Source organism: Macaca nemestrina, chromosome 20 (assembly GCF_043159975.1).
Source record: "Macaca nemestrina isolate mMacNem1 chromosome 20, mMacNem.hap1, whole genome shotgun sequence".
Lineage (NCBI taxonomy): Eukaryota > Metazoa > Chordata > Mammalia > Primates > Cercopithecidae > Macaca > Macaca nemestrina.
In genome coordinates, this window is record NC_092144.1 from 25,075,502 (window position 1) to 25,147,590 (window position 72,089).

The following is a 72,089-nucleotide window of genomic DNA, read 5'->3' on the forward strand; positions in this document are numbered from 1 at the left end:
ACATCTGTATTTCGAGGATCTCTTTGCTAGCCTTATTTCTGTGGAATCTGAGAACAGATATTTCCGATCCCTTAGAAGACTATAGGGCCAAAGAAAATATCCCCCGATAACAAAGAGAAAGAAGCTTTCTGAGAAACTTCTTTGTGTTCTGTGAAATCATCTCACAGAGTTACAGGTTTCCCCTCAAGAAGCCTTTCGCTAAGACAGTTCTTGTGAAATTGGCAAAGTGATATTTGGAAGCCCTTAGAGGACTATGGTGAAAAAGGAAATATCCTCAGATGAAATCTGGAAAGAAGCTTTCTGAGAAACTGCTTAGTGTTCTGTTAATTCATCTCACAGAGTTACATCTGTATTTCGTGGATCTCTTTGCTAGCCTTATTTCTTTGGAATCTGAGAACAGATATTTCGGATCCCATTGAAGACTATAGGGCCAAAGGATATATCCTCCGATAACAAAGAGAAAGAAGCTTTCTGAGAAACTTCTTTGTGTTCTGTGAAATCATCTCACAGAGTTACAGCTTTCCCCTCAAGAAGCCTTTCTCTAAGACAGTTCTTGTGGAATTGGCAAAGTGATATTTGGAAGCCCATAGAGGGCTATGGTGAAAAAGGAAATATCCTCAGATGAAATCTGGAAAGAAGCTTTCTGAGAAACTGCTGAGTGTTCAGTTAATTCATCTCACAGAGTTACATCTGTATTACGTGGATCTCTTTGCTAGCCTTATTTCTGTGGAATCTGAGAACAGATATTTCGGATCCCATTGAAGACTATAGGGCCAAAGGAAATATCCTCCTATAACAAAGAGAAAGAAGCTTTCTGAGAAACTTCTTTGTGTTCTGTGAAATCATCTCACAGAGTTACAGCTTTCCCCTCAAGAAGCCTTTCGCTAAGACAGTTCTTGTGGAATTGGCAAAGTGATATTTGGAAGCCCATAGAGGGCTATGGTGAAAAAGGAAATATCCTCAGATGAAATCTGGAAAGAAGCTTTCTGAGAAACTGCTTAGTGTTCTGTTAATTCATCTCACAGAGTTACATCTGTATTTCGTGGATCTCTTTGCTAGCCTTATTTCTGTGGAATCTGAGAACAGATATTTCGGATCCCATTGAAAACTATAGGGCCAAAGGAAATATCCTCCGATAACAAAGAGAAAGAAGCTTTCTGAGAAACTTCTTTGTGTTCTGTGAAATCATCTCACAGAGTTACAGCTTTCCCCTAAAGAAGCCTTTCGCTAAGACAATTCTTGAGGAATTGGCAAAGTGATATTTGGAAGCCCATAGAGGGCTATGGTGAAAAAGGAAATATCCTCAGATGAAATCTGGAAAGAAGCTTTCTGAGAAACTGCTGTGTGTTCTGTTAATTCACCTCACAGAGTTACATCTGTATTTCGTGGATCTCTTTGCTAGACTTATTTCTGTGGAATCTGAGAACAGATATTTCGGATCCCTTTGAAGTCTAGAGGGCCAAAGGAAATATCCTCCGATAACAAAGAGAAAGAAGCTTTCTGAGAAACTACTTTGTGTTCTGTGAAATCATCTCACAGAGTTACAGCTTTCCCCTCAAGAAGCCTTTCGCTAAGACAGTTCTTGTGGAATTGGCAAAGTGATATTTGGAAGCCCATAGAGGGCTATGGTGAAAAAGGAAATATCCTCAGATGCAATCGGGAAAGAAGCTTTCTGAGAAACTGCTTAGTGTTCTGTTAATTCATCTCACAGAGTTACATCTGTATTTCGTGGATCTCTTTGCTAGCCTTATTTCTTTGGAATCTGAGAACAGATATTTCGGATCCCATTGAAGACTATAGGGCCAAAGAAAATATCCTCCGATAACAAAGAGAAAGAAGCTTTCTGAGAAACTTCTTTGTGTTCTGTGAAATCATCTCACAGAGTTACAGCTTTCCCCTCAAGAAGCCTTTCGCTAAGACAGTTCTTGTGGAATTGGCAAAGTGGTATTTGGAAGCCCTTAGAGGGCTATGGTGAAAAAGGAAATATCCTCAGATGAAATCTGGAAAGAAGCTTTCTGAGAAACTGCTTAGTGTTCTGTTAATTCATCTCACAGAGTTACATCTGTATTTCGTGGATCTCTTTGCTAGCCTTATTTCTTTGGAATCTGAGAACAGATATTTCGGATCCCATTGAAGACTATAGGGCCAAAGAAAATATACTCCGATAACAAAGTGAAAGAAGCTTTCTGAGAAACTTCTTTGTGTTCTGTGAAATCATCTCACAGAGTTACAGCTTTCCCCTCAAGAAGCCTTTCGCTAAGACAGTTCTTGTGGAATTGGCAAAGTGATATTTGGAAGCCCTTAGAGGGCTATGGTGAAAAAGGAAATATCCTCAGATGAAATCTGGAAAGAAGCTTTCTGAGAAACTGCTTAGTGTTCTGTTAATTCATATCACAGAGTTACATCTGTATTTCGAGGATCTCTTTGCTAGCCTTATTTCTGTGGAATCTGAGAACAGATATTTCCGATTCCTTAGAAGACTATAGGGCCAAAGGAAATATCCTCCGATAACAAAGAGAAAGAAGCTTTCTGAGAAACTTCTTTGTGTTCTGTGAAATCATCTCACAGAGTTAGAGCTTTCCACTCAAGAAGCCTTTCGCTAAGACAGTTCTTGTGGAATTGGCAAAGTGATATTTGGAAGCCCTTAGAGGGCTATGGTGAAAAAGGAAATATCCTCAGATGAAATCTGGAAAGAAGCTTTCTGAGAAACTGCTTAGTGTTCTGTTAATTCATCTCAGAGAGTTACATCTGTATTTCGTGGATCTCTTTGCTAGCCTTATTTCTTTGGAATCTGAGAACAGATATTTCGGATCCCATTGAAGACTATAGGGCCAAAGGAAATATCCTCCGATAACAAAGAGAAAGAAGCTTTCTGAGAAACTTCTTTGTGTTCTGTGAAATCATCTCACAGAGTTACAGCTTTCCCCTCAAGAAGCCTTTCGCTAAGACAGTTCTCGTGGAATTGGCAAAGTGATATTTGGAAGCCCATAGAGGGCTATGGTGAAAAAGGAAATATGCTCACATGAAATCTGGAAAGAAGCTTTCTGAGAAACTGCTTAGTGTTCTGTTAATTCATCTCACAGAGTTACATCTGTATTTCGTGGATCTCTTTGCTAGCCTTATTTCTGTGGAATCTGAGAACAGATATTTCGGATCCCATTGAAGACTATAGGGCCAAAGAAAATATCCTGCGATAACAAAGAGAAAGAAGCTTTCTGAGAAACTTCTTTGTATTCTGTGAAATCATCTCACAGAGTTACAGCTTTCCCCTCAAGAAGCCTTTCGCTAAGACAGTTCTTGTGGAATTGGCAAAGTGATATTTGGAAGCCCATAGAGGGCTATGGTGAAAAAGGAAATATCCTCAGATGAAATCTGGAAAGAAGCTTTCTGAGAAACTGCTGAGTGTTCTGTTAATTCATCTCACAGAGTTACATCTGTATTTCGAGGATCTCTTTGCTAGCCTTATTTCTGTGGAATCTGAGAACAGATATTTCCAATCCCTTTGAAGACTATATTGCCAAAGGAAATATCCTCCGATAACAAAGAGAAAGAAGCTTTCTGAGAAACTTCTTTGTGTTCTGTGAAATCCTCTCACAGAGTTACAGCTTTCCCCTCAAGTAGCCTTTCGCTAAGACAGTGCTTGTGGAATTGGCAAAGTGATATTTGGAAGCCCATAGAGGGCTATGGTGAAAAAGGAAATATCCTCAGATGAAATCTGGAAAGAAGCTTTCTGAGAAACTGCTGAGTGTTCTGTTAATTCATCTCACAGAGTTACATCTGTATTTCTTGGATCTCTTGCTAGCCTTATTTCTGTGGAATCTGAGAACAGATATTTCGGATCCCATTGAAGACTATAGGGCCAAAGGAAATATCCTCTGATAACAAAGAGAAAGAAGCTTTCTGAGAAACTGCTTTGTGTTCTGTGAAATCATCTCACAGAGTTACAGCTTTCCACTCAAGAAGCCTTCCGCTAAGACAGTTCTTGTGGAATTGGCAAAGTGATATTTGGAAGCCCATAGAGGGCTATGGTGAAAAAGGAAATATCCTCAGATGAAATCTGGAAAGAAGCTTTCTGAGAAACTGCTTAGTGTTCTGTTAATTCATCTCACAGAGTTACATCTGTATTTCGTGGATCTCTTTGCTAGCCTTATTTCTTTGGAATCTGAGAACAGATATTTCGGATCCCATTGAAGACTATAGGGCCAAAGGAAATATCCTCCGATAACAAAGAGAAAGAAGCTTTCTGAGAAACTTCTTTGTGTTCTGTGAAATCATCTCACAGAGTTACAGCTTTCCCCTCAAGAAGCCTTTCGCTAAGACAGTTCTTGTGGAATTGGCAAAGTGATATTTGGAAGCCCATAGAGGGCTATGGTGAAAAAGGAAATATCCTCAGATGAAATCTGGAAAGAAGCTTTCTGAGAAACTGCTGAGTGTTCAGTTAATTCTTCTCACAGAGTTACATCTGTATTACGTGGATCTCTTTGCTAGCCTTATTTCTGTGGAATCCGAGAACAGATATTTCGGATCCCATTGAAGACTATAGGGCCAAAGGAAATATCCTCCGATAACAAAGAGAAAGAAGCTTTCTGAGAAACTTCTCTGTGTTCTGTGAAATCGTCTCACAGAGTTACAGCTTTCCCCTCAAGAGGCCTTTCGCTAAGACAGTTCTCGTGGAATTGGCAAAGTGATATTTGGAAGCCCATAGAGGGCTATGGTGAAAAAGGAAATATCCTCACATGAAATCTGGAAAGAAGCTTTCTGAGAAACTGCTTAGTGTTCTGTTAATTCATCTCACAGAGTTACATCTGTATTTCGTGGATCTCTTTGCTAGCCTTATTTCTGTGGAATCTGAGAACAGATATTTCGGATCCCATTGAAGACTATAGGGCCAAAGAAAATATCCTGCGATAACAAAGAGAAAGAAGCTTTCTGAGAAATTTCTTTGTATTCTGTGAAATCATCTCACAGAGTTACAGCTTTCCCCTCAAGAAGCCTTTCGCTAAGACAGTTCTTGTGGAATTGGCAAAGTGATATTTGGAAGCCCAAAGAGGGCTATGGTGAAAAAGGAAATATCCTCAGATGAAATCTGGAAAGAAGCTTTCTGAGAAACTGCTGAGTGTTCTGTTAATTCATCTCACAGAGTTACGTCTGTATTTCGAGGATCTCTTTGCTAGCCTTATTTCTGTGGAATCTGAGAACAGATATTTCCAATCCCTTTGAAGACTATATTGCCAAAGGAAATATCCTCCGATAACAAAGAGAAAGAAGCTTTCTGAGAAACTTCTTTGTGTTCTGTGAAATCCTCTCACAGAGTTACAGCTTTCCCCTCAAGTAGCCTTTCGCTAACACAGTTCTTGTGGAATTGGCAAAGTGATATTTGGAAGCCCTTAGAGGGCTATGGTGAAAAAGGAAATATCCTCAGATGAAATCTGGAAAGAAGCTTTCTGAGAAACTGCTGAGTGTTCTCTTAATTCATCTCACAGAGTTACATCTGTATTTCTTGGATCTCTTGCTAGCCTTATTTCTGTGGAATCTGAGAACAGATATTTTGGATCCCATTAAAGACTATAGGGCCAAAGGAAATATCCTCCGATAACAAAGAGAAAGAAGCTTTCTGAGAAACTTCTTTGTGTTCTGTGAAATCATCTCACAGAGTTACAGCTTTCCACTCAAGAAGCCTTCCACTAAGACAGTTCTTGTGGAATTGGCAAAGTGATATTTGGAAGCCCATAGAGGGCTATGGTGAAAAAGGAAATATCCTCAGATGAAATCTGGAAAGAAGCTTTCTGAGAAACTGCTTAGTGTTCTGTTAATTCATCTCACAGAGTTACATCTGTATTTCGTGGATCTCTTTGCTAGCCTTATTTCTGTGGAATCTGAGAACAGATATTTCGGATCCCTTTGAAGACTATAGGGCCAAAGAAAATATCCTCCGATAACAAAGAGAAAAAAGCTTTCTGAGAAAGTTCTTTGTGTTCTGTGAAATCATCTCACAGAGTTACAGCTTTCCCCTCAAGAAGCCTTTCGCTAAGACAGTTCTTGTGGAATTGGCAAAGTGATATTTGGAAGCCCATAGAGGGCTATGGTGAAAAAGGAAATATCCTCAGATGAAATCTGGAAAGAAGCTTTCTGAGAAACTGCTGAGTGTTCTGTTAATTCATCTCACAGAGTTACATCTGTATTTCGAGGATCTCTTTGCTAGCCTTATTTCTGTGGAATCTGAGAACAGATATTTCCGATCCCTTAGAAGACTATAGGGCCAAAGGAAATATCCTCCAATAACAAAGAGAAAGAAGCTTTCTGAGAAACTTCTTTGTGTTCTGTGAAATCATCTCACAGAGTTACAGGTTTCCCCTCAAGAAGCCTTTCGCTAAGACAGTTCTTGTGAAATTGGCAAAGTGATATTTGGAAGCCCTTAGAGGGCTATGGTGAAAAAGGAAATATCCTCAGATGAAATCTGGAAAGAAGCTTTCTGAGAAACTGCTTAGTGTTCTGTTAATTCATCTCACAGAGTTACATCTGTATTTCGTGGATCTCTTTGCTAGCCTTATTTCTGTGGAATCTGAGAACAGATATTTCGGATCCCATTGAAGACTATAGGGCCAAAGGATATATCCTCCGATAACAAAGAGAAAGAAGCTTTCTGAGAACTTCTTTGTGTTCTGTGAAATCATCTCACAGAGTTACAGCTTTCCCCTCAAGAAGCCTTTCTCTAAGACAGTTCTTGTGGAATTGGCAAAGTGATATTTGGAAGCCCATAGAGGGCTATGGTGAAAAAGGAAATATCCTCAGATGAAATCTGGAAAGAAGCTTTCTGAGAAACTGCTGAGTGTTCTGTTAATTCATCTCACAGAGTTACATCTGTATTTCGTGGATCTCTTTGCTAGCCTTATTTCTGTGGAATCTGAGAACAGATATTTCGGATCCCTTTGAAGACTATAGGGCCAAAGAAATATCCTCCGATAACAAAGAGAAAGAAGCTTTCTGAGAAACTTCTTTGTGTTCTGTGAAATCATCTCACAGAGTTACAGCTTTCCCCTCAAGAAGCCTTTCGCTAAGACAGTTCTTGTGGAATTGGCAAAGTGATATTTGGAAGCCCATAGAGGGCTATGGTGAAAAAGGAAATATCCTCAGATGAAATCTGGAAAGAAGCTTTCTGAGAAACTGCTTAGTGTTCTGTTAATTCATCTCACAGAGTTACATCTGTATTTCGTGGATCTCTTTGCTAGCCTTATTTCTGTGGAATCTGAGAACAGATATTTCGGATCCCATTGAAAAGTATAGGGCCAAAGGAAATATCCTCTGATAACAAAGAGAAAGAAGCTTTCTGAGAAACTTCTTTGTGTTCTGTGAAATCATCTCACAGAGTTTCAGCTTTCCCCTCAAGAAGCCTTTCGCTAAGACAATTCTTGTGGAATTGGCAAAGTGATATTTGGAGGCCCATAGAGGGCTATGGTGAAAAAGGAAATATCCTCAGATGAAATCTGGAAAGAAGCTTTCTGAGAAACTGCTGTGTGTTCTGTTAATTCAGCTCACAGTGTTACATCTGTATTTCGTGGATCTCTTTGCTAGACTTATTTCTGTGGAATCTGAGAACAGATATTTCGGATCCCTTTGAACACTAGAGGGCCAAAGAAAATATCCTCCGATAACAAAGAGAAAGAAGCTTTCTGAGAAACTACTTTTTGTTCTGTGAAATCATCTCACAGAGTTACAGCTTTCCCCTCAAGAAGCCTTTCGCTAAGACAGTTCTTGTGGAATTGGCAAAGTGATATTTGGAAGCCCATAGAGGGGTATGGTGAAAAAGGAAATATCCTCAGATGAAATCTGGAAAGAAGCTTTCTGAGAAACTGCTTAGTGTTCTGTTAATTCATCTCACAGAGTTACATCTGTATTTCGTGGATCTCTTTGCTAGCCTTATTTCTGTGGAATCTGAGAACAGATATTACGGATCCCATTGAAGACTATAGGGCCAAAGAAAATTCCTCCGATAACAAAGAGAAAGAAGCTTTCTGAGAAACTTCTTTGTATTCTGTGAAATCATCTCACAGAGTTACAGCTTTCCCCTCAAGAAGCCTTTCGCTAAGACAGTTCTTGTGGAATTGGCAAAGTGATATTTGGAAGCCCATAGAGGGCTATGGTGAAAAAGGAAATATCTTCAGATGAAATCTGGAAAGAAGCTTTCTGAGAAACTGCTTAGTGTTCTGTTAATTCATCTCACAGAGTTACATCTGTATTTCTTGGATCTCTTTGCTAGCCTTATTTCTTTGGAATCTGAGAACAGATATTTCGGATCCCATTGAAGACTATAGGGCCAAAGAAAATATCCTCCGATAACAAAGAGAAAGAAGCTTTCTGAGAAACTTCTTTGTGTTCTGTGAAATCATCTCACAGAGTTACAGCTTTCCCCTCAAGAAGCCTTTCGCTACGACAGTTCTTGTGGAATTGGCAAAGTGATATTTGGAAGCCCTTAGAGGGCTATGGTGAAAAAGGAAATATCCTCACATGAAATCTGGAAAGAAGCTTTCTGAGAAACTGCTGAGTGTTCTGTTAATTCATCTCACAGAGTTACATCTGTATTTCGAGGATCTCTTTGCTAGCCTTATTTCTGTGGAATCTGAGAACAGATATTTCGGATCCCATTGAAGACTATAGGGCCAAAGGAAATATCCTCCGATAACAAAGAGAAAGAAGGTTTCTGAGAAACTTCTTTGTGTTCTGTGAAATCATCTCACAGAGTTACAGCTTTCCACTCAAGAAGCCTTTCGCTAAGACAGTTCTTGTGGAATTGGCAAAGTGATATTTGGAAGCCCATAGAGGGCTATGGTGAATAAGGAAATATCCTCAGATGAAATCTGGAAAGAAGCTTTCTGAGAAACTGCTTAGTGTTCTGTTAATTCATCTCACAGAGTTACATCTGTATTTCGTGGATCTCTTTGCTAGCCTTATTTCTGTGGAATCTGAGAACAGATATTTCGGATCCCTTTGAAGACTATAGGGTCAAAGAAAATATCCTCCGATAACAAAGAGAAAGAAGCTTTCTGAGAAACTTCTTTGTGTTCTGTGAAATCATCTCACAGAGTTACAGGTTTCCCCTCAAGAAGCCTTTCGCTAAGACAGTTCTTGTGAAATTGGCAAAGTGATATTTGGAAGCCCTTAGAGGGCTATGGTGAAAAAGGAAATATCCTCAGATGAAATCTGGAAAGAAGCTTTCTGAGAAACTGCTTAGTGTTCTGTTAATTCATCTCACAGAGTTACATCTGTATTTCGTGGATCTCTTTGCTAGCCTTATTTCTGTGGAATCTGAGAACAGATATTTCGGATCCCATTGAAGACTATAGGGCCAAAGGATATATCCTCCGATAACAAAGAGAAAGAAGCTTTCTGAGAAACTTCTTTGTGTTCTGTGAAATCATCTCACAGAGTTACAGCTTTCCCCTCAAGAAGCCTTTCTCTAAGACAGTTCTTGTGGAATTGGCAAAGTGATATTTGGAAGCCCATAGAGGGCTATGGTGAAAAAGGAAATATCCTCAGATGAAATCTGGAAAGAAGCTTTCTGAGAAACTGCTGAGTGTTCTGTTAATTCATCTCACAGAGTTACATCTGTATTTCGTGGATCTCTTTGCTAGCCTTATTTCTGTGGAATCTGAGAACAGATATTTCGGATCCCTTTGAAGACTATAGGGCCAAAGAAAATATCCTCCGATAACAAAGAGAAAGAAGCTTTCTGAGAAACTTCTTTGTGTTCTGTGAAATCATCTCACAGAGTTACAGCTTTCCCCTCAAGAAGCCTTTCGCTAAGACAGTTCTTGTGGAATTGGCAAAGTGATATTTGGAAGCCCATAGAGGGCTATGGTGAAAAAGGAAATATCCTCAGATGAAATCTGGAAAGAAGCTTTCTGAGAAACTGCTTAGTGTTCTGTTAATTCATCTCACAGAGTTACATCTGTATTTCGAGGATCTCTTTGCTAGCCTTATTTCTGTGGAATCTGAGAACAGATATTTCGGATCCCATTGAAAACTATAGGGCCAAAGGAAATATCCTCCGATAACAAAGAGAAAGAAGCTTTCTGAGAAACTTCTTTGTGTTCTGTGAAATCATCTCACAGAGTTACAGCTTTCCCCTCAAGAAGCCTTTCGCTAAGACAGTTCTTGTGGAATTGGCAAAGTGATATTTGGAAGCCCATAGAGGGCTATGGTGAAAAAGGAAATATCCTCAGATGAAATCTGGAAAGAAGCTTTCTGAGAAACTGCTTAGTGTTCTGTTAATTCATCTCACAGAGTTACATCTGTATTTCGTGGATCTCTTTGCTAGCCTTATTTCTGTGGAATCTGAGAACAGATATTTCGGATCCCATTGAAGACTATAGGGCCAAAGGAAATATCCTCCGATAAAAAAGAGAAAGAAGCTTTCTGAGAAACTTCTTTGTGTTCTGTGAAATCATCTCACAGAGTTACAGCTTTCCCCTCAAGAAGCCTTTCGCTAAGACAGTTCTTGTGGAATTGGCAAAGTGATATTTGGAAGCCCTTAGAGGGCTATGGTGAAAAAGGAAATATCCTCACATGAAATCTGGAAATAAGCTTTCTGAGAAACTGCTGAGTGTTCTGTTAATTCATCTCACAGAGTTACATCTGTATTTCTTGGATCTCTTTGCTAGCCTTATTTCTGTGGAATCTGAGAACAGATATTTCGGATCCCATTGAAGACTATAGGGCCAAAGGAAATATCCTCCGATAACAAAGAGAAAGAAGGTTTCTGAGAAACTTCTTTGTGTTCTGTGAAATCATCTCACAGAGTTACAGCTTTCCACTCAAGAAGCCTTTCGCTAAGACAGTTCTTGTGGAATTGGCAAAGTGATATTTGGAAGCCCATAGAGGGCTATGGTGAATAAGGAAATATCCTCAGATGAAATCTGGAAAGAAGCTTTCTGAGAAACTGCTTAGTGTTCTGTTAATTCATCTCACAGAGTTACATCTGTATTTCGTGGATCTCTTTGCTAGCCTTATTTCTGTGGAATCTGAGAACAGATATTTCGGATCCCTTTGAAGACTATAGGGTCAAAGAAAATATCCTCCGATAACAAAGAGAAAGAAGCTTTCTGAGAAACTTCTTTGTGTTCTGTGAAATCATCTCACAGAGTTACAGCTTTCCCCTCAAGAAGCCTTTCGCTAAGACAGTTCTTGTGGAATTGGCAAAGTGATATTTGGAAGCCCTTAGAGGGCTATGGTGAAAAAGGAAATATCCTCACATGAAATCTGGAAAGAAGCTTTCTGAGAAACTGCTGAGTGTTCTGTTAATTCATCTCACAGAGTTACATCTGTATTTCTTGGATCTCTTTGCTAGCCTTATTTCTGTGGAATCTGAGAACAGATATTTCGGATCCCATTGAAGACTATAGGGCCAAAGGAAATATCCTCCGATAACAAAGAGAAAGAAGCTTTCTGAGAAACTTCTTTGTGTCCTGTGAAATCATCTCACAGAGTTACAGCTTTCCACTGAAGAAGCCTTTCGCTAAGACAGTTCTTGTGGAATTGGCAAAGTGATATTTGGAAGCCCATAGAGGGCTATGGTGAAAAAGGAAATATCCTCAGATGAAATCTGGAAAGAAGCTTTCTGAGAAACTGCTTAGTGTTCTGTTAATTCATCTCACAGAGTTACATCTGTATTTCGTGGATCTCTTTGCTAGCCTTATTTCTGTGGAATCTGAGAACAGATATTTCGGATCCCTTTGAAGACTATAGGGTCAAAGAAAATATCCTCCGATAACAAAGAGAAAGAAGCTTTCTGAGAAACTTCTTTGTGTTCTGTGAAATCATCTCACAGAGTTACAGCTTTCCCCTCAAGAAGCCTTTCGCTAAGACAGCTCTTGTGGAATTGGCAAAGTGATATTTGGAAGCCCATAGAGGGCTATGGTGAAAAAGGAAATATCCTCAGATGAAATCTGGAAAGAAGCTTTCTGAGAAACTGCTTAGTGTTCTGTTAATTCATCTCACAGAGTTACATCTGTATTTCGAGGATCTCTTTGCTAGCCTTATTTCTGTGGAATCTGAGAACAGATATTTCCAATCCCTTTGAAGACTATAGGGCCAAAGGAAATATCCTCCGATAACAAAGAGAAAGAAGCTTTCTGAGAAACTTCTTTGTGTTCTGTGAAATCATCTCACAGAGTTACAGCTTTCCCCTCAAGAAGCCTTTCGCTAAGACAGTTCTTGTGGAATTGGCAAAGTGATATTTGGAAGCCCTTAGAGGGCTATGGTGAAAAAGGAAATATCCTCAGATGAAATCTGGAAAGAAGCTTTCTGAGAAACTGCTTAGTGTTCTGTTAATTCATCTCACAGAGTTACATCTGTATTTCGTGGATCTCTTTGCTAGCCTTATTTCTGTGGAATCTGAGAACAGATATTTCGGATCCCATTGAAGACTATAGGGCCAAAGGTAATATCCTCCGATAAAAAAGAGAAAGAAGCTTTCTGAGAAACTTCTTTGTGTTCTGTGAAATCATCTCACAGAGTTACAGCTTTCCCCTCAAGAAGCCCTTCGCTAAGACAGTTCTCGTGGAATTGGCAAAGTGATATTTGGAAGCCCATAGAGGGCTATGGTGAAAAAGGAAATATCCTCAGATGAAATCTGGAAAGAAGCTTTCTGAGAAACTGCTTAGTGTTCTGTTAATTCATCTCACAGAGTTACATCTGTATTTCGTGGATCTCTTTGCTAGCCTTATTTCTGTGGAATCTGAGAACAGATATTTCGGATCCCATTGAAGACTATAGGGCCAAAGAAAATTCCTCCGATAACAAAGAGAAAGAAGCTTTCTGAGAAACTTCTTTGTATTCTGTGAAATCATCTCACAGAGTTACAGCTTTCCCCTCAAAAAGCCTTTCGCTAAGACAGTTCTTGTGGAATTGGCAAAGTGATATTTGGAAGCCCATAGAGGGCTTTGGTGAAAAAGTAAATATCCTCAGATGAAATCTGGAAAGAAGCTTTCTGAGAAACTGCTTAGTGTTCTGTTAATTCATCTCACAGAGTTACATCTGTATTTCGAGGATCTCTTTGCTAGCCTTATTTCTGTGGAATCTGAAAACAGATATTTCCAATCCCTTTGAAGACTATAGGGCCAAAGGAAATATCCTCCGATAACAAAGAGAAAGAAGCTTTCTGAGAAACTTCTTTGTGTTCTGTGAAATCATCTCACAGAGTTACAGCTTTTCCCTCAAGAAGCCTTTCGCTAAGACAGTTCTTGTGGAATTGGCAAAGTGATATTTGGAAGCCCATAGAGGGCTATGGTGAAAAAGGAAATATCCTCAGATGAAATCTGGAAAGAAGCTTTCTGAGAAACTGCTTAGTGTTCTGTTAATTCATCTCACAGAGTTACATCTGTATTTCATGGATCTCTTTGCTAGCCTTATTTCTGTGGAATCTGAGAACAGATATTTCGGATCCCATTGAAGACTATAGGGCCAAAGAAAATTCCTCCGATAACAAAGAGAAAGAAGCTTTCTGAGAAACTTCTTTGTATTCTGTGAAATCATCTCACAGAGTTACAGCTTTCCCCTCAAGAAGCCTTTCGCTAAGACAGTTCTTGTGGAATTGGCAAAGTGATATTTGGAAGCCCATAGAGGGCTATGGTGAAAAAGGAAATATCCTCACATGAAATCTGGAAAGAAGCTTTCTGAGAAACTGCTGAGTGTTCAGTTAATTCATCTCACAGAGTTACATCTGTATTACGTGGATCTCTTTGCTAGCCTTATTTCTGTGGAATCTGAGAACAGATATTTCGGATCCCATTTTAGACTATAGGGCCAAAGGAAATATCCTCCGATAACAAAGAGAAAGAAGCTTTCTGAGAAACTTCTTTGTGTTCTGTGAAATCATCTCACAGACTTACAGCTTTCCCCTCAAGAAGCCTTTCGCTAAGACAGTTCTTGTGGAATTGGCAAAGTGATATTTGGAAGCCCTTAGAGGGCTATGGTGAAAAAGGAAATATCCTCAGATGAAATCTGGAAAGAAGCTTTCTGAGAAACTGCTTAGTGTTCTGTTAATTCATCTCACAGAGTTACATCTGTATTTCGAGGATCTCTTTGCTAGCCTTATTTCTGTGGAATCTGAGAACAGATATTTCCAATCCCTTTGAAGACTATATTGCCAAAGGAAATATCCTCCGATAACAAAGAGAAAGAAGCTTTCTGAGAAACTTCTTTGTGTTCTGTGAAATCCTCTCACAGAGTTACAGCTTTCCCCTCAAGTAGCCTTTCGCTAAGACAGTTCTTGTGGAGTTGGCAAAGTGATATTTGGAAGCCCATAGAGGGCTATGGTGAAAAAGGAAATATCCTCAGATGAAATCTGGAAAGAAGCTTTCTGAGAAACTGCTGAGTGTTCTGTTAATTCATCTCACAGAGTTACATCTGTATTTCTTGGATCTCTTGCTAGCCTTATTTCTGTGGAATCTGAGAACAGATATTTCGGATCCCATTGAAGACTATAGGGCCAAAGGAAATATCCTCCGATAACAAAGAGAAAGAAGCTTTCTGAGAAACTTCTTTGTGTTCTGTGAAATCATCTCACAGAGTTACAGCTTTCCACTCAAGAAGCCTTCCGCTAAGACAGTTCTTGTGGAATTGGCAAAGTGATATTTGGAAGCCCATAGAGGGCTATGGTGAAAAAGGAAATATCCTCAGATGAAATCTGGAAAGAAGCTTTCTGAGAAACTGCTTAGTGTTCTGTTAATTCATCTCACAGAGTTACATCTGTATTTCGTGGATCTCTTTGCTAGCCTTATTTCTGTGGAATCTGAGAACAGATATTTCGGATCCCTTTGAAGACTATAGGGCCAAAGAAAATATCCTCCGATAACAAAGAGAAAGAAGCTTTCTGAGAAACTTCTTTGTGTTCTGTGAAATCATCTCACAGAGTTACAGCTTTCCCCTCAAGAAGCCTTTCGCTAAGACAGTTCTTGTGGAATTGGCAAAGTGATATTTGGAAGCCCATAGAGGGCTATGGTGAAAAAGGAAATATCCTCAGATGAAATCTGGAAAGAAGCTTTCTGAGAAACTGCTTAGTGTTCTGTTAATTCATCTCACAGAGTTACATCTGTATTTCGAGGATCTCTTTGCTAGCCTTATTTCTGTGGAATCTGAGAACAGATATTTCCGATCCCTTAGAAGACTATAGGGCCAAAGGAAATATCCTCCGATAACAAAGAGAAAGAAGCTTTCTGAGAAACTTCTTTGTGTTCTGTGAAATCATCTCACAGAGTTACAGGTTTCCCCTCAAGAAGCCTTTCGCTAAGACAGTTCTTGTGAAATTGGCAAAGTGATATTTGGAAGCCCATAGAGGGCTATGGTGAAAAAGGAAATATCCTCAGATGAAATCTGGAAAGAAGCTTTCTGAGAAACTGCTTAGTGTTCTGTTAATTCATCTCACAGAGTTACATCTGTATTTCGTGGATCTCTTTGCTAGCCTTATTTCTTTGGAATCTGAGAACAGATATTTCGGATCCCATTGAAGACTATAGGGGCAAAGGAAATATCCTCCGATAACAAAGAGAAAGAAGCTTTCTGAGAAACTTCTTTGTGTTCTGTGAAATCATCTCACAGAGTTACAGCTTTCCCCTCAAGAAGCCTTTCGCTAAGACAGTTCTTGTGGAATTGGCAAAGTGATATTTGGAAGCCCATAGAGGGCTATGGTGAAAAAGGAAATATCCTCAGATGAAATCTGGAAAGAAGCTTTCTGAGAAACTGCTGAGTGTTCAGTTAATTCATCTCACAGAGTTACATCTGTATTACGTGGATCTCTTTGCTAGCCTTATTTCTGTGGAATCTGAGAACAGATATTTCGGATCCCATTGAAGACTATAGGGCCAAAGGAAATATCCTCCGATAACAAAGAGAAAGAAGCTTTCTGAGAAACTTCTTTGTGTTCTGTGAAATCATCTCACAGAGTTACAGCTTTCCCCTCAAGAAGCCTTTCGCTAAGACAGTTCTTGTGGAATTGGCAAAGTGATATTTGGAAGCCCATAGAGGGCTATGGTGAAAAAGGAAATATCCTCAGATGAAATCTGGAAAGAAGCTTTCTGAGAAACTGCTTAGTGTTCTGTTAATTCATCTCACAGAGTTACATCTGTATTTCGTGGATCTCTTTGCTAGCCTTATTTCTGTGGAATCTGAGAACAGATATTTCGGATCCCATTGAAAACTATAGGGCCAAAGGAAATATCCTCCGATAACAAAGAGAAAGAAGCTTTCTGAGAAACTTCTTTGTGTTCTGTGAAATCATCTCACAGAGTTACAGCTTTCCCCTCAAGAAGCCTTTCGCTAAGACAATTCTTGTGGAATTGGCAAAGTGATATTTGGAAGCCCATAGAGGGCTATGGTGAAAAAGGAAATATCCTCAGATGAAATCTGGAAAGAAGCTTTCTGAGAAACTGCTGTGTGTTCTGTTAATTCAGCTCACAGAGTTACATCTGTATTTCGTGGATCTCTTTGCTAGACTTATTTCTGTGGAATCTGAGAACAGATATTTCGGATCCCTTTGAAGACTATAGGGCCAAAGGAAATATCCTCCGATAACAAAGAGAAAGAAGCTTTCTGAGAAACTTCTTTGTGTTCTGTGAAATCTCACAGAGTTACAGCTTTCCCCTCAAGAAGCCTTTCGCTAAGACAGTTCTTGTGGAATTGGCAAAGTGATATTTGGAAGCCCATAGAGGGCTATGGTGAAAAAGGAAATATCCTCAGATGAAATCTGGAAAGAAGCTTTCTGAGAAACTGCTGAGTGTTCTGTTAATTCATCTCACAGAGTTACATCTGTATTTCGTGGATCTCTTTGCTAGCCTTATTTCTGTGGAATCTGAGAACAGATATTTCGGATCCCATTGAAGACTATAGGGCCAAAGAAAATATCCTCCGATAACAAAGAGAAAGAAGCTTTCTGAGAAACTTCTTTGTGTTCTGTGAAATCATCTCACAGAGTTACAGCTTTCCCCTCAAGAAGCCTTTCGCTAAGACAGTTCTTGTGGAATTGGCAAAGTGATATTTGGAAGCCCATAGAGGGCTATGGTGAAAAAGGAAATATCCTCAGATGAAATCTGGAAAGAAGCTTTCTGAGAAACTGCTTAGTGTTCTGTTAATTCATCTCACAGAGTTACATCTGTATTTCGAGGATCTCTTTGCTAGCCTTATTTCTGTGGAATCTGAGAACAGATATTTCCGATCCCTTAGAAGACTATAGGGCCAAAGGAAATATCCTCCGATAACAAAGAGAAAGAAGCTTTCTGAGAAACTTCTTTGTGTTCTGTGAAATCATCTCACAGAGTTACAGCTTTCCCCTCAAGAAGCCTTTCGCTGAGACAGTTCTCGTGGAATTGGCAAAGTGATATTTGGAAGCCCATAGAGGGCTATGGTGAAAAAGGAAATATCCTCACATGAAATCTGGAAAGAAGCTTTCTGAGAAACTGCTTAGTGTTCTGTTAATTCATCTCACAGAGTTACATCTGTATTTCGTGGATCTCTTTGCTAGCCTTATTTCTGTGGAATCTGAGAACAGATATTTCGGATCCCATTGAAGACTATAGGGCCAAAGAAAATATCCTGCGATAACAAAGAGAAAGAAGCTTTCTGAGAAACTTCTTTGTATTCTGTGAAATCATCTCACAGAGTTACAGCTTTCCCCTCAAGAAGCCTTTCGCTAAGACAGTTCTTGTGGAATTGGCAAAGTGATATTTGGAAGCCCATAGAGGGCTATGGTGAAAAAGGAAATATCCTCAGATGAAATCTGGAAAGAAGCTTTCTGAGAAACTGCTGAGTGTTCTGTTAATTCATCTCACAGAGTTACGTCGGTATTTCGAGGATCTCTTTGCTAGCCTTATTTCTGTGGAATCTGAGAACAGATATTTCCAATCCCTTTGAAGACTATATTGCCAAAGGAAATATCCTCCGATAACAAAGAGAAAGAAGCTTTCTGAGAAACTTCTTTGTGTTCTGTGAAATCCTCTCACAGAGTTACAGCTTTCCCCTCAAGTAGCCTTTCGCTAACACAGTTCTTGTGGAATTGACAAAGTGATATTTGGAAGCCCTTAGAGGGCTATGGTGAAAAAGGAAATATCCTCAGATGAAATCTGGAAAGAAGCTTTCTGAGAAACTGCTGAGTGTTCCCTTAATTCATCTCACAGAGTTACATCTGTATTTCTTGGATCTCTTGCTAGCCTTATTTCTGTGGAATCTGAGAACAGATATTTCGGATCCCATTAAAGACTATAGGGCCAAAGGAAATATCCTCCGATAACAAAGAGAAAGAAGCTTTCTGAGAAACTTCTTTGTGTTCTGTGAAATCATCTCACAGAGTTACAGCTTTCCCCTCAAGAAGCCTTCCGCTAAGACAGTTCTTGTGGAATTGGCAAAGTGATATTTGGAAGCCCATAGAGGGCTATGGTGAAAAAGGAATTATCCTCAGATGAAATCTGGAAAGAAGCTTTCTGAGAAACTGCTTAGTGTTCTGTTAATTCATCTCACAGAGTTACATCTGTATTTCGTGGATCTCTTTGCTAGCCTTATTTCTATGGAATCCGGGAACAGATATTTCGGATCCCATTGAAGACTACAGGGCCAAAGAAAATTCCTCCGATAACAAAGAGAAAGAAGCTTTCTGAGAAACTTCTTTGTAATCTGTGAAATCATCTCACAGAGTTAGAGCTTTCCCCTCAAGAAACCTTTCGCTAAGACAGTTCTTGTGGAATTGGGAAAGTGATATTTGGAAGCCCATAGAGGGCTTTGGTGAAAAAGGAAATATCCTCAGATGAAATCTGGAAAGAAGCTTTCTGAGAAACTGCTTAGTGTTCTGTTAATTCATCTCACAGAGTTACATCTGTATTTCGAGGATCTCTTTGCTAGCCTTATTTCTGTGGAATCTGAGAACAGATATTTCCAATCCCTTTGAAGACTATAGGGCCAAAGGAAATATCCTCTGATAACAAAGAGAAAGAAGCTTTCTGAGAAACTTCTTTGTGTTCTGTGAAATCATCTCACAGAGTTACAGGTTTCCCCTCAAGAAGCCTTTCGCTAAGACAGTTCTTGTGGAATTGGCAAAGTGATATTTGGAAGCCCTTAGAGGGCTATGGTGAAAAAGTAAATATCCTCAGATGAAATCTGGAAAGAAGCTTTCTGAGAAACTGCTGAGTGTTCTGTTAATTCATCTCACAGAGTTACACCTGTATTTCGTGGATCTCTTTGCTAGCCTTATTTCTGTGGAATCTGAGAACAGATATTTCGGATCCCATTGAAAACTATAGGGCCAAAGAAAATATCCTCCGATAACAAAGAGAAAGAAGCTTTCTGAGAAACTTCTTTGTGTTCTGTGAAATCATCTCACAGAGTTACAGCTTTCCCCTCAAGAAGCCTTTCGCTAAGACAGTTCTTGTGGAATTGGCAAAGTGATATTTGGAAGCCCTTAGAGGGCTATGGTGAAAAAGGAAATATCCTCAGATGAAATCTGGAAAGAAGCTTTCTGAGAAACTGCTTAGTGTTCTGTTAATTCATCTCACAGAGTTACATCTGTATTTCGAGGATCTCTTTGCTAGCCTTATTTCTGTGGAATCCGAGAACAGATATTTCCAATCCCTTTGAAGACTATAGGGCCAAAGGAAATATCCTCCGATAACAAAGAGAAAGAAGCTTTCTGAGAAACTTCTTTGTGTTCTGTGAAATCATCTCACAGAGTTACAGCTTTCCCCTCAAGAAGCCTTTCGCTAAGACAGTTCTTGTGGAATTGGCAAAGTGATATTTGGAAGCCCATAGAGGGCTATGGTGAAAAAGGAAATATCCTCAGATGAAATCTGGAAAGAAGCTTTCTGAGAAACTGCTTAGTGTTCTGTTAATTCATCTCACAGAGTTACATCTGTATTTCGTGGATCTCTTTGCTAGCCTTATTTCTGTGGAATCGGAGAACAGATATTTCGGATCCCATTGAAGACTATAGGGCCAAAGGAAATATCCTCCGATAAAAAAGAGAAAGAAGCTTTCTGAGAAACTTCTTTGTGTTCTGTGAAATCATCTCACAGAGTTACAGCTTTCCCCTCAAGAAGCCCTTCGCTAAGACAGTTCTCATGGAATTGGCAAAGTGATATTTGGAAGCCCATAGAGGGCTATGGTGAAAAAGGAAATATCCTCAGATGAAATCTGGAAAGAAGCTTTCTGAGAAACTGCTTAGTGTTCTGTTAATTCATCTCACAGAGTTACATCTGTATTTCGTGGATCTCTTTGCTAGCCTTATTTCTGTGGAATCTGAGAACAGATATTTCGGATCCCATTGAAGACTATAGGGCCAAAGAAAATTCCTCCGATAACAAAGAGAAAGAAGCTTTCTGAGAAACTTCTTTGTATTCTGTGAAATCATCTCACAGAGTTACAGCTTTCCCCTCAAGAAGCCTTTCGCTAAGACAGTTCTTGTGGAATTGGCAAAGTGATATTTGGAAGCCCATAGAGGGCTATGGTGAAAAAGGAAATATCCTCAGATGAAATCTGGAAAGAAGCTTTCTGAGAAACTGCTGAGTGTTCAGTTAATTCATCTCACAGAGTTACATCTGTATTACGTGGATCTCTTTGCTAGCCTTATTTCTGTGGAATCTGAGAACAGATATTTCGGATCCCATTGAAGACTATAGGGCCAAAGGAAATATCCTCCGATAACAAAGAGAAAGAAGCTTTCTGAGAAACTTCTTTGTGTTCTGTGAAATCATCTCACAGAGTTACAGCTTTCCCCTCAAGAAGCCTTTCGCTAAGACAGTTCTTGTGGAATTGGCAAAGTGATATTTGGAAGCCCTTAGAGGGCTATGGTGAAAAAGGAAATATCCTCAGATGAAATCTGGAAAGAAGCTTTCTGAGAAACTGCTTAGTGTTCTGTTAATTCATCTCACAGAGTTACATCTGTATTTCGAGGATCTCTTTGCTAGCCTTATTTCTGTGGAATCTGAGAACAGATATTTCCGATCCCTTAGAAGACTATAGGGCCAAAGGAAATATCCTCCGATAACAAAGAGAAAGAAGCTTTCTGAGAAACTTCTTTGTGTTCTGTGAAATCATCTCACAGAGTTACAGCTTTCCACTCAAGAAGCCTTTCGCTAAGACAGTTCTTGTGGAATTGGCAAAGTGATATTTGGAAGCCCTTAGAGGGCTATGGTGAAAAAGGAAATATCCTCAGATGAAATCTGGAAAGAAGCTTTCTGAGAAACTGCTTAGTGTTCTGTTAATTCATCTCACAGAGTTACATCTGTATTTCGTGGATCTCTTTGCTAGCCTTATTTCTTTGGAATCTGAGAACAGATATTTCGGATCCCATTGAAGACTATAGGGCCAAAGGAAATATCCTCCGATAACAAAGAGAAAGAAGCTTTCTGAGAAACTTCTTTGTGTTCTGTGAAATCATCTCACAGAGTTACAGCTTTCCCCTCAAGAAGCCTTTCGCTAAGACAGTTCTTGTGGAATTGGCAAAGTGATATTTGGAAGCCCATAGAGGGCTATGGTGAAAAAGGAAATATCCTCAGATGAAATCTGGAAAGAAGCTTTCTGAGAAACTGCTGAGTGTTCAGTTAATTCATCTCACAGAGTTACATCTGTATTACGTGGATCTCTTTGCTAGCCTTATTTCTGTGGAATCTGAGAACAGATATTTCGGATCCCATTGAAGACTATAGGGCCAAAGGAAATATCCTCCGATAACAAAGAGAAAGAAGCTTTCTGAGAAACTTCTTTGTGTTCTGTGAAATCATCTCACAGAGTTACAGCTTTCCCCTCAAGAAGCCTTTCGCTAAGACAGTTCTTGTGGAATTGGCAAAGTGATATTTGGAAGCCCGTAGAGGGCTATGGTGAAAAAGGAAATATCCTCAGATGAAATCTGGAAAGAAGCTTTCTGAGAAACTGCTTAGTGTTCTGTTAATTCATCTCACAGAGTTACATCTGTATTTCGTGGATCTCTTTGCTAGCCTTATTTCTGTGGAATCTGAGAACAGATATTTCGGATCCCATTGAAAACTATAGGGCCAAAGGAAATATCCTCCGATAACAAAGAGAAAGAAGCTTTCTGAGAAACTTCTTTGTGTTCTGTGAAATCATCTCACAGAGTTACAGCTTTCCCCTCAAGAAGCCTTTCGCTAAGACAATTCTTGTGGAATTGGCAAAGTGATACTTGGAAGCCCATAGAGGGCTATGGTGAAAAAGGAAATATCCTCAGATGAAATCTGGAAAGAAGCTTTCTGAGAAACTGCTGTGTGTTCTGTTAATTCAGCTCACAGAGTTACATCTGTATTTCGTGGATCTCTTTGCTAGACTTATTTCTGTGGAATCTGAGAACAGATATTTCGGATCCCTTTGAAGACTATAGGGCCAAAGGAAATATCCTCCGATAACAAAGAGAAAGAAGCTTTCTGAGAAACTTCTTTGTGTTCTGTGAAATCATCTCACAGAGTTACAGGTTTCCCCTCAAGAAGCCTTTCGCTAAGACAGTTCTTGTGAAATTGGCAAAGTGATATTTGGAAGCCCTTAGAGGGCTATGGTGAAAAAGGAAATATCCTCAGATGAAATCTGGAAAGAAGCTTTCTGAGAAACTGCTGAGTGTTCAGTTAATTCATCTCACAGAGTTACATCTGTATTTCGTGGATCTCTTTGCTAGCCTTATTTCTATGGAATCTGGGAACAGATATTTCGGATCCCATTGAAGACTACAGGGCCAAAGAAAATTCCTCCGATAACAAAGAGAAAGAAGCTTTCTGAGAAACTTCTTTGTAATCTGTGAAATCATCTCACAGAGTTAGAGCTTTCCCCTCAAGAAACCTTTCGCTAAGACAGTTCTTGTGGAATTGGGAAAGTGATATTTGGAAGCCCATAGAGGGCTTTGGTGAAAAAGGAAATATCCTCAGATGAAATCTGGAAAGAAGCTTTCTGAGAAACTGCTTAGTGTTCTGTTAATTCATCTCACAGAGTTACATCTGTATTTCGAGGATCTCTTTGCTAGCCTTATTTCTGTGGAATCTGAGAACAGATATTTCCAATCCCTTTGAAGACTATAGGGCCAAAGGAAATATCCTCTGATAACAAAGAGAAAGAAGCTTTCTGAGAAACTTCTTTGTGTTCTGTGAAATCATCTCACAGAGTTACAGGTTTCCCCTCAAGAAGCCTTTCGCTAAGACAGTTCTTGTGGAATTGGCAAAGTGATATTTGGAAGCCCTTAGAGGGCTATGGTGAAAAAGTAAATATCCTCAGATGAAATCTGGAAAGAAGCTTTCTGAGAAACTGCTGAGTGTTCTGTTAATTCATCTCACAGAGTTACACCTGTATTTCGTGGATCTCTTTGCTAGCCTTATTTCTGTGGAATCTGAGAACAGATATTTCGGATCCCATTGAAGAGTATAGGGCCAAAGAAAATATCCTCCGATAACAAAGAGAAAGAAGCTTTCTGAGAAACTTCTTTGTGTTCTGTGAAATCATCTCACAGAGTTACAGCTTTCCCCTCAAGAAGCCTTTCGCTAAGACAGTTCTTGTGGAATTGGCAAAGTGATATTTGGAAGCCCTTAGAGGGCTATGGTGAAAAAGGAAATATCCTCACATGAAATCTGGAAAGAAGCTTTCTGAGAAACTGCTGAGTGTTCTGTTAATTCATCTCACAGAGTTACATCTGTATTTCTTGGATCTATTTGCTAGCCTTATTTCTGTGGAATCTGAGAACAGATATTTCGGATCCCATTGAAGACTATAGGGCCAAAGGAAATATCCTCCGATAACAAAGAGAAAGAAGCTTTCTGAGAAACTTCTTTGTGTCCTGTGAAATCATCTCACAGAGTTACAGCTTTCCACTGAAGAAGCCTTTCGCTAAGACAGTTCTTGTGGAATTGGCAAAGTGATATTTGGAAGCCCATAGAGGGCTATGGTGAAAAAGGAAATATCCTCAGATGAAATCTGGAAAGAAGCTTTCTGAGAAACTGCTTAGTGTTCTGTTAATTCATCTCACAGAGTTACATCTGTATTTCGTGGATCTCTTTGCTAGCCTTATTTCTGTGGAATCTGAGAACAGATATTTCGGATCCCTTTGAAGACTATAGGGTCAAAGAAAATATCCTCCGATAACAAAGAGAAAGAAGCTTTCTGAGAAACTTCTTTGTGTTCTGTGAAATCATCTCACAGAGTTACAGCTTTCCCCTCAAGTAGCCTTTCGCTAAGACAGTTCTTGTGGAATTGGCAAAGTGATATTTGGAAGCCCTTAGAGGGCTATGGTGAAAAAGGAAATATCCTCAGATGAAATCTGGAAAGAAGCTTTCTGAGAAACTGCTTAGTGTTCTGTTAATTCATCTCACAGAGTTACATCTGTATTTCGAGGATCTCTTTGCTAGCCTTATTTCTGTGGAATCCGAGAACAGATATTTCCAATCCCTTTGAAGACTATAGGGCCAAAGGAAATATCCTCCGATAACAAAGAGAAAGAAGCTTTCTGAGAAACTTCTTTGTGTTCTGTGAAATCATCTCACAGAGTTACAGCTTTCCCCTCAAGAAGCCTTTCGCTAAGACAGTTCTTGTGGAATTGGCAAAGTGATATTTGGAAGCCCATAGAGGGCTATGGTGAAAAAGGAAATATCCTCAGATGAAATCTGGAAAGAAGCTTTCTGAGAAACTGCTTAGTGTTCTGTTAATTCATCTCACAGAGTTACATCTGTATTTCGTGGATCTCTTTGCTAGCCTTATTTCTGTGGAATCGGAGAACAGATATTTCGGATCCCATTGAAGACTATAGGGCCAAAGGAAATATCCTCCGATAAAAAAGAGAAAGAAGCTTTCTGAGAAACTTCTTTGTGTTCTGTGAAATCATCTCACAGAGTTACAGCTTTCCCCTCAAGAAGCCCTTCGCTAAGACAGTTCTCGTGGAATTGGCAAAGTGATATTTGGAAGCCCATAGAGGGCTATGGTGAAAAAGGAAATATCCTCAGATGAAATCTGGAAAGAAGCTTTCTGAGAAACTGCTTAGTGTTCTGTTAATTCATCTCACAGAGTTACATCTGTATTTCGTGGATCTCTTTGCTAGCCTTATTTCTGTGGAATCTGAGAACAGATATTTCGGATCCCATTGAAGACTATAGGGCCAAAGAAAATTCCTCCGATAACAAAGAGAAAGAAGCTTTCTGAGAAACTTCTTTGTATTCTGTGAAATCATCTCACAGAGTTACAGCTTTCCCCTCAAGAAGCCTTTCGCTAAGACAGTTCTTGTGGAATTGGCAAAGTGATATTTGGAAGCCCATAGAGGGCTATGGTGAAAAAGGAAATATCCTCAGATGAAATCTGGAAAGAAGCTTTCTGAGAAACTGCTGAGTGTTCAGTTAATTCATCTCACAGAGTTACATCTGTATTACGTGGATCTCTTTGCTAGCCTTATTTCTGTGGAATCTGAGAACAGATATTTCGGATCCCATTGAAGACTATAGGGCCAAAGGAAATATCCTCCGATAACAAAGAGAAACAAGCTTTCTGAGAAACTTCTTTGTGTTCTGTGAAATCATCTCACAGAGTTACAGCTTTCCCCTCAAGAAGCCTTTCGCTAAGACAGTTCTTGTGGATTTGGCAAAGTGATATTTGGAAGCCCTTAGAGGGCTATGGTGAAAAAGGAAATATCCTCAGATGAAATCTGGAAAGAAGCTTTCTGAGAAACTGCTTAGTGTTCTGTTAATTCATCTCACAGAGTTACATCTGTATTTCGAGGATCTCTTTGCTAGCCTTATTTCTGTGGAATCTGAGAACAGATATTTCCGATCCCTTAGAAGACTATAGGGCCAAAGGAAATATCCTCCGATAACAAAGAGAAAGAAGCTTTCTGAGAAACTTCTTTGTGTTCTGTGAAATCATCTCACAGAGTTACAGCTTTCCACTCAAGAAGCCTTTCGCTAAGACAGTTCTTGTGGAATTGGCAAAGTGATATTTGGAAGCCCTTAGAGGGCTATGGTGAAAAAGGAAATATCCTCAGATGAAATCTGGAAAGAAGCTTTCTGAGAAACTGCTTAGTGTTCTGTTAATTCATCTCACAGAGTTACATCTGTATTTCGTGGATCTCTTTGCTAGCCTTATTTCTTTGGAATCTGAGAACAGATATTTCGGATCCCATTGAAGACTATAGGGCCAAAGGAAATATCCTCCGATAACAAAGAGAAAGAAGCTTTCTGAGAAACTTCTTTGTGTTCTGTGAAATCATCTCACAGAGTTACAGCTTTCCCCTCGAGAAGCCTTTCGCTAAGACAGTTCTTGTGGAATTGGCAAAGTGATATTTGGAAGCCCATAGAGGGCTATGGTGAAAAAGGAAATATCCTCAGATGAAATCTGGAAAGAAGCTTTCTGAGAAACTGCTGAGTGTTCAGTTAATTCATCTCACAGAGTTACATCTGTATTACGTGGATCTCTTTGCTAGCCTTATTTCTGTGGAATCTGAGAACAGATATTTCGGATCCCATTGAAGACTATAGGGCCAAAGGAAATATCCTCCGATAACAAAGAGAAAGAAGCTTTCTGAGAAACTTCTTTGTGTTCTGTGAAATCATCTCACAGAGTTACAGCTTTCCCCTCAAGAAGCCTTTCGCTAAGACAGTTCTTGTGGAATTGGCAAAGTGATATTTGGAAGCCCGTAGAGGGCTATGGTGAAAAAGGAAATATCCTCAGATGAAATCTGGAAAGAAGCTTTCTGAGAAACTGCTTAGTGTTCTGTTAATTCATCTCACAGAGTTACATCTGTATTTCGTGGATCTCTTTGCTAGCCTTATTTCTGTGGAATCTGAGAACAGATATTTCGGATCCCATTGAAAACTATAGGGCCAAAGGAAATATCCTCCGATAACAAAGAGAAAGAAGCTTTCTGAGAAACTTCTTTGTGTTCTGTGAAATCATCTCACAGAGTTACAGCTTTCCCCTCAAGAAGCCTTTCGCTAAGACAATTCTTGTGGAATTGGCAAAGTGATATTTGGAAGCCCATAGAGGGCTATGGTGAAAAAGGAAATATCCTCAGATGAAATCTGGAAAGAAGCTTTCTGAGAAACTGCTGTGTGTTCTGTTAATTCAGCTCACAGAGTTACATCTGTATTTCGTGGATCTCTTTGCTAGACTTATTTCTGTGGAATCTGAGAACAGATATTTCGGATCCCTTTGAAGACTATAGGGCCAAAGGAAATATCCTCCGATAACAAAGAGAAAGAAGCTTTCTGAGAAACTTCTTTGTGTTCTGTGAAATCATCTCACAGAGTTACAGGTTTCCCCTCAAGAAGCCTTTCGCTAAGACAGTTCTTGTGAAATTGGCAAAGTGATATTTGGAAGCCCTTAGAGGGCTATGGTGAAAAAGGAAATATCCTCAGATGAAATCTGGAAAGAAGCTTTCTGAGAAACTGCTGAGTGTTCAGTTAATTCATCTCACAGAGTTACATCTGTATTACGTGGATCTCTTTGCTAGCCTTATTTCTCTGGAATCTGAGAACAGATATTTCGGATCCCATTGAAGACTATAGGGCCAAAGGAAATATCCTCCGTTAACAAAGAGAAAGAAGCTTTCTGAGAAACTTCTTTGTGTTCTGTGAAATCATCTCACAGAGTTACAGCTTTCCCCTCAAGAAGCCTTTCGCTAAGACAGTTCTTGTGGAATTGGCAAAGTGATATTTGGAAGCCCTTAGAGGGCTATGGTGAAAAAGGAAATATCCTCAGATGAAATCTGGAAAGAAGCTTTCTGAGAAACTGCTTAGTGTTCTGCTAATTCATCTCACAGAGTTACATCTGTATTTCGAGGATCTCTTTGCTAGCCTTATTTCTGTGGAATCTGAGAACAGATATTTCCGATCCCTTAGAAGACTATAGGGCCAAAGGAAATATCCTCCGATAACAAAGAGAAAGAAGCTTTCTGAGAAACTTCTTTGTGTTCTGTGAAATCATCTCACAGAGTTAGAGCTTTCCACTCAAGAAGCCTTTCGCTAAGACAGTTCTTGTGGAATTGGCAAAGTGATATTTGGAAGCCCTTAGAGGGCTATGGTGAAAAAGGAAATATCCTCAGATGAAATCTGGAAAGAAGCTTTCTGAGAAACTGCTTAGTGTTCTGTTAATTCATCTCACAGAGTTACATCTGTATTTCGTGGATCTCTTTGCTAGCCTTATTTCTTTGGAATCTGAGAACAGATATTTCGGATCCCATTGAAGACTATAGGGCCAAAGGAAATATCCTCCGATAACAAAGAGAAAGAAGCTTTCTGAGAAACTTCTTTGTGTTCTGTGAAATCATCTCACAGAGTTACAGCTTTCCCCTCAAGAAGCCTTTCGCTAAGACAGTTCTCGTGGAATTGGCAAAGTGATATTTGGAAGCCCATAGAGGGCTATGGTGAAAAAGGAAATATGCTCACATGAAATCTGGAAAGAAGCTTTCTGAGAAACTGCTTAGTGTTCTGTTAATTCATCTCACAGAGTTACATCTGTATTTCGTGGATCTCTTTGCTAGCCTTATTTCTGTGGAATCTGAGAACAGATATTTCGGATCCCATTGAAGACTATAGGGCCAAAGAAAATATCCTGCGATAACAAAGAGAAAGAAGCTTTCTGAGAAACTTCTTTGTATTCTGTGAAATCATCTCACAGAGTTACAGCTTTCCCCTCAAGAAGCCTTTCGCTAAGACAGTTCTTCTGGAATTGGCAAAGTGATATTTGGAAGCCCATAGAGGGCTATGGTGAAAAAGGAAATATCCTCAGATGAAATCTGGAAAGAAGCTTTCTGAGAAACTGCTGAGTGTTCTGTTAATTCATCTCACAGAGTTACATCTGTATTTCGAGGATCTCTTTGCTAGCCTTATTTCTGTGGAATCTGAGAACAGATATTTCCAATCCCTTTGAAGACTATATTGCCAAAGGAAATATCCTCCGATAACAAAGAGAAAGAAGCTTTCTGAGAAACTTCTTTGTGTTCTGTGAAATCCTCTCACAGAGTTACAGCTTTCCCCTCAAGTAGCCTTTCGCTAAGACAGTTCTTGTGGAATTGGCAAAGTGATATTTGGAAGCCCATAGAGGGCTATGGTGAAAAAGGAAATATCCTCAGATGAAATCTGGAAAGAAGCTTTCTGAGAAACTGCTGAGTGTTCTGTTAATTCATCTCACAGAGTTACATCTGTTTTTCTTGGATCTCTTGCTAGCCTTATTTCTGTGGAATCTGAGAACAGATATTTCGGATCCCATTGAAGACTATAGGGCCAAAGGAAATATCCTCCGATAACAAAGAGAAAGAAGCTTTCTGAGAAACTTCTTTGTGTTCTGTGAAATCATCTCACAGAGTTACAGCTTTCCACTCAAGAAGCCTTTCGCTAAGACAGTTCTTGTGGAATTGGCAAAGTGATATTTGGAAGCCCATAGAGGGCTATGGTGAAAAAGGAAATATCCTCAGATGAAATCTGGAAAGAAGCTTTCTGAGAAACTGCTTAGTGTTCTGTTAATTCATCTCACAGAGTTACATCTGTATTTCGTGGATCTCTTTGCTAGCCTTATTTCTGTGGAATCTGAGAACAGATATTTCGGATCCCTTTGAAGACTATAGGGCCAAAGAAAATATCCTCCGATAACAAAGAGAAAGAAGCTTTCTGAGAAACTTCTTTGTGTTCTGTGAAATCATCTCACAGAGTTACAGCTTTCCCCTCAAGAAGCCTTTCGCTAAGACAGTTCTTGTGGAATTGGCAAAGTGATATTTGGAAGCCCATAGAGGGCTATGGTGAAAAAGGAAATATCCTCAGATGAAATCTGGAAAGAAGCTTTCTGAGAAACTGCTTAGTGTTCTGTTAATTCATCTCACAGAGTTACATCTGTATTTCGAGGATCTCTTTGCTAGCCTTATTTCTGTGGAATCTGAGAACAGATATTTCCGATCCCTTAGAAGACTATAGGGCCAAAGGAAATATCCTCCGATAACAAAGAGAAAGAAGCTTTCTGAGAAACTTCTTTGTGTTCCGTGAAATCATCTCACAGAGTTACAGGTTTCCCCTCAAGAAGCCTTTCGCTAAGACAGTTCTTGTGAAATTGGCAAAGTGATATTTGGAAGCCCATAGAGGGCTATGGTGAAAAAGGAAATATCCTCAGATGAAATATGGAAAGAAGCTTTCTGAGAAACTGCTTAGTGTTCTGTTAATTCATCTCACAGAGTTACATCTGTATTTCGTGGATCTCTTTGCTAGCCTTATTTCTTTGGAATGTGAGAACAGATATTTCGGATCCCATTGAAGACTATAGGGCCAAAGGAAATATCCTCCGATAACAAAGAGAAAGAAGCTTTCTGAGAAACTTCTTTGTGTTCTGTGAAATCATCTCACAGAGTTACAGCTTTCCCCTCAAGAAGCATTTCGCTAAGACAGTTCTTGTGGAATTGGCAAAGTGATATTTGGAAGCCCATAGAGGGCTATGGTGAAAAAGGAAATATCCTCAGATGAAATCTGGAAAGAAGCTTTCTGAGAAACTGCTGAGTGTTCAGTTAATTCATCTCACAGAGTTACATCTGTATTACGTGGATCTCTTTGCTAGCCTTATTTCTGTGGAATCTGAGAACAGATATTTCGGATCCCATTGAAGACTATAGGGCCAAAGGAAATATCCTCCGATAACAAAGAGAAAGAAGCTTTCTGAGAAACTTCTTTGTGTTCTGTGAAATCATCTCACAGAGTTACAGCTTTCCCCTCAAGAAGCCTTTCGCTAAGACAGTTCTTGTGGAATTGGCAAAGTGATATTTGGAAGCCCGTAGAGGGCTATGGTGAAAAAGGAAATATCCTCAGATGAAATCTGGAAAGAAGCTTTCTGAGAAACTGCTGAGTGTTCTGTTAATTCATCTCACAGAGTTACATCTGTTTTTCTTGGATCTCTTGCTAGCCTTATTTCTGTGGAATCTGAGAACAGATATTTCGGATCCCATTGAAGACTATAGGGCCAAAGGAAATATCCTCCGATAACAAAGAGAAAGAAGCTTTCTGAGAAACTTCTTTGTGTTCTGTGAAATCATCTCACAGAGTTACAGCTTTCCACTCAAGAAGCCTTCCGCTAAGACAGTTCTTGTGGAATTGGCAAAGTGATATTTGGAAGCCCATAGAGGGCTATGGTGAAAAAGGAAATATCCTCAGATGAAATCTGGAAAGAAGCTTTCTGAGAAACTGCTTAGTGTTCTGTTAATTCATCTCACAGAGTTACATCTGTATTTCGTGGATCTCTTTGCTAGCCTTATTTCTGTGGAATCTGAGAACAGATATTTCGGATCCCTTTGAAGACTATAGGGCCAAAGAAAATATCCTCCGATAACAAAGAGAAAGAAGCTTTCTGAGAAACTTCTTTGTGTTCTGTGAAATCATCTCACAGAGTTACAGCTTTCCCCTCAAGAAGCCTTTCGCTAAGACAGTTCTTGTGGAATTGGCAAAGTGATATTTGGAAGCCCATAGAGGGCTATGGTGAAAAAGGAAATATCCTCAGATGAAATCTGGAAAGAAGCTTTCTGAGAAACTGCTTAGTGTTCTGTTAATTCATCTCACAGAGTTACATCTGTATTTCGAGGATCTCTTTGCTAGCCTTATTTCTGTGGAATCTGAGAACAGATATTTCCGATCCCTTAGAAGACTATAGGGCCAAAGGAAATATCCTCCGATAACAAAGAGAAAGAAGCTTTCTGAGAAACTTCTTTGTGTTCCGTGAAATCATCTCACAGAGTTACAGGTTTCCCCTCAAGAAGCCTTTCGCTAAGACAGTTCTTGTGAAATTGGCAAAGTGATATTTGGAAGCCCATAGAGGGCTATGGTGAAAAAGGAAATATCCTCAGATGAAATCTGGAAAGAAGCTTTCTGAGAAACTGCTTAGTGTTCTGTTAATTCATCTCACAGAGTTACATCTGTATTTCGTGGATCTCTTTGCTAGCCTTATTTCTTTGGAATGTGAGAACAGATATTTCGGATCCCATTGAAGACTATAGGGCCAAAGGAAATATCCTCCGATAACAAAGAGAAAGAAGCTTTCTGAGAAACTTCTTTGTGTTCTGTGAAATCATCTCACAGAGTTACAGCTTTCCCCTCAAGAAGCCTTTCGCTAAGACAGTTCTTGTGGAATTGGCAAAGTGATATTTGGAAGCCCATAGAGGGCTATGGTGAAAAAGGAAATATCCTCAGATGAAATCTGGAAAGAAGCTTTCTGAGAAACTGCTGAGTGTTCAGTTAATTCATCTCACAGAGTTACATCTGTATTACGTGCATCTCTTTGCTAGCCTTATTTCTGTGGAATCTGAGAACAGATATTTCGGATCCCATTGAAGACTATAGGGCCAAAGGAAATATCCTCCGATAACAAAGAGAAAGAAGCTTTCTGAGAAACTTCTTTGTGTTCTGTGAAATCATCTCACAGAGTTACAGCTTTCCCCTCAAGAAGCCTTTCGCTAAGACAGTTCTTGTGGAATTGGCAAAGTGATATTTGGAAGCCCGTAGAGGGCTATGGTGAAAAAGGAAATATCCTCAGATGAAATCTGGAAAGAAGCTTTCTGAGAAACTGCTTAGTGTTCTGTTAATTCATCTCACAGAGTTACATCTGTATTTCGTGGATCTCTTTGCTAGCCTTATTTCTGTGGAATCTGAGAACAGATATTTCGGATCCCATTGAAAACTATAGGGCCAAAGGAAATATCCTCCGATAACAAAGAGAAAGAAGCTTTCTGAGAAACTTCTTTGTGTTCTGTGAAATCATCTCACAGAGTTACAGCTTTCCCCTCAAGAAGCCTTTCGCTAAGACAATTCTTGTGGAATTGGCAAAGTGATATTTGGAAGCCCATAGAGGGCTATGGTGAAAAAGGAAATATCCTCAGATGAAATCTGGAAAGAAGCTTTCTGAGAAACTGCTGTGTGTTCTGTTAATTCAGCTCACAGAGTTACATCTGTATTTCGTGGATCTCTTTGCTAGACTTATTTCTGTGGAATCTGAGAACAGATATTTCGGATCCCTTTGAAGACTATAGGGCCAAAGGAAATATCCTCCGATAACAAAGAGAAAGAAGCTTTCTGAGAAACTTCTTTGTGTTCTGTGAAATCATCTCACAGAGTTACAGGTTTCCCCTCAAGAAGCCTTTCGCTAAGACAGTTCTTGTGAAATTGGCAAAGTGATATTTGGAAGCCCTTAGAGGGCTATGGTGAAAAAGGAAATATCCTCAGATGAAATCTGGAAAGAAGCTTTCTGAGAAACTGCTTAGTGTTCTGTTAATTCATCTCAAAGAGTTACATCTGTATTTCGTGGATCTCTTTGCTAGCCTTATTTCTGTGGAATCTGAGAACAGATATTTCGGATCCCATTGAAGACTATAGGGCCAAAGGATATATCCTCCGATAACAAAGAGAAAGAAGCTTTCTGAGAAACTTCTTTGTGTTCTGTAAAATCATCTCACAGAGTTACAGCTTTCCCCTCAAGAAGCCTTTCTCTAAGACAGTTCTTGTGGAATTGGCAAAGTGATATTTGGAAGCCCATAGAGGGCTATGGTGAAAAAGGAAATATCCTCAGAAGAAATCTGGAAAGAAGCTTTCTGAGAAACTGCTGAGTGTTCTGTTAATTCATCTCACAGAGTTACATCTGTATTTCGTGGATCTCTTTGCTAGCCTTATTTCTGTGGAATCTGAGAACAGATATTTCGGATCCCTTTGAAGACTATAGGGCCAAAGAAAATATCCTCCGATAACAAAGAGAAAGAAGCTTTCTGAGAAACTTCTTTGTGTTCTGTGAAATCATCTCACAGAGTTACAGCTTTCCCCTCAAGAAGCCTTTCGCTAAGACAGTTCTTGTGGAATTGGCAAAGTGATATTTGGAAGCCCATAGAGGGCTATGGTGAAAAAGGAAATATCCTCAGATGAAATCTGGAAAGAAGCTTTCTGAGAAACTGCTTAGTGTTCTGTTAATTCATCTCACAGAGTTACATCTGTATTTCGAGGATCTCTTTGCTAGCCTTATTTCTGTGGAATCTGAGAACAGATATTTCCGATCCCTTAGAAGACTATAGGGCCAAAGGAAATATCCTCCGATAACAAAGAGAAAGAAGCTTTCTGAGAAACTTCTTTGTGTTCTGTGAAATCATCTCACAGAGTTACAGGTTTCCCCTCAAGAAGCCTTTCGCTAAGACAGTTCTTGTGAAATTGGCAAAGTGATATTTGGAAGCCCTTAGAGGGCTATGGTGAAAAAGGAAATATCCTCAGATGAAATCTGGAAAGAAGCTTTCTGAGAAACTGCTTAGTGTTCTGTTAATTCATCTCACAGAGTTACATCTGTATTTCGTGGATCTCTTTGCTAGCCTTATTTCTTTGGAATCTGAGAACAGATATTTCGGATCCCATTGAAGACTATAGGGCCAAAGGAAATATCCTCCGATAACAAAGAGAAAGAAGCTTTCTGAGAAACTTCTTTGTGTTCTGTGAAATCATCTCACAGAGTTACAGCTTTCCCCTCAAGAAGCCTTTCGCTAAGACAGTTCTTGTGGAATTGGCAAAGTGATATTTGGAAGCCCATAGAGGGCTATGGTGAAAAAGGAAATATCCTCAGATGAAATCTGGAAAGAAGCTTTCTGAGAAACTGCTGAGTGTTCTGTTAATTCATCTCACAGAGTTACATCTGTATTTCTTGGATCTCTTTGCTAGCCTTATTTCTGTGGAATCTGAGAACAGATATTTCGGATCCCATTGAAGACTATAGGGCCAAAGGAAATATCCTCCGATAACAAAGAGAAAGAAGCTTTCTGAGAAACTTCTTTGTGTCCTGTGAAATCATCTCACAGAGTTACAGCTTTCCACTGAAGAAGCCTTTCGCTACGACAGTTCTTGTGGAATTGGCAAAGTGATATTTGGAAGCCCATAGAGGGCTATGGTGAAAAAGGAAATATCCTCAGATGAAATCTGGAAAGAAGCTTTCTGAGAAACTGCTGTGTGTTCTGTTAATTCATCTCACAGAGTTACATCTGTATTTCGTGGATCTCTTTGCTAGCCTTATTTCTGTGGAATCTGAGAACAGATATTTCGGATCCCTTTGAAGACTATAGGGTCAAAGAAAATATCCTCCGATAACAAAGAGAAAGAAGCTTTCTGAGAAACTTCTTTGTGTTCTGTGAAATCATCTCACAGAGTTACAGCTTTCCCCTCAAGAAGCCTTTCGCTAAGACAGTTCTTGTGGAATTGGCAAAGTGATATTTGGAAGCCCATAGAGGGCTATGGTGAAAAAGGAAATATCCTCAGATGAAATCTGGAAAGAAGCTTTCTGAGAAACTGCTTAGTGTTCTGTTAATTCATCTCACAGAGTTACATCTGTATTTCGAGGATCTCTTTGCTAGCCTTATTTCTGTGGAATCTGAGAACAGATATTTCCAATCCCTTTGAAGACTACAGGGCCAAAGGAAATATCCTCCGATAACAAAGAGAAAGAAGCTTTCTGAGAAACTTCTTTGTGTTCTGTGAAATCATCTCACAGAGTTACAGCTTTCCCCTCAAGAAGCCTTTCGCTAAGACAGTTCTTGTGGAATTGGCAAAGTGATATTTGGAAGCCCATAGAGGGCTATGGTGAAAAAGGAAATATCCTCAGATGAAATCTGGAAAGAAGCTTTCTGAGAAACTGCTGAGTGTTCAGTTAATTCATCTCACAGAGTTACATCTGTATTACGTGGATCTCTTTGCTAGCCTTATTTCTGTGGAATCTGAGAACAGATATTTCGGATCCCATTTTAGACTATAGGGCCAAAGGAAATATCCTCCGATAACAAAGAGAAAGAAGCTTTCTGAGAAACTTCTTTGTGTTCTGTGAAATCATCTCACAGAGTTACAGCTTTCCCCTCAAGAAGCCTTTCGCTAAGACAGTTCTTGTGGAATTGGCAAAGTGATATTTGGAAGCCCTTAGAGGGCTATGGTGAAAAAGGAAATATCCTCAGATGAAATCTGGAAAGAAGCTTTCTGAGAAACTGCTTAGTGTTCTGTTAATTCATCTCACAGAGTTACATCTGTATTTCGAGGATCTCTTTGCTAGCCTTATTTCTGTGGAATCTGAGAACAGATATTTCCAATCCCTTTGAAGACTATATTGCCAAAGGAAATATCCTCCGATAACAAAGTGAAAGAAGCTTTCTGAGAAACTTCTTTGTGTTCTGTGAAATCCTCTCACAGAGTTACAGCTTTCCCCTCAAGTAGCCTTTCGCTAAGACAGTTCTTGTGGAATTGGCAAAGTGATATTTGGAAGCCCATAGAGGGCTATGGTGAAAAAGGAAATATCCTCAGATGAAATCTGGAAAGAAGCTTTCTGAGAAACTGCTGAGTGTTCTGTTAATTCATCTCACAGAGTTACATCTGTATTTCTTGGATCTCTTGCTAGCCTTATTTCTGTGGAATCTGAGAACAGATATTTCGGATCCCATTGAAGACTATAGGGCCAAAGGAAATATCCTCCGATAACAAAGAGAAAGAAGCTTTCTGAGAAACTTCTTTGTGTTCTGTGAAATCATCTCACAGAGTTACAGCTTTCCACTCAAGAAGCCTTCCGCTAAGACAGTTCTTGTGGAATTGGCAAAGTGATATTTGGAAGCCCATAGAGGGCTATGGTGAAAAAGGAAATATCCTCAGATGAAATCTGGAAAGAAGCTTTCTGAGAAACTGCTTAGTGTTCTGTTAATTCATCTCACAGAGTTACATCTGTATTTCGTGGATCTCTTTGCTAGCCTTATTTCTGTGGAATCTGAGAACAGATATTTCGGATCCCTTTGAAGACTATAGGGCCAAAGAAAATATCCTCCGATAACAAAGAGAAAGAAGCTTTCTGAGAAACTTCTTTGTGTTCTGTGAAATCATCTCACAGAGTTACAGGTTTCCCCTCAAGAAGCCTTTCGCTAAGACAGTTCTTGTGGAATTGGCAAAGTGATATTTGGAAGCCCATAGAGGGCTATGGTGAAAAAGGAAATATCCTCAGATGAAATCTGGAAAGAAGCTTTCTGAGAAACTGCTTAGTGTTCTGTTAATTCATCTCACAGAGTTACATCTGTATTACGTGGATCTCTTTGCTAGCCTTATTTCTGTGGAATCTGAGAACAGATATTTCGGATCCCATTGAAGACTATAGGGCCAAAGGAAATATCCTCCGATAACAAAGAGAAAGAAGCTTTCTGAGAAACTTCTTTGTGTTCTGTGAAATCATCTCACAGAGTTACAGCTTTCCCCTCAAGAAGCCTTTCGCTAAGACAGTTCTTGTGGAATTGGCAAAGTGATATTTGGAAGCCCATAGAGGGCTATGGTGAAAAAGGAAATATCCTCAGATGAAATCTGGAAAGAAGCTTTCTGAGAAACTGCTTAGTGTTCTGTTAATTCATCTCACAGAGTTACATCTGTATTTCGTGGATCTCTTTGCTAGCCTTATTTCTGTGGAATCTGAGAACAGATATTTCGGATCCCATTGAAAACTATAGGGCCAAAGGAAATATCCTCCGATAACAAAGAGAAAGAAGCTTTCTGAGAAACTTCTTTGTGTTCTGTGAAATCATCTCACAGAGTTACAGCTTTCCCCTCAAGTAGCCTTTCGCTAAGACAATTCTTTTGGAATTGGCAAAGTGATATTTGGAAGCCCATAGAGGGCTATGGTGAAAAAGGAAATATCCTCAGATGAAATCTGGAAAGAAGCTTTCTGAGAAACTGCTGTGTGTTCTGTTAATTCAGCTCACAGAGTTACATCTGTATTTCGTGGATCTCTTTGCTAGACTTATTTCTGTGGAATCTGAGAACAGATATTTCGGATCCCTTTGAAGACTATAGGGCCAAAGGAAATATCCTCCGATAACAAAGAGAAAGAAGCTTTCTGAGAAACTTCTTTGTGTTCTGTGAAATCATCTCACAGAGTTACAGGTTTCCCCTCAAGAAGCCTTTCGCTAAGACAGTTCTTGTGAAATTGGCAAAGTGATATTTGGAAGCCCTTAGAGGGCTATGGTGAAAAAGGAAATATCCTCAGATGAAATCTGGAAAGAAGCTTTCTGAGAAACTGCTTAGTGTTCTGTTAATTCATCTCACAGAGTTACATCTGTATTTCGTGGATCTCTTTGCTAGCCTTATTTCTGTGGAATCTGAGAACAGATATTTCGGATCCCATTGAAGACTATAGGGCCAAAGGATATATCCTCCGATAACAAAGAGAAAGAAGCTTTCTGAGAATCTTCTTTGTGTTCTGTGAAATCATCTCACAGAGTTACAGCTTTCTCCTCAAGAAGCCTTTCTCTAAGACAGTTCTTGTGGAATTGGCAAAGTGATATTTGGAAGCCCATAGAGGGCTATGGTGAAAAAGGAAATATCCTCAGATGAAATCTGGAAAGAAGCTTTCTGAGAAACTGCTGAGTGTTCTGTTAATTCATCTCACAGAGTTACATCTGTATTTCGTGGATCTCTTTGCTAGCCTTATTTCTGTGGAATCTGAGAACAGATATTTCGGATCCCTTTGAAGACTATAGGGCCAAAGAAAATATCCTCCGATAACAAAGAGAAAGAAGCTTTCTGAGAAACTTCTTTGTGTTCTGTGAAATCATCTCACAGAGTTACAGCTTTCCCCTCAAGAAGCCTTTCGCTAAGACAGTTCTTGTGGAATTGGCAAAGTGATATTTGGAAGCCCCTAGATGTCTATGGTGAAAAAGGAAATATCCTCAGATGAAATCTGGAAAGAAGCTTTCTGAGAAACTGCTTAGTGTTCTGTTAATTCATCTCACAGAGTTACATCTGTATTTCGAGGATCTCTTTGCTAGCCTTATTTCTGTGGAATCTGAGAACAGATATTTCCGATCCCTTAGAAGACTATAGGGCCAAAGGAAATATCCTCCGATAACAAAGAGAAAGAAGCTTTCTGAGAAACTTCTTTGTGTTCTGTGAAATCATCTCACAGAGTTACAGGTTTCCCCTCAAGAAGCCTTTCGCTAAGACAGTTCTTGTGAAATTGGCAAAGTGATATTTGGAAGCCCTTAGAGGGCTATGGTGAAAAAGGAAATATCCTCAGATGAAATCTGGAAAGAAGCTTTCTGAGAAACTGCTTAGTGTTCTGTTAATTCATCTCACAGAGTTACATCTGTATTTCGTGGATCTCTTTGCTAGCCTTATTTCTTTGGAATCTGAGAACAGATATTTCGGATCCCATTGAAGACTATAGGGCCAAAGGAAATATCCTCCGATAACAAAGAGAAAGAAGCTTTCTGAGAAACTTCTTTGTGTTCTGTGAAATCATCTCACAGAGTTACAGCTTTCCCCTCAAGAAGCCTTTCTCTAAGACAGTTCTTGTGGAATTGGCAAAGTGATATTTGGAAGCCCATAGAGGGCTATGGTGAAAAAGGAAATATCCTCAGATGAAATCAGGAAAGAAGCTTTCTGAGAAACTGCTGAGTGTTCAGTTAATTCATCTCACAGAGTTACATCTGTATTACGTGGATCTCTTTGCTAGCCTTATTTCTGTGGAATCTGAGAACAGATATTTCGGATCCCATTGTAGACTATAGGGCCAAAGGAAATATCCTCCGATAACAAAGAGAAAGAAGCTTTCTGAGAAACTTCTTTGTGTTCTGTGAAATCATCTCACAGAGTTACAGGTTTCCCCTCAAGAAGCCTTTCGCTAAGACAGTTCTTGTGGAATTGGCAAAGTGATATTTGGAAGCCCATAGAGGGCTATGGTGAAACAGGAAATATCCTCAGATGAAATCTGGAAAGAAGCTTTCTGAGAAACTGCTTAGTGTTCTGTTAATTCATCTCACAGAGTTACATCTGTATTTCGTGGATCTCTTTGCTAGCCTTATTTCTGTGGAATCTGAGAACAGATATTTCGGATCCCTTTGAAAACTATAGGGCCAAAGGAAATATCCTCCGATAACAAAGAGAAAGAAGCTTTCTGAGAAACTTCTTTGTGTTCTGTGAAATCATCTCACAGAGTTACAGCTTTCCCCTCAAGAAGCCTTTCGCTAAGACAATTCTTGTGGAATTGGCAAAGTGATATTTGGAAGCCCATAGAGGGCTATGGTGAAAAAGGAAATATCCTCAGATGAAATCTGGAAAGAAGCTTTCTGAGAAACTGCTGTGTGTTCTGTTAATTCAGCTCACAGAGTTACATCTGTATTTCGTGGATCTCTTTGCTAGCCTTATTTCTTTGGAATCTGAGAACAGATATTTCGGATCCCTTTGAAGACTATAGGGCCAAAGGAAATATCCTCCGATAACAAAGAAAAAGAAGCTTTCTGAGAAACTTCTTTGTGTTCTGTGAAATCATCTCACAGAGTTACAGCTTTCCCCTCAAGAAGCCTTTCGCTAAGACAGTTCTCATGGAATTGGCAAAGTGATATTTGGAAGCCCATAGAGGGCTATGGTGAAAAAGGAAATATCCTCACATGAAATCTGGAAAGAAGCTTTCTGAGAAACTGCTTAGTGTTCTGTTAATTCATCTCACAGAGTTACATCTGTATTTCGTGGATCTCTTTGCTAGCCTTATTTCTGTGGAATCTGAGAACAGATATTTCGGATCCCATTGAAGACTATAGGGCCAAAGAAAATATCCTGCGATAACAAAGAGAAAGAAGCTTTCTGAGAAACTTCTTTGTATTCTGTGAAATCATCTCACAGAGTTACAGCTTTCCCCTCAAGAAGCCTTTCGCTAAGACAGTTCTTGTGGAATTGGCAAAGTGATATTTGGAAGCCCATAGAGGGCTATGGTGAAAAAGGAAATATCCTCAGATGAAATCTGGAAAGAAGCTTTCTGAGAAACTGCTGAGTGTTCTGTTAATTCATCTCACCGAGTTACGTCTGTATTTCGAGGATCTCTTTGCTAGCCTTATTTCTGTGGAATCTGAGAACAGATATTTCCAATCCCTTTGAAGACTATATTGCCAAAGGAAATATCCTCCGATAACAAAGAGAAAGAAGCTTTCTGAGAAACTTCTTTGTGTTCTGTGAAATCCTCTCACAGAGTTACAGCTTTCCCCTCAAGTAGCCTTTCGCTAAGACAGTTCTTGTGGAATTGGCAAAGTGATATTTGGAAGCCCTTAGAGGGCTATGGTGAAAAAGGAAATATCCTCAGATGAAATCTGGAAAGAAGCTTTCTGAGAAACTGCTGAGTGTTCTCTTAATTCATCTCACAGAGTTACATCTGTATTTCTTGGATCTCTTGCTAGCCTTATTTCTGTGGAATCTGAGAACAGATATTTCGGATCCCATTAAAGACTATAGGGCCAAAGGAAATATCCTCCGATAACAAAGAGAAAGAAGCTTTCTGAGAAACTTCTTTGTGTTCTGTGAAATCATCTCACAGAGTTACAGCTTTCCACTCAAGAAGCCTTCCGCTAAGACAGTTCTTGTGGAATTGGCAAAGTGATATTTGGAAGCCCATAGAGGGCTATGGTGAAAAAGGAAATATCCTCAGATGAAATCTGGAAAGAAGCTTTCTGAGAAACTGCTTAGTGTTCTGTTAATTCATCTCACAGAGTTACATCTGTATTTCGTGGATCTCTTTGCTAGCCTTATTTCTGTGGAATCTGAGAACAGATATTTCGGATCCCTTTGAAGACTATAGGGCCAAAGAAAATATCCTCCGATAACAAAGAGAAAGAAGCTTTCTGAGAAACTTCTTTGTATTCTGTGAAATCATCTCACAGAGTTACAGCTTTCCCCTCAAGAAGCCTTTCGCTAAGACAGTTCTTGTGGAATTGGCAAAGTGATATTTGGAAGCCCATAGAGGGCTATGGTGAAAAAGGAAATATCCTCAGATGAAATCTGGAAAGAAGCTTTCTGAGAAACTGCTGAGTGTTCTGTTAATTCATCTCACAGAGTTACATCTGTATTTCGAGGATCTCTTTGCTAGCCTTATTTCTGTGGAATCTGAGAACAGATATTTCCGATCCCTTAGAAGACTATAGGGCCAAAGGAAATATCCTCCGATAACAAAGAGAAAGAAGCTTTTTGAGAAACTTCTTTGTGTTCTGTGAAATCATCTCACAGAGTTACAGGTTTCCCCTCAAGAAGCCTTTCGCTAAGACAGTTCTTGTGAAATTGGCAAAGTGATATTTGGAAGCCCTTAGAGGGCTATGGTGAAAAAGGAAATATCCTCAGATGAAATCTGGAAAGAAGCTTTCTGAGAAACTGCTTAGTGTTCTGTTAATTCATCTCACAGAGTTACATCTGTATTTCGTGGATCTCTTTGCTAGCCTTATTTCTTTGGAATCTGAGAACAGGTATTTCGGATCCCATTGAAGACTATAGGGCCAAAGGATATATCCTCCGATAACAAAGAGAAAGAAGCTTTCTGAGAAACTTCTTTGTGTTCTGTGAAATCATCTCACAGAGTTACAGCTTTCCCCTCAAGAAGCCTTTCGCTAAGACAGTTCTTGTGGAATTGGCAAAGTGATATTTGGAAGCCCATAGAGGGCTATGGTGAAAAAGGAAATATCCTCAGATGAAATCTGGAAAGAAGCTTTCTGAGAAACTGCTGAGTGTTCTGTTAATTCATCTCACAGAGTTACATCTGTATTTCGAGGATCTCTTTGCTAGCCTTATTTCTGTGGAATCTGAGAACAGATATTTCCGATCCCTTAGAAGACTATAGGGCCAAAGGAAATATCCTCCGATAACAAAGAGAAAGAAGCTTTCTGAGAAACTTCTTTGTGTTCTGTGAAATCATCTCACAGAGTTACAGGTTTCCCCTCAAGAAGCCTTTCGCTAAGACAGTTCTTGTGAAATTGGCAAAGTGATATTTGGAAGCCCTTAGAGGGCTATGGTGAAAAAGGAAATATCCTCAGATGAAATCTGGAAAGAAGCTTTCTGAGAAACTGCTTAGTGTTCTGTTAATTCATCTCACAGAGTTACATCTGTATTACGTGGATCTCTTTGCTAGCCTTATTTCTTTGGAATCTGAGAACAGATATTTCGGATCCCATTGAAGACTATAGGGACAAAGGATATATCCTCCGATAACAAAGAGAAAGAAGCTTTCTGAGAAACTTCTTTGTGTTCTGTGAAATCATCTCACAGAGTTACAGCTTTCCCCTCAAGAAGCCTTTCTCTAAGACAGTTCTTGTGGAATTGGCAAAGTGATATTTGGAAGCCCATAGAGGGCTATGGTGAAAAAGGAAATATCCTCAGATGAAATCTGGAAAGAAGCTTTCTGAGAAACTGCTGAGTGTTCAGTTAATTCATCTCACAGAGTTACATCTGTATTACGTGGATCTCTTTGCTAGCCTTATTTCTGTGGAATCTGAGAACAGATATTTCGGATCCCATTGAAGACTATAGGGCCAAAGGAAATATCCTCCGATAACAAAGAGAAAGAAGCTTTCTGAGAAACTTCTTTGTGTTCTGTGAAATCATCTCACAGAGTTACAGCTTTCCCCTCAAGAAGCCTTTCGCTAAGACAGTTCTTGTGGAATTGGCAAAGTGATATTTGCAAGCCCATAGAGGGCTATGGTGAAAAAGGAAATATCCTCAGATGAAATCTGGAAAGAAGCTTTCTGAGAAACTGCTTAGTGTTCTGTTAATTCATCTCACAGAGTTACATCTGTATTTCGTGGATCTCTTTGCTAGCCTTATTTCTGTGGAATCTGAGAACAGATATTTCGGATCCCATTGAAAACTATAGGGCCAAAGGAAATATCCTCCGATAACAAAGAGAAAGAAGCTTTCTGAGAAACTTCTTTGTGTTCTGTGAAATCATCTCACAGAGTTACAGCTTTCCCCTAAAGAAGCCTTTCGCTAAGACAATTCTTGAGGAATTGGCAAAGTGATATTTGGAAGCCCATAGAGGGCTATGGTGAAAAAGGAAATATCCTCAGATGAAATCTGGAAAGAAGCTTTCTGAGAAACTGCTGTGTGTTCTGTTAATTCACCTCACAGAGTTACATCTGTATTTCGTGGATCTCTTTGCTAGACTTATTTCTGTGGAATCTGAGAACAGATATTTCGGATTCCTTTGAAGTCTAGAGGGCCAAAGGAAATATCCTCCGATAACAAAGAGAAAGAAGCTTTCTGAGAAACTACTTTGTGTTCTGTGAAATCATCTCACAGAGTTACAGCTTTCCCCTCAAGAAGCCTTTCGCTAAGACAGTTCTTGTGGAATTGGCAAAGTGATATTTGGAAGCCCATAGAGGGCTATGGTGAAAAAGGAAATATCCTCAGATGCAATCTGGAAAGAAGCTTTCTGAGAAACTGCTTAGTGTTCTGTTAATTCATCTCACAGAGTTACATCTGTATTTCGTGGATCTCTTTGCTAGCCTTATTTCTTTGGAATCTGAGAACAGATATTTCGGATCCCATTGAAGACTATAGGGCCAAAGAAAATATCCTCCGATAACAAAGAGAAAGAAGCTTTCTGAGAAACTTCTTTGTGTTCTGTGAAATCATCTCACAGAGTTACAGCTTTCCCCTCAAGAAGCCTTTCGCTAAGACAGTTCTTGTGGAATTGGCAAAGTGATATTTGGAAGCCCTTAGAGGGCTATGGTGAAAAAGGAAATATCCTCAGATGAAATCTGGAAAGAAGCTTTCTGAGAAACTGCTTAGTGTTCTGTTAATTCATCTCACAGAGTTACATCTGTATTTCGTGGATCTCTTTGCTAGCCTTATTTCTTTGGAATCTGAGAACAGATATTTCGGATCCCATTGAAGACTATAGGGCCAAAGAAAATATACTCCGATAACAAAGTGAAAGAAGCTTTCTGAGAAACTTCTTTGTGTTCTGTGAAATCATCTCACAGAGTTACAGCTTTCCCCTCAAGAAGCCTTTCGCTAAGACAGTTCTTGTGGAATTGGCAAAGTGATATTTGGAAGCCCTTAGAGGGCTATGGTGAAAAAGGAAATATCCTCAGATGAAATCTGGAAAGAAGCTTTCTGAGAAACTGCTTAGTGTTCTGTTAATTCATCTCACAGAGTTACATCTGTATTTCGAGGATCTCTTTGCTAGCCTTATTTCTGTGGAATCTGAGAACAGATATTTCCGATCCCTTTGAAAACTATAGGGCCAAAGGAAATATCCTCCGATAACAAAGAGAAAGAAGCTTTCTGAGAAACTTCTTTGTGTTCTGTGAAATCATCTCACAGAGTTACAGCTTTCCCCTCAAGAAGCCTTTCGCTAAGACAATTCTTGTGGAATTGGCAAAGTGATATTTGGAAGCCCATAGAGGGCTATGGTGAAAAAGGAAATATCCTCAGATGAAATCTGGAAAGAAGCTTTCTGAGAAACTGCTGTGTGTTCTGTTAATTCAGCTCACAGAGTTACATCTGTATTTCGTGGATCTCTTTGCTAGCCTTATTTCTTTGGAATCTGAGAACAGATATTTCGGATCCCTTTGAAGACTATAGGGCCAAAGGAAATATCCTCCGATAACAAAGAAAAAGAAGCTTTCTGAGAAACTTCTTTGTGTTCTGTGAAATCATCTCACAGAGTTACAGCTTTCCCCTCAAGAAGCCTTTCGCTAAGACAGTTCTCGTGGAATTGGCAAAGTGATATTTGGAAGCCCATAGAGGGCTATGGTGAAAAAGGAAATATCCTCACATGAAATCTGGAAAGAAGCTTTCTGAGAAACTGCTTAGTGTTCTGTTAATTCATCTCACAGAGTTACATCTGTATTTCGTGGATCTCCTTGCTAGCCTTATTTCTGTGGAATCTGAGAACAGATATTTCGGATCCCATTGAAGACTATAGGGCCAAAGAAAATATCCTGCGATAACAAAGAGAAAGAAGCTTTCTGAGAAACTTCTTTGTATTCTGTGAAATCATCTCACAGAGTTACAGCTTTCCCCTCAAGAAGCCTTTCGCTAAGACAGTTCTTGTGGAATTGGCAAAGTGATATTTGGAAGCCCATAGAGGGCTATGGTGAAAAAGGAAATATCCTCAGATGAAATCTGGAAAGAAGCTTTCTGAGAAACTGCTGAGTGTTCTGTTAATTCATCTCACAGAGTTACGTCTGTATTTCGAGGATCTCTTTGTTAGCCTTATTTCTGTGGAATCTGAGAACAGATATTTCCAATCCCTTTGAAGACTATATTGCCAAAGGAAATATCCTCCGATAACAAAGAGAAAGAAGCTTTCTGAGAAACTTCTTTGTGTTCTGTGAAATCCTCTCACAGAGTTACAGCTTTCCCCTCAAGTAGCCTTTCGCTAACACAGTTCTTGTGGAATTGGCAAAGTGATATTTGGAAGCCCTTAGAGGGCTATGGTGAAAAAGGAAATATCCTCAGATGAAATCTGGAAAGAAGCTTTCTGAGAAACTGCTGAGTGTTCTCTTAATTCATCTCACAGAGTTACATCTGTATTTCTTGGATCTCTTGCTAGCCTTATTTCTGTGGAATCTGAGAACAGATATTTCGGATCCCATTAAAGACTATAGGGCCAAAGGAAATATCCTCCGATAACAAAGAGAAAGAAGCTTTCTGAGAAACTTCTTTGTGTTCTGTGAAATCATCTCACAGAGTTACAGCTTTCCACTCAAGAAGCCTTCCGCTAAGACAGTTCTTGTGGAATTGGCAAAGTGATATTTGGAAGCCCATAGAGGGCTATGGTGAAAAAGGAAATATCCTCAGATGAAATCTGGAAAGAAGCTTTCTGAGAAACTGCTTAGTGTTCTGTTAATTCATCTCACAGAGTTACATCTGTATTTCGTGGATCTCTTTGCTAGCCTTATTTCTGTGGAATCTGAGAACAGATATTTCGGATCCCTTTGAAGACTATAGGGCCAAAGAAAATATCCTCCGATAACAAAGAGAAAGAAGCTTTCTGAGAAACTTCTTTGTATTCTGTGAAATCATCTCACAGAGTTACAGCTTTCCCCTCAAGAAGCCTTTCGCTAAGACAGTTCTTGTGGAATTGGCAAAGTGATATTTGGAAGCCCATAGAGGGCTATGGTGAAAAAGGAAATATCCTCAGATGAAATCTGGAAAGAAGCTTTCTGAGAAACTGCTGAGTGTTCTGTTAATTCATCTCACAGAGTTACATCTGTATTTCGAGGATCTCTTTGCTAGCCTTATTTCTGTGGAATCTGAGAACAGATATTTCCGATCCCTTAGAAGACTATAGGGCCAAAGGAAATATCCTCCGATAACAAAGAGAAAGAAGCTTTTTGAGAAACTTCTTTGTGTTCTGTGAAATCATCTCACAGAGTTACAGGTTTCCCCTCAAGAAGCCTTTCGCTAAGACAGTTCTTGTGAAATTGGCAAAGTGATATTTGGAAGCCCTTAGAGGGCTATGGTGAAAAAGGAAATATCCTCAGATGAAATCTGGAAAGAAGCTTTCTGAGAAACTGCTTAGTGTTCTGTTAATTCATCTCACAGAGTTACATCTGTATTTCGTGGATCTCTTTGCTAGCCTTATTTCTTTGGAATCTGAGAACAGGTATTTCGGATCCCATTGAAGACTATAGGGCCAAAGGATATATCCTCCGATAACAAAGAGAAAGAAGCTTTCTGAGAAACTTCTTTGTGTTCTGTGAAATCATCTCACAGAGTTACAGCTTTCCCCTCAAGAAGCCTTTCGCTAAGACAGTTCTTGTGGAATTGGCAAAGTGATATTTGGAAGCCCATAGAGGGCTATGGTGAAAAAGGAAATATCCTCAGATGAAATCTGGAAAGAAGCTTTCTGAGAAACTGCTGAGTGTTCTGTTAATTCATCTCACCGAGTTACGTCTGTATTTCGAGGATCTCTTTGCTAGCCTTATTTCTGTGGAATCTGAGAACAGATATTTCCAATCCCTTTGAAGACTATATTGCCAAAGGAAATATCCTCCGATAACAAAGAGAAAGAAGCTTTCTGAGAAACTTCTTTGTGTTCTGTGAAATCCTCTCACAGAGTTACAGCTTTCCCCTCAAGTAGCCTTTCGCTAACACAGTTCTTGTGGAATTGGCAAAGTGATATTTGGAAGCCCTTAGAGGGCTATGGTGAAAAAGGAAATATCCTCAGATGAAATCTGGAAAGAAGCTTTCTGAGAAACTGCTGAGTGTTCTCTTAATTCATCTCACAGAGTTACATCTGTATTTCTTGGATCTCTTGCTAGCCTTATTTCTGTGGAATCTGAGAACAGATATTTCGGATCCCATTAAAGACTATAGGGCCAAAGGAAATATCCTCCGATAACAAAGAGAAAGAAGCTTTCTGAGAAACTTCTTTGTGTTCTGTGAAATCATCTCACAGAGTTACAGCTTTCCACTCAAGAAGCCTTCCGCTAAGACAGTTCTTGTGGAATTGGCAAAGTGATATTTGGAAGCCCATAGAGGGCTATGGTGAAAAAGGAAATATCCTCAGATGAAATCTGGAAAGAAGCTTTCTGAGAAACTGCTTAGTGTTCTGTTAATTCATCTCACAGAGTTACATCTGTATTTCGTGGATCTCTTTGCTAGCCTTATTTCTGTGGAATCTGAGAACAGATATTTCGGATCCCTTTGAAGACTATAGGGCCAAAGAAAATATCCTCCGATAACAAAGAGAAAGAAGCTTTCTGAGAAACTTCTTTGTATTCTGTGAAATCATCTCACAGAGTTACAGCTTTCCCCTCAAGAAGCCTTTCGCTAAGACAGTTCTTGTGGAATTGGCAAAGTGATATTTGGAAGCCCATAGAGGGCTATGGTGAAAAAGGAAATATCCTCAGATGAAATCTGGAAAGAAGCTTTCTGAGAAACTGCTGAGTGTTCTGTTAATTCATCTCACAGAGTTACATCTGTATTTCGAGGATCTCTTTGCTAGCCTTATTTCTGTGGAATCTGAGAACAGATATTTCCGATCCCTTAGAAGACTATAGGGCCAAAGGAAATATCCTCCGATAACAAAGAGAAAGAAGCTTTTTGAGAAACTTCTTTGTGTTCTGTGAAATCATCTCACAGAGTTACAGGTTTCCCCTCAAGAAGCCTTTCGCTAAGACAGTTCTTGTGAAATTGGCAAAGTGATATTTGGAAGCCCTTAGAGGGCTATGGTGAAAAAGGAAATATCCTCAGATGAAATCTGGAAAGAAGCTTTCTGAGAAACTGCTTAGTGTTCTGTTAATTCATCTCACAGAGTTACATCTGTATTTCGTGGATCTCTTTGCTAGCCTTATTTCTTTGGAATCTGAGAACAGGTATTTCGGATCCCATTGAAGACTATAGGGCCAATGGATATATCCTCCGATAACAAAGAGAAAGAAGCTTTCTGAGAAACTTCTTTGTGTTCTGTGAAATCATCTCACAGAGTTACAGCTTTCCCCTCAAGAAGCCTTTCGCTAAGACAGTTCTTGTGGAATTGGCAAAGTGATATTTGGAAGCCCATAGAGGGCTATGGTGAAAAAGGAAATATCCTCAGATGAAATCTGGAAAGAAGCTTTCTGAGAAACTGCTGAGTGTTCTGTTAATTCACCTCACAGAGTTACATCTGTATTTCGAGGATCTCTTTGCTAGCCTTATTTCTGTGGAATCTGAGAACAGATATTTCCGATCCCTTAGAAGACTATAGGGCCAAAGGAAATATCCTCCGATAACAAAGAGAAAGAAGCTTTCTGAGAAACTTCTTTGTGTTCTGTGAAATCATCTCACAGAGTTACAGGTTTCCCCTCAAGAAGCCTTTCGCTAAGACAGTTCTTGTGAAATTGGCAAAGTGATATTTGGAAGCCCTTAGAGGGCTATGGTGAAAAAGGAAATATCCTCAGATGAAATCTGGAAAGAAGCTTTCTGAGAAACTGCTTAGTGTTCTGTTAATTCATCTCACAGAGTTACATCTGTATTACGTGGATCTCTTTGCTAGCCTTATTTCTTTGGAATCTGAGAACAGATATTTCGGATCCCATTGAAGACTATAGGGACAAAGGATATATCCTCCGATAACAAAGAGAAAGAAGCTTTCTGAGAAACTTCTTTGTGTTCTGTGAAATCATCTCACAGAGTTACAGCTTTCCCCTCAAGAAGCCTTTCTCTAAGACAGTTCTTGTGGAATTGGCAAAGTGATATTTGGAAGCCCATAGAGGGCTATGGTGAAAAAGGAAATATCCTCAGATGAAATCTGGAAAGAAGCTTTCTGAGAAACTGCTGAGTGTTCAGTTAATTCATCTCACAGAGTTACATCTGTATTACGTGGATCTCTTTGCTAGCCTTATTTCTGTGGAATCTGAGAACAGATATTTCGGATCCCATTGAAGACTATAGGGCCAAAGGAAATATCCTCCGATAACAAAGAGAAAGAAGCTTTCTGAGAAACTTCTTTGTGTTCTGTGAAATCATCTCACAGAGTTACAGCTTTCCCCTCAAGAAGCCTTTCGCTAAGACAGTTCTTGTGGAATTGGCAAAGTGATATTTGCAAGCCCATAGAGGGCTATGGTGAAAAAGGAAATATCCTCAGATGAAATCTGGAAAGAAGCTTTCTGAGAAACTGCTTAGTGTTCTGTTAATTCATCTCACAGAGTTACATCTGTATTTCGTGGATCTCTTTGCTAGCCTTATTTCTGTGGAATCTGAGAACAGATATTTCGGATCCCATTGAAAACTATAGGGCCAAAGGAAATATCCTCCGATAACAAAGAGAAAGAAGCTTTCTGAGAAACTTCTTTGTGTTCTGTGAAATCATCTCACAGAGTTACAGCTTTCCCCTAAAGAAGCCTTTCGCTAAGACAATTCTTGAGGAATTGGCAAAGTGATATTTGGAAGCCCATAGAGGGCTATGGTGAAAAAGGAAATATCCTCAGATGAAATCTGGAAAGAAGCTTTCTGAGAAACTGCTGTGTGTTCTGTTAATTCACCTCACAGAGTTACATCTGTATTTCGTGGATCTCTTTGCTAGACTTATTTCTGTGGAATCTGAGAACAGATATTTCGGATTCCTTTGAAGTCTAGAGGGCCAAAGGAAATATCCTCCGATAACAAAGAGAAAGAAGCTTTCTGAGAAACTACTTTGTGTTCTGTGAAATCATCTCACAGAGTTACAGCTTTCCCCTCAAGAAGCCTTTCGCTAAGACAGTTCTTGTGGAATTGGCAAAGTGATATTTGGAAGCCCATAGAGGGCTATGGTGAAAAAGGAAATATCCTCAGATGCAATCTGGAAAGAAGCTTTCTGAGAAACTGCTTAGTGTTCTGTTAATTCATCTCACAGAGTTACATCTGTATTTCGTGGATCTCTTTGCTAGCCTTATTTCTTTGGAATCTGAGAACAGATATTTCGGATCCCATTGAAGACTATAGGGCCAAAGAAAATATCCTCCGATAACAAAGAGAAAGAAGCTTTCTGAGAAACTTCTTTGTGTTCTGTGAAATCATCTCACAGAGTTACAGCTTTCCCCTCAAGAAGCCTTTCGCTAAGACAGTTCTTGTGGAATTGGCAAAGTGATATTTGGAAGCCCTTAGAGGGCTATGGTGAAAAAGGAAATATCCTCAGATGAAATCTGGAAAGAAGCTTTCTGAGAAACTGCTTAGTGTTCTGTTAATTCATCTCACAGAGTTACATCTGTATTTCGTGGATCTCTTTGCTAGCCTTATTTCTTTGGAATCTGAGAACAGATATTTCGGATCCCATTGAAGACTATAGGGCCAAAGAAAATATACTCCGATAACAAAGTGAAAGAAGCTTTCTGAGAAACTTCTTTGTGTTCTGTGAAATCATCTCACAGAGTTACAGCTTTCCCCTCAAGAAGCCTTTCGCTAAGACAGTTCTTGTGGAATTGGCAAAGTGATATTTGGAAGCCCTTAGAGGGCTATGGTGAAAAAGGAAATATCCTCAGATGAAATCTGGAAAGAAGCTTTCTGAGAAACTGCTTAGTGTTCTGTTAATTCATCTCACAGAGTTACATCTGTATTTCGAGGATCTCTTTGCTAGCCTTATTTCTGTGGAATCTGAGAACAGATATTTCCGATCCCTTTGAAAACTATAGGGCCAAAGGAAATATCCTCCGATAACAAAGAGAAAGAAGCTTTCTGAGAAACTTCTTTGTGTTCTGTGAAATCATCTCACAGAGTTACAGCTTTCCCCTCAAGAAGCCTTTCGCTAAGACAATTCTTGTGGAATTGGCAAAGTGATATTTGGAAGCCCATAGAGGGCTATGGTGAAAAAGGAAATATCCTCAGATGAAATCTGGAAAGAAGCTTTCTGAGAAACTGCTGTGTGTTCTGTTAATTCAGCTCACAGAGTTACATCTGTATTTCGTGGATCTCTTTGCTAGCCTTATTTCTTTGGAATCTGAGAACAGATATTTCGGATCCCTTTGAAGACTATAGGGCCAAAGGAAATATCCTCCGATAACAAAGAAAAAGAAGCTTTCTGAGAAACTTCTTTGTGTTCTGTGAAATCATCTCACAGAGTTACAGCTTTCCCCTCAAGAAGCCTTTCGCTAAGACAGTTCTCGTGGAATTGGCAAAGTGATATTTGGAAGCCCATAGAGGGCTATGGTGAAAAAGGAAATATCCTCACATGAAATCTGGAAAGAAGCTTTCTGAGAAACTGCTTAGTGTTCTGTTAATTCATCTCACAGAGTTACATCTGTATTTCGTGCATCTCTTTGCTAGCCTTATTTCTGTGGAATCTGAGAACAGATATTTCGGATCCCATTGAAGACTATAGGGCCAAAGAAAATATCCTGCGATAACAAAGAGAAAGAAGCTTTCTGAGAAACTTCTTTGTATTCTGTGAAATCATCTCACAGAGTTACAGCTTTCCCCTCAAGAAGCCTTTCGCTAAGACAGTTCTTGTGGAATTGGCAAAGTGATATTTGGAAGCCCATAGAGGGCTATGGTGAAAAAGGAAATATCCTCAGATGAAATCTGGAAAGAAGCTTTCTGAGAAACTGCTGAGTGTTCTGTTAATTCATCTCACAGAGTTACGTCTGTATTTCGAGGATCTCTTTGCTAGCCTTATTTCTGTGGAATCTGAGAACAGATATTTCCAATCCCTTTGAAGACTATATTGCCAAAGGAAATATCCTCCGATAACAAAGAGAAAGAAGCTTTCTGAGAAACTTCTTTGTGTTCTGTGAAATCCTCTCACAGAGTTACAGCTTTCCCCTCAAGTAGCCTTTCGCTAACACAGTTCTTGTGGAATTGGCAAAGTGATATTTGGAAGCCCTTAGAGGGCTATGGTGAAAAAGGAAATATCCTCAGATGAAATCTGGAAAGAAGCTTTCTGAGAAACTGCTGAGTGTTCTCTTAATTCATCTCACAGAGTTACATCTGTATTTCTTGGATCTCTTGCTAGCCTTATTTCTGTGGAATCTGAGAACAGATATTTCGGATCCCATTAAAGACTATAGGGCCAAAGGAAATATCCTCCGATAACAAAGAGAAAGAAGCTTTCTGAGAAACTTCTTTGTGTTCTGTGAAATCATCTCACAGAGTTACAGCTTTCCACTCAAGAAGCCTTCCGCTAAGACAGTTCTTGTGGAATTGGCAAAGTGATATTTGGAAGCCCATAGAGGGCTATGGTGAAAAAGGAAATATCCTCAGATGAAATCTGGAAAGAAGCTTTCTGAGAAACTGCTTAGTGTTCTGTTAATTCATCTCACAGAGTTACATCTGTATTTCGTGGATCTCTTTGCTAGCCTTATTTCTGTGGAATCTGAGAACAGATATTTCGGATCCCTTTGAAGACTATAGGGCCAAAGAAAATATCCTCCGATAACAAAGAGAAAGAAGCTTTCTGAGAAACTTCTTTGTATTCTGTGAAATCATCTCACAGAGTTACAGCTTTCCCCTCAAGAAGCCTTTCGCTAAGACAGTTCTTGTGGAATTGGCAAAGTGATATTTGGAAGCCCATAGAGGGCTATGGTGAAAAAGGAAATATCCTCAGATGAAATCTGGAAAGAAGCTTTCTGAGAAACTGCTGAGTGTTCTGTTAATTCATCTCACAGAGTTACATCTGTATTTCGAGGATCTCTTTGCTAGCCTTATTTCTGTGGAATCTGAGAACAGATATTTCCGATCCCTTAGAAGACTATAGGGCCAAAGGAAATATCCTCCGATAACAAAGAGAAAGAAGCTTTTTGAGAAACTTCTTTGTGTTCTGTGAAATCATCTCACAGAGTTACAGGTTTCCCCTCAAGAAGCCTTTCGCTAAGACAGTTCTTGTGAAATTGGCAAAGTGATATTTGGAAGCCCTTAGAGGGCTATGGTGAAAAAGGAAATATCCTCAGATGAAATCTGGAAAGAAGCTTTCTGAGAAACTGCTTAGTGTTCTGTTAATTCATCTCACAGAGTTACATCTGTATTTCGTGGATCTCTTTGCTAGCCTTATTTCTTTGGAATCTGAGAACAGGTATTTCGGATCCCATTGAAGACTATAGGGCCAAAGGATATATCCTCCGATAACAAAGAGAAAGAAGCTTTCTGAGAAACTTCTTTGTGTTCTGTGAAATCATCTCACAGAGTTACAGCTTTCCCCTCAAGAAGCCTTTCGCTAAGACAGTTCTTGTGGAATTGGCAAAGTGATATTTGGAAGCCCATAGAGGGCTATGGTGAAAAAGGAAATATCCTCAGATGAAATCTGGAAAGAAGCTTTCTGAGAAACTGCTGAGTGTTCTGTTAATTCATCTCACAGAGTTACATCTGTATTTCGAGGATCTCTTTGCTAGCCTTATTTCTGTGGAATCTGAGAACAGATATTTCCGATCCCTTAGAAGACTATAGGGCCAAAGGAAATATCCTCCGATAACAAAGAGAAAGAAGCTTTCTGAGAAACTTCTTTGTGTTCTGTGAAATCATCTCACAGAGTTACAGGTTTCCCCTCAAGAAGCCTTTCGCTAAGACAGTTCTTGTGAAATTGGCAAAGTGATATTTGGAAGCCCTTAGAGGGCTATGGTGAAAAAGGAAATATCCTCAGATGAAATCTGGAAAGAAGCTTTCTGAGAAACTGCTTAGTGTTCTGTTAATTCATCTCACGGAGTTACATCTGTATTACGTGGATCTCTTTGCTAGCCTTATTTCTTTGGAATCTGAGAACAGATATTTCGGATCCCATTGAAGACTATAGGGACAAAGGATATATCCTCCGATAACAAAGAGAAAGAAGCTTTCTGAGAAACTTCTTTGTGTTCTGTGAAATCATCTCACAGAGTTACAGCTTTCCCCTCAAGAAGCCTTTCTCTAAGACAGTTCTTGTGGAATTGGCAAAGTGATATTTGGAAGCCCATAGAGGGCTATGGTGAAAAAGGAAATATCCTCAGATGAAATCTGGAAAGAAGCTTTCTGAGAAACTGCTGAGTGTTCAGTTAATTCATCTCACAGAGTTACATCTGTATTACGTGGATCTCTTTGCTAGCCTTATTTCTGTGGAATCTGAGAACAGATATTTCGGATCCCATTGAAGACTATAGGGCCAAAGGAAATATCCTCCGATAACAAAGAGAAAGAAGCTTTCTGAGAAACTTCTTTGTGTTCTGTGAAATCATCTCACAGAGTTACAGCTTTCCCCTCAAGAAGCCTTTCGCTAAGACAGTTCTTGTGGAATTGGCAAAGTGATATTTGCAAGCCCATAGAGGGCTATGGTGAAAAAGGAAATATCCTCAGATGAAATCTGGAAAGAAGCTTTCTGAGAAACTGCTTAGTGTTCTGTTAATTCATCTCACAGAGTTACATCTGTATTTCGTGGATCTCTTTGCTAGCCTTATTTCTGTGGAATCTGAGAACAGATATTTCGGATCCCATTGAAAACTATAGGGCCAAAGGAAATATCCTCCGATAACAAAGAGAAAGAAGCTTTCTGAGAAACTTCTTTGTGTTCTGTGAAATCATCTCACAGAGTTACAGCTTTCCCCTAAAGAAGCCTTTCGCTAAGACAGTTCTTGAGGAATTGGCAAAGTGATATTTGGAAGCCCATAGAGGGCTATGGTGAAAAAGGAAATATCCTCAGATGAAATCTGGAAAGAAGCTTTCTGAGAAACTGCTGTGTGTTCTGTTAATTCAACTCACAGAGTTACATCTGTATTTCGTGGATCTCTTTGCTAGACTTATTTCTGTGGAATCTGAGAACAGATATTTCGGATTCCTTTGAAGTCTAGAGGGCCAAAGGAAATATCCTCCGATAACAAAGAGAAAGAAGCTTTCTGAGAAACTACTTTGTGTTCTGTGAAATCATCTCACAGAGTTACAGCTTTCCCCTCAAGAAGCCTTTCGCTAAGACAGTTCTTGTGGAATTGGCAAAGTGATATTTGGAAGCCCATAGAGGGCTATGGTGAAAAAGGAAATATCCTCAGATGCAATCTGGAAAGAAGCTTTCTGAGAAACTGCTTAGTGTTCTGTTAATTCATCTCACAGAGTTACATCTGTATTTCGTGGATCTCTTTGCTAGCCTTATTTCTTTGGAATCTGAGAACAGATATTTCGGATCCCATTGAAGACTATAGGGCCAAAGAAAATATCCTCCGATAACAAAGAGAAAGAAGCTTTCTGAGAAACTTCTTTGTGTTCTGTGAAATCATCTCACAGAGTTACAGCTTTCCCCTCAAGAAGCCTTTCGCTAAGACAGTTCTTGTGGAATTGGCAAAGTGATATTTGGAAGCCCTTAGAGGGCTATGGTGAAAAAGGAAATATCCTCAGATGAAATCTGGAAAGAAGCTTTCTGAGAAACTGCTTAGTGTTCTGTTAATTCATCTCACAGAGTTACATCTGTATTTCGTGGATCTCTTTGCCAGCCTTATTTCTTTGGAATCTGAGAACAGATATTTCGGATCCCATTGAAGACTATAGGGCCAAAGAAAATATACTCCGATAACAAAGTGAAAGAAGCTTTCTGAGAAACTTCTTTGTGTTCTGTGAAATCATCTCACAGAGTTACAGCTTTCCCCTCAAGAAGCCTTTCGCTAAGACAGTTCTTGTGGAATTGGCAAAGTGATATTTGGAAGCCCTTAGAGGGCTATGGTGAAAAAGGAAATATCCTCAGATGAAATCTGGAAAGAAGCTTTCTGAGAAACTGCTTAGTGTTCTGTTAATTCATCTCACAGAGTTACATCTGTATTTCGAGGATCTCTTTGCTAGCCTTATTTCTGTGGAATCTGAGAACAGATATTTCCGATCCCTTAGAAGACTATAGGGCCAAAGGAAATATCCTCCGATAACAAAGAGAAAGAAGCTTTCTGAGAAACTTCTTTGTGTTCTGTGTAATCATCTCACAGAGTTAGAGCTTTCCACTCAAGAAGCCTTTCGCTAAGACAGTTCTTGTGGAATTGGCAAAGTGATATTTGGAAGCCCTTAGAGGGCTATGGTGAAAAAGGAAATATCCTCAGATGAAATCTGGAAAGAAGCTTTCTGAGAAACTGCTTAGTGTTCTGTTAATTCATCTCACAGAGTTACATCTGTATTTCGTGGATCCCTTTGCTAGCCTTATTTCTTTGGAATCTGAGAACAGATATTTCGGATCCCATTGAAGACTATAGGGCCAAAGGAAATATCCTCCGATAACAAAGAGAAAGAAGCTTTCTGAGAAACTTCTTTGTGTTCTGTGAAATCATCTCACAGAGTTACAGCTTTCCCCTCAAGAAGCCTTTCGCTAACACAGTTCTCGTGGAATTGGCAAAGTGATATTTGGAAGCCCATAGAGGGCTATGGTGAAAAAGGAAATATGCTCACATGAAATCTGGAAAGAAGCTTTCTGAGAAACTGCTTAGTGTTCTGTTAATTCATCTCACAGAGTTACATCTGTATTTCGTGGATCTCTTTGCTAGCCTTATTTCTGTGGAATCTGAGAACAGATATTTCGGATCCCATTGAAGACTATAGGGCCAAAGAAAATATCCTGCGATAACAAATAGAAAGAAGCTTTCTGAGAAACTTCTTTGTTTTCTGTGAAATCATCTCACAGAGTTACAGCTTTCCCCTCAAGAAGCCTTTCGCTAAGACAGTTCTTGTGGAATTGGCAAAGTGATATTTGGAAGCCCATAGAGGGCTATGGTGAAAAAGGAAATATCCTCAGATGAAATCTGGAAAGAAGCTTTCTGAGAAACTGCTGAGTGTTCTGTTAATTCATCTCACAGAGTTACATCTGTATTTCGTAGATGTCTTTGCTAGCCTTATTTCTGTGGAATCTGAGAACAGATATTTCCAATCCCTTTGAAGACTATATTGCCAAAGGAAATATCCTCCGATAACAAAGAGAAAGAAGCTTTCTGAGAAACTTCTTTGTGTTCTGTGAAATCCTCTCACAGAGTTACAGCTTTCCCCTCAAGTAGCCTTTCGCTAAGACAGTTCTTGTGGAATTGGCAAAGTGATATTTGGAAGCCCATAGAGGGCTATGGTGAAAAAGGAAATATCCTCAGATGAAATCTGGAAAGAAGCTTTCTGAGAAACTGCTGAGTGTTCTGTTAATTCATCTCACAGAGTTACATCTGTATTTCTTGGATCTCTTGCTAGCCTTATTTCTGTGGAATCTGAGAACAGATATTTCGGATCCCATTGAAGACTATAGGGCCAAAGGAAATATCCTCCGATAACAAAGAGAAAGAAGCTTTCTGAGAAACTTCTTTGTGTTCTGTGAAATCATCTCACAGAGTTACAGCTTTCCACTCAAGAAGCCTTCCGCTAAGACAGTTCTTGTGGAATTGGCAAAGTGATATTTGGAAGCCCATAGAGGGCTATGGTGAAAAAGGAAATATCATCAGATGAAATCTGGAAAGAAGCTTTCTGAGAAACTGCTTAGTGTTCTGTTAATTCATCTCACAGAGTTACATCTGTATTTCGTGGATCTCTTTGCTAGCCTTATTTCTGTGGAATCTGAGAACAGATATTTCGGATCCCTTTGAAGACTATAGGGCCAAAGAAAATATCCTCCGATAACAAAGAGAAGGAAGCTTTCTGAGAAACTTCTTTGTGTTCTGTGAAATCATCTCACAGAGTTACAGCTTTCCCCTCAAGAAGCCTTTCGCTAAGACAGTTCTTGTGGAATTGGCAAAGTGATATTTGGAAGCCCATAGAGGGCTATGGTGAAAAAGGAAATATCCTCAGATGAAATCTGGAAAGAAGCTTTCTGAGAAACTGCTTAGTGTTCTGTTAATTCATCTCACAGAGTTACATCTGTATTTCGTGGATCTCTTTGCTAGCCTTATTTCTTTGGAATCTGAGAACAGATATTTCGGATCCCATTGAAGACTATAGGGCCAAAGGAAATATCCTCCGATAACAAAGAGAAAGAAGCTTTCTGAGAAACTTCTTTGTATTCTGTGAAATCATCTCACAGAGTTACAGCTTTACCCTCAAGAAGCCTTTCGCTAAGACAGTTCTTGTGGAATTGGCAAAGTGATATTTGGAAGCCCATAGAGGGCTATGGTGAAAAAGGAAATATCCTCAGATGAAATCTGGAAAGAAGCTTTCTGAGAAACTGCTGAGTGTTCCGTTAATTCATCTCACAGAGTTACGTCTGTATTTCGAGGATCTCTTTGCTAGCCTTATTTCTGTGGAATCTGAGAACAGATATTTCCAATCCCTTTGAAGACTATATTGCCAAAGGAAATATCCTCCGATAACAAAGAGAAAGAAGCTTTCTGAGAAACTTCTTTGTGTTCTGTGAAATCCTCTCACAGAGTTACAGCTTTCCCCTCAAGTAGCCTTTCGCTAACACAGTTCTTGTGGAATTGGCAAAGTGATATTTGGAAGCCCTTTGAGGGCTATGGTGAAAAAGGAAATATCCTCAGATGAAATCTGGAAAGAAGCTTTCTGAGAAACTGCTGAGTGTTCTCTTAATTCATCTCACAGAGTTACATCTGTATTTCTTGGATCTCTTGCTAGCCTTATTTCTGTGGAATCTGAGAACAGATATTTTGGATCCCATTAAAGACTATAGGGCCAAAGGAAATATCCTCCGATAACAAAGAGAAAGAAGCTTTCTGAGAAACTTCTTTGTGTTCTGTGAAATCATCTCACAGAGTTACAGCTTTCCACTCAAGAAGCCTTCCACTAAGACAGTTCTTGTGGAATTGGCAAAGTGATATTTGGAAGCCCATAGAGGGCTATGGTGAAAAAGGAAATATCCTCAGATGAAATCTGGAAAGAAGCTTTCTGAGAAACTGCTTAGTGTTCTGTTAATTCATCTCACAGAGTTACATCTGTATTTCGTGGATCTCTTTGCTAGCCTTATTTCTGTGGAATCTGAGAACAGATATTTCGGATTCCTTTGAAGACTATAGGGCCAAAGAAAATATCCTCCGATAACAAAGAGAAAGAAGCTTTCTGAGAAACTTCTTTGTGTTCTGTGAAATCATCTCACAGAGTTACAGCTTTCCCCTCAAGAAGCCTTTCGCTAAGACAGTTCTTGTGGAATTGGCAAAGTGATATTTGGAAGCCCATAGAGGGCTATGTTGAAAAAGGAAATATCCTCAGATGAAATCTGGAAAGAAGCTTTCTGAGAAACTGCTGAGTGTTCTGTTAATTCATCTCACAGAGTTACATCTGTATTTCGAGGATCTCTTTGCTAGCCTTATTTCTGTGGAATCTGAGAACAGATATTTCCGATCCCTTAGAAGACTATAGGGCCAAAGGAAATACCCTCCGATAACAAAGAGAAAGAAGCTTTCTGAGAAACTTCTTTGTGTTCTGTGAAATCATCTCACAGAGTTACAGGTTTCCCCTCAAGAAGCCTTTCGCTAAGACAGTTCTTGTGAAATTGGCAAAGTGATATTTGGAAGCCCTTAGAGGGCTATGGTGAAAAAGGAAATATCCTCAGATGAAATCTGGAAAGAAGCTTTCTGAGAAACTGCTTAGTGTTCTGTTAATTCATTTCACAGAGTTACATCTGTATTTCGTGGATCTCTTTGCTAGCCTTATTTCTGTGGAATCTGAGAACAGATATTTCGGATCCCATTGAAGACTATAGGGCCAAAGGATATATCCTCCGATAACAAAGAGAAAGAAGCTTTCTGAGAAACTTCTTTGTGTTCTGTGAAATCATCTCACAGAGTTACAGCTTTCCCCTCAAGAAGCCTTTCTCTAAGACAGTTCTTGTGGAATTGGCAAAGTGATATTTGGAAGCCCATAGAGGGCTATGGTGAAAAAGGAAATATCCTCAGATGAAATCTGGAAAGAAGCTTTCTGAGAAACTGCTGAGTGTTCTGTTAATTCATCTCACAGAGTTACATCTGTATTTCGTGGATCTCTTTGCTAGCCTTATTTCTGTGGAATCTGAGAACAGATATTTCGGATCCCTTTGAAGACTACAGGGCCAAAGAAAATATCCTCCGATAACAAAGAGAAAGAAGCTTTCTGAGAAACTTCTTTGTGTTCTGTGAAATCTTCTCACAGAGTTACAGCTTTCCCCTCAAGAAGCCTTTCGCTAAGACAGTTCTTGTGGAATTGGCAAAGTGATATTTGTAAGCCCATAGAGGGCTATGGTGAAAAAGGAAATATCCTCAGATGAAATCTGGAAAGAAGCTTTCTGAGAAACTGCCTAGTGTTCTGTTAACTCATCTCACAGAGTTACATCTGTATTTCGAGGATCTCTTTGCTAGCCTTATTTCTGTGGAATCTGAGAACAGATATTTCCGATCCCTTAGAAGAATATAGGGCCAAAGGAAATATCATCCGATAACAAAGAGAAAGAAGCTTTCTGAGAAACTTCTTTGTGTTCTGTGAAATCATCTCACAGAGTTACAGGTTTCCCCTCAAGAAGCCTTTCGCTAAGACAGTTCTTGTGAAATTGGCAAAGTGATATTTGGAAGCCCTTAGAGGGCTATGGTGAAAAAGGAAATATCCTCAGATGAAATCTGGAAAGAAGCTTTCTGAGAAACTGCTTAGTGTTCTGTTAATTCATCTCACAGAGTTACATCTGTATTTCGTGGATCTCTTTGCTAGCCTTATTTCTTTGGAATCTGAGAACAGATATTTCGGATCCCATTGAAGACTATAGGGCCAAAGGAAATATCCTCCGATAACAAAGAGAAAGAAGCTTTCTGAGAAAGTTCTTTGTGTTCTGTGAAATCATCTCACAGAGTTACAGCTTTCCCCTCAAGTAGCCTTTCTCTAAGACAGTTCTTGGGGAATTGGCAAAGTGATATTTGGAAGCCCATAGAGGGCTATGGTGAAAAAGGAAATATCCTCAGATGAAATCTGGAAAGAAGCTTTCTGAGAAACTGCTTAGTGTTCTGTTAATTCATCTCACAGAGTTACATCTGTATTACGTGGATCTCTTTGCTAGCCTTATTTCTGTGGAATCTGATAACAGATATTTCGGATCCCATTGAAGACTATAGGGCCAAAGGAAATATCCTCCGATAACAAAGAGAAAGAAGCTTTCTGAGAAACTTCTTTGTGTTCTGTGAAATCATATCACAGAGTTACAGCTTTCCCCTCAAGAAGCCTTTCGCTAAGACAGTTCTTGTGGAATTGGCAAAGTGATATTTGGAAGCCCATAGAGGGCTATGGTGAAAAAGGAAATATCCTCAGATGAAATCTGGAAAGAAGCTTTCTGAGAAACTGCTTAGTGTTCTGTTAATTCATCTCACAGAGTTACATCTGTATTTCGTGGATCTCTTTGCTAGCCTTATTTCTGTGGAATCTGAGAACAGATATTTCGGATCCCATTGAAAACTATAGGGCCAAAGGAAATATCCTCCGATAACAAAGAGAAAGAAGCTTTCTGAGAAACTTCTTTGTATTCTGTGAAATCATCTCACAGAGTTACAGCTTTCCCCTCAAGAAGCCTTTCGCTAAGACAATTCTTGTGGAATTGGCAAAGTGATATTTGGAAGCCCATAGAGGGATATGGTGAAAAAGGAAATATCCTCAGATGAAATCTGGAAAGAAGCTTTCTGAGAAACTGCTGTGTGTTCTGTTAATTCAGCTCACACAGTTACATCTGTATTTCGTGGATCTCTTTGCTAGCCTTATTTCTTTGGAATCTGAGAACAGATATTTCGGATCCCTTTGAAGACTATAGGGCCAAAGGAAATATCCTCCGATAACAAAGAGAAAGAAGATTTCTGAGAAACTTCTTTGTGTTCTGTGAAATCATCTCACAGAGTTACAGCTTTCCCCTCAAGAAGCCTTTCGCTAAGACAGTTCTCGTGGAATTGGCAAAGTGATATTTGGAAGCCCATAGAGGGCTATGGTGAAAAAGGAAATATCCTCAGATGAAATCTGGAAAGAAGCTTTCTGAGAAACTGCTTAGTGTTCTGTTAATTCATCTCACAGAGTTACATCTGTATTTCGTGGATCTCTTTGCTAGCCTTATTTCTGTGGAATCTGAGAACAGATATTTCGGATCCCATTGAAGACTATAGGGCCAAAGGAAATATCCTCCGATAACAAAGAGAAAGAAGCTTTCTGAGAAACTTCTTTGTATTCTGTGAAATCATCTCACAGAGTTACAGATTTCCCCTCAAGAAGCCTTTCGCTAAGACAGTTCTTGTGGAATTGGCAAAGTGATATTTGGAAGCCCATAGAGGGCTATGGTGAAAAAGGAAATATCCTCAGATGAAATCTGGAAAGAAGCTTTCTGAGAAACTGCTGAGTGTTCTGTTAATTCATCTCACAGAGTTACGTCTGTATTTCGAGGATCTCTTTGCTAGCCTTATTTCTGTGGAATCTGAGAACAGATATTTCCAATCCCTTTGAAGACTATATTGCCAAAGGAAATATCCTCCGATAACAAAGAGAAAGAAGCTTTCTGAGAAACTTCTTTGTGTTCTGTGAAATCCTCTCACAGAGTTACAGCTTTCCCCTCAAGTAGCCTTTCGCTAACACAGTTCTTGTGGAATTGGCAAAGTGATATTTGGAAGCCCTTAGAGGGCTATGGTGAAAAAGGAAATATCCTCAGATGAAATCTGGAAAGAAGCTTTCTGAGAAACTGCTGAGTGTTCTCTTAATTCATCTCACAGAGTTACATCTGTATTTCTTGGATCTCTTGCTAGCCTTATTTCTTTGGAATCTGAGAACAGATATTTCGGATCCCATTAAAGACTATAGGGTCAAAGGAAATATCCTCCGATAACAAAGAGAAAGAAGCTTTCTGAGAAACTTCTTTGTGTTCTGTGAAATCATCTCACAGAGTTACAGCTTTCCCCACAAGAAGCCTTCCGCTAAGACAGTTCTTGTGGAATTGGCAAAGTGATATTTGGAAGCCCATAGAGGGCTATGGTGAAAAAGGAAATATCCTCAGATGAAATCTGGAAAGAAGCTTTCTGAGAAACTGCTTAGTGTTCTGTTAATTCATCTCACAGAGTTACATCTGTATTTCGTGGATCTCTTCGCTAGCCTTATTTCTGTGGAATCTGAGAACAGATATTTCGGATCCCTTTGAAGACTATAGGGCCAAAGAAAATATCCTCCGATAACAAAGAGAAAGAAGCTTTCTGAGAAACTTCTTTGTGTTCTGTGAAATCATCTCACAGAGTTACAGCTTTCCCCTCAAGAAGCCTTTCGCTAAGACAGTTCTTATGGAATTGGCAAAGTGATATTTGGAAGCCCATAGAGGGCTATGTTGAAAAAGGAAATATCCTCAGATGAAATCTGGAAAGAAGCTTTCTGAGAAACTGCTGAGTGTTCTGTTAATTCATCTCACAGAGTTACATCTGTATTTCGAGGATCTCTTTGCTAGCCTTATTTCTGTGGAATCTGAAAACAGATATTTCCGATCCCTTAGAAGACTATAGGGCCAAAGGAAATATCCTCCGATAACAAAGAGAAAGAAGCTTTTTGAGAAACTTCTTTGTGTTCTGTGAAATCATCTCACAGAGTTACAGGTTTCCACTCAAGAAGCCTTTCGCTAAGACAGTTCTTGTGAAATTGGCAAAGTGATATTTGGAAGCCCTTAGAGGGCTATGGTGAAAAAGGAAATATCCTCAGATGAAATCTGGAAAGAAGCTTTCTGAGAAACTGCTTAGTGTTCTGTTAATTCATCTCACAGAGTTACATCTGTATTTCGTGGATCTCTTTGCTAGCCTTATTTCTTTGGAATCTGAGAACAGGTATTTCGGATCCCATTGAAGACTATAGGGCCAAAGGATATATCCTCCGATAACAAAGAGAAAGAAGCTTTCTGAGAAACTTCTTTGTGTTCTGTGAAATCATCTCACAGAGTTACAGCTTTCCCCTCAAGAAGCCTTTCGCTAAGACAGTTCTTGTGGAATTGGCAAAGTGATATTTGGAAGCCCATAGAGGGCTATGGTGAAAAAGGAAATATCCTCAGATGAAATCTGGAAAGAAGCTTTCTGAGAAACTGCTGAGTGTTCTGTTAATTCATCTCACAGAGTTACATCTGTATTTCGAGGATCTCTTTGCTAGCCTTATTTCTGTGGAATCTGAGAACAGATATTTCCGATCCCTTAGAAGACTATAGGGCCAAAGGAAATATCCTCCGATAACAAAGAGAAAGAAGCTTTCTGAGAAACTTCTTTGTGTTCTGTGAAATCATCTCACAGAGTTACAGGTTTCCCCTCAAGAAGCCTTTCGCTAAGACAGTTCTTGTGAAATTGGCAAAGTGATATTTGGAAGCCCTTAGAGGGCTATGGTGAAAAAGGAAATATCCTCAGATGAAATCTGGAAAGAAGCTTTCTGAGAAACTGCTTAGTGTTCTGTTAATTCATCTCACAGAGTTACATCTGTATTTCGTGGATCTCTTTGCTAGCCTTATTTCTTTGGAATCTGAGAACAGATATTTCGGATCCCATTGAAGACTATAGGGACAAAGGATATATCCTCCGATAACAAAGAGAAAGAAGCTTTCTGAGAAACTTCTTTGTGTTCCGTGAAATCATCTCACAGAGTTACAGCTTTCGCCTCAAGAAGCCTTTCTCTAAGACAGTTCTTGTGGAATTGGCAAAGTGATATTTGGAAGCCCATAGAGGGCTATGGTGAAAAAGGAAATATCCTCAGATGAAATCTGGAAAGAAGCTTTCTGAGAAACTGCTGAGTGTTCTGTTAATTCATCTCACAGAGTTACATCTGTATTTCTTGGATCTCTTGCTAGCCTTATTTCTGTGGAATCTGAGAACAGATATTTCGGATCCCATTGAAGACTATAGGGCCAAAGGAAATATCCTCCGATAACAAAGAGAAAGAAGCTTTCTGAGAAACTTCTTTGTGTTCTGTGAAATCATCTCACAGAGTTACAGCTTTCCACTCAAGAAGCCTTCCGCTAAGACAGTTCTTGTGGAATTGGCAAAGTGATATTTGGAAGCCCATAGAGGGCTATGGTGAAAAAGGAAATATCCTCAGATGAAATCTGGAAAGAAGCTTTCTGAGAAACTGCTGAGTGTTCTGTTAATTCATCTCACAGAGTTACATCTGTATTTCGTGGATCTCTTTGCTAGCCTTATTTCTGTGGAATCTGAGAACAGATATTTCGAATCCCTTTGAAGACTATAGGGCCAAAGAAAATATCCTCCGATAACAAAGAGAAGGAAGCTTTCTGAGAAACTTCTTTGTGTTCTGTGAAATCATCTCACAGAGTTACAGCTTTCCCCTCAAGAAGCCTTTCGCTAAGACAGTTCTTGTGGAATTGGCAAAGTGATATTTGGAAGCCCATAGAGGGCTATGGTGAAAAAGGAAATATCCTCAGATGAAATCTGGAAAGAAGGTTTCTGAGAAACTGCTTAGTGTTCTGTTAATTCATCTCACAGAGTTACATCTGTATTTCGTGGATCTCTTTGCTAGCCTTATTTCTGTGGAATCTGAGAACAGATATTTCCGATCCCTTAGAAGACTATAGGGCCAAAGGAAATATCCTCCGATAACAAAGAGAAAGAAGCTTTCTGAGAAACTTCTTTGTGTTCTGTGAAATCATCTCACAGAGTTACAGGTTTCCCCTCAAGAAGCCTTTCGCTAAGACAGTTCTTGTGAAATTGGCAAAGTGATATTTGGAAGCCCTTAGAGGGCTATGGTGAAAAAGGAAATATCCTCAGATGAAATCTGGAAAGAAGCTTTCTGAGAAACTGCTTAGTGTTCTGTTAATTCATCTCACAGAGTTACATCTGTATTTCGTGGATCTCTTTGCTAGCCTTATTTCTTTGGAATCTGAGAACAGATATTTCGGATCCCATTGAAGACTATAGGGCCAAAGGAAATATCCTCCGATAACAAAGAGAAAGAAGCTTTCTGAGAAACTTCTTTGTGTTCTGTGAAATCATCTCACAGAGTTACAGCTTTCCCCTCAAGAAGCCTTTCGCTAAGACAGTTCTTGTGGAATTGGCAAAGTGATATTTGGAAGCCCATAGAGGGCTATGGTGAAAAAGGAAATATCCTCAGATGAAATCTGGAAAGAAGCTTTCTGAGAAACTGCTGAGTGTTCAGTTAATTCATCTCACAGAGTTACATCTGTATTACGTGGATCTCTTTGCTAGCCTTATTTCTGTGGAATCTGAGAACAGATATTTCGGATCCCATTGAAGACTATAGGGCCAAAGGAAATATCCTCCGATAACAAAGAGAAAGAAGCTTTCTGAGAAACTTCTTTGTGTTCTGTGAAATCATCTCACAGAGTTACAGCTTTCCCCTCAAGAAGCCTTTCGCTAAGACAGTTCTTGTGGAATTGGCAAAGTGATATTTGGAAGCCCATAGAGGGCTATGGTGAAAAAGGAAATATCCTCGGATGAAATCTGGAAAGAAGCTTTCTGAGAAACTGCTGTGTGTTCTGTTAATTCAGCTCACAGAGTTACATCTGCATTTCGTGGATCTCTTTGCTAGACTTATTTCTGTTGAATCTGAGAACAGATATTTCGGATCCCTTTGAACACTATAGGGCCAAAGGAAATATCCTCCGATAACAAAGAGAAAGAAGCTTTCTGAGAAACTTCTCTGTGTTCTGTGAAATCGTCTCACAGAGTTACAGCTTTCCCCTCAAGAAGCCTTTCGCTAAGACAGTTCTCGTGGAATTGGCAAAGTGATATTTGGAAGCCCATAGAGGGCTATGGTGAAAAAGGAAATATCCTCACATGAAATCTGGAAAGAAGCTTTCTGAGAAACTGCTTAGTGTTCTGTTAATTCATCTCACAGAGTTACATCTGTATTTCGTGGATCTCTTTGCTAGCCTTATTTCTGTGGAATCTGAGAACAGATATTTCGGATCCCATTGAAGACTATAGGGCCAAAGAAAATATCCTGCGATAACAAAGAGAAAGAAGCTTTCTGAGAAACTTCTTTGTATTCTGTGAAATCATCTCACAGAGTTACAGCTTTCCCCTCAAGAAGCCTTTCGCTAAGACAGTTCCTGTGGAATTGGCAAAGTGATATTTGGAAGCCCATAGAGGGCTATGGTGAAAAAGGAAATATCCTCAGATGAAATCTGGAAAGAAGCTTTCTGAGAAACTGCTGAGTGTTCTGTTAATTCATCTCACAGAGTTACGTCTGTATTTCGAGGATCTCTTTGCTAGCCTTATTTCTGTGGAATCTGAGAACAGATATTTCCAATCCCTTTGAAGACTATATTGCCAAAGGAAATATCCTCCGATAACAAAGAGAAAGAAGCTTTCTGAGAAACTTCTTTGTGTTCTGTGAAATCCTCTCACAGAGTTACAGCTTTCCCCTCAAGTAGCCTTTCGCTAACACAGTTCTTGTGGAATTGGCAAAGTGATATTTGGAAGCCCTTAGAGGGCTATGGTGAAAAAGGAAATATCCTCAGATGAAATCTGGAAAGAAGCTTTCTGAGAAACTGCTGAGTGTTCTCTTAATTCATCTCACAGAGTTACATCTGTATTTCTTGGATCTCTTGCTAGCCTTATTTCTGTGGAATCTGAGAACAGATATTTTGGATCCCATTAAAGACTATAGGGCCAAAGGAAATATCCTCCGATAACAAAGAGAAAGAAGCTTTCTGAGAAACTTCTTTGTGTTCTGTGAAATCATCTCACAGAGTTACAGCTTTCCACTCAAGAAGCCTTCCACTAAGACAGTTCTTGTGGAATTGTCAAAGTGATATTTGGAAGCCCATAGAGGGCTATGGTGAAAAAGGAAATATCCTCAGATGAAATCTGGAAAGAAGCTTTCTGAGAAACTGCTTAGTGTTCTGTTAATTCATCTCACAGAGTTACATCTGTATTTCGTGGATCTCTTTGCTAGCCTTATTTCTGTGGAATCTGAGAACAGATATTTCGGATCCCTTTGAAGACTATAGGGCCAAAGAAAATATCCTCCGATAACAAAGAGAAAGAAGCTTTCTGAGAAACTTCTTTGTGTTCTGTGAAATCATCTCACAGAGTTACAGCTTTCCCCTCAAGAAGCCTTTCGCTAAGACAGTTCTTGTGGAATTGGCAAAGTGATATTTGGAAGCCCATAGAGGGCTATGTTGAAAAAGGAAATATCCTCAGATGAAATCTGGAAAGAAGCTTTCTGAGAAACTGCTGAGTGTTCTGTTAATTCATCTCACAGAGTTACATCTGTATTTCGAGGATCTCTTTGCTAGCCTTATTTCTGTGGAATCTGAGAACAGATATTTCCGATCCCTTAGAAGACTATAGGGCCAAAGGAAATATCCTCCGATAACAAAGAGAAAGAAGCTTTCTGAGAAACTTCTTTGTGTTCTGTGAAATCATCTCACAGAGTTACAGGTTTCCCCTCAAGAAGCCTTTCGCTAAGACAGTTCTTGTGAAATTGGCAAAGTGATATTTGGAAGCCCTTAGAGGGCTATGGTGAAAAAGGAAATATCCTCAGATGAAATCTGGAAAGAAGCTTTCTGAGAAACTGCTTAGTGTTCTGTTAATTCATCTCACAGAGTTACATCTGTATTTCGTGGATCTCTTTGCTAGCCTTATTTCTGTGGAATCTGAGAACAGATATTTCGGATCCCATTGAAGACTATAGGGCCAAAGGATATATCCTCCGATAACAAAGAGAAAGAAGCTTTCTGAGAAACTTCTTTGTGTTCTGTGAAATCATCTCACAGAGTTACAGCTTTCCCCTCAAGAAGCCTTTCTCTAAGACAGTTCTTGTGGAATTGGAAAAGTGATATTTGGAAGCCCATAGAGGGCTATGGTGAAAAAGGAAATATCCTCAGATGAAATCTGGAAAGAAGCTTTCTGAGAAACTGCTTAGTGTTCTGTTAATTCATCTCACAGAGTTACATCTGTATTTCGTGGATCTCTTTGCTAGCCTTATTTCTGTGGAATCTGAGAACAGATATTTCCGATCCCTTAGAAGACTATAGGGCCAAAGGAAATATCCTCCGATAACAAAGAGAAAGAAGCTTTCTGAGAAACTTCTTTGTGTTCTGTGAAATCATCTCACAGAGTTACAGGTTTCCCCTCAAGAAGCCTTTCGCTAAGACAGTTCTTGTGAAATTGGCAAAGTGATATTTGGAAGCCCTTAGAGGGCTATGGTGAAAAAGGAAATATCCTCAGATGAAATCTGGAAAGAAGCTTTCTGAGAAACTGCTTAGTGTTCTGTTAATTCATCTCACAGAGTTACATCTGTATTTCGTGGATCTCTTTGCTAGCCTTATTTCTTTGGAATCTGAGAACAGATATTTCGGATCCCATTGAAGACTATAGGGCCAAAGGAAATATCCTCCGATAACAAAGAGAAAGAAGCTTTCTGAGAAACTTCTTTGTGTTCTGTGAAATCATCTCACAGAGTTACAGCTTTCCCCTCAAGAAGCCTTTCGCTAAGACAGTTCTTGTGGAATTGGCAAAGTGATATTTGGAAGCCCATAGAGGGCTATGGTGAAAAAGGAAATATCCTCAGATGAAATCTGGAAAGAAGCTTTCTGAGAAACTGCTGAGTGTTCAGTTAATTCATCTCACAGAGTTACATCTGTATTACGTGGATCTCTTTGCTAGCCTTATTTCTGTGGAATCTGAGAACAGATATTTCGGATCCCATTGAAGACTATAGGGCCAAAGGAAATATCCTCCGATAACAAAGAGAAAGAAGCTTTCTGAGAAACTTCTTTGTGTTCTGTGAAATCATCTCACAGAGTTACAGCTTTCCCCTCAAGAAGCCTTTCGCTAAGACAGTTCTTGTGGAATTGGCAAAGTGATATTTGGAAGCCCATAGAGGGCTATGGTGAAAAAGGAAATATCCTCGGATGAAATCTGGCAAGAAGCTTTCTGAGAAACTGCTGTGTGTTCTGTTAATTCAGCTCACAGAGTTACATCTGCATTTCGTGGATCTCTTTGCTAGACTTATTTCTGTTGAATCTGAGAACAGATATTTCGGATCCCTTTGAAGACTATAGGGCCAAAGGAAATATCCTCCGATAACAAAGAGAAAGAAGCTTTCTGAGAAACTTCTCTGTGTTCTGTGAAATCGTCTCACAGAGTTACAGCTTTCCCCTCAAGAAGCCTTTCGCTAAGACAGTTCTCGTGGAATTGGCAAAGTGATATTTGGAAGCCCATAGAGGGCTATGGTGAAAAAGGAAATATCCTCACATGAAATCTGGAAAGAAGCTTTCTGAGAAACTGCTTAGTGTTCTGTTAATTCATCTCACAGAGTTACATCTGTATTTCGTGGATCTCTTTGCTAGCCTTATTTCTGTGGAATCTGAGAACAGATATTTCGGATCCCATTGAAGACTATAGGGCCAAAGAAAATATCCTGCGATAACAAAGAGAAAGAAGCTTTCTGAGAAACTTCTTTGTATTCTGTGAAATCATCTCACAGAGTTACAGCTTTCCCCTCAAGAAGCCTTTCGCTAATACAGTTCTTGTGGAATTGGCAAAGTGATATTTGGAAGCCCATAGAGGGCTATGTTGAAAAAGGAAATATCCTCAGATGAAATCTGGAAAGAAGCTTTCTGAGAAACTGCTGAGTGTTCTGTTAATTCATCTCACAGAGTTACGTCTGTATTTCGAGGATCTCTTTGCTAGCCTTATTTCTGTGGAATCTGAGAACAGATATTTCCAATCCCTTTGAAGACTATATTGCCAAAGGAAATATCCTCCGATAACAAAGAGAAAGAAGCTTTCTGAGAAACTTCTTTGTGTTCTGTGAAATCCTCTCACAGAGTTACAGCTTTCCCCTCAAGTAGCCTTTCGCTAACACAGTTCTTGTGGAATTGGCAAAGTGATATTTGGAAGCCCTTAGAGGGCTATGGTGAAAAAGGAAATATCCTCAGATGAAATCTGGAAAGAAGCTTTCTGAGAAACTGCTGAGTGTTCTGTTAATTCATCTCACAGAGTTACATCTGTATTTCGAGGATCTCTTTGCTAGCCTTATTTCTGTGGAATCTGAGAACAGATATTTCCGATCCCTTAGAAGACTATAGGG